A 72089-nucleotide genomic window follows, 5' to 3' on the forward strand; every position below is an offset into this window, starting at 1 on the left:
TCTAGTATTCCTTCTAGTACAACTTTAGATCTATTTGCTAACTCTAGGATTGTAGAAGTAGATCTAATGTTGTTTAAATGCAGATAATTAATTGTCTCCATAGTCATTACATTTATAGTAGCTCCCAAATCTATCAATGTGCTTGGAATTGAGAAATTATTTATTGAAATAGTAACCATAGGGATACTAGGATCAATATATTTTTCTACTGTTGTTTTTGTTGACATGAGACTTGCTAATTTGCCAATGACTTGGATTGTAGTAAGATCCTACTTATTTTTACCAGTTTTCTTAATGCATAGTTCCTTTATTGTTTTAGCATATATTGGTATTTCTTTGATTGCTTTCAATAAAGGAATTTTTACATAAGCATTTTTCAATTCATCCAAAATGTCAAATTCAAGAATGCTCATTTCAATTTGTTGCTCTACTAACCTCTCAGGATAAGGTGGTGTTTGAGTTATAATAGTTTCTCCTTTCTGAATTTGTTTTTCGGACTATGATGTTTTAGGTTGTTCTCCTTGCTCATTTGGCTCTTCTATGATTGGAGGAGAATCTTTTTTAAGCACCTTTCCAGACCTTAAATGGACATCATTTATGGGAAGAATAGAATATGTTGGAAAATACGCTGCTTTTTCAACATTGTATGTAGGTTTATCCATTTTATTGCTTGGATTTTCCACTGGTTGGGCTGGTAATTGAGTTGGTTTGGGCTAGTTTGAAGGTAGTTGTAACTGATGTGGTTGTGTTTGTAGTGGTGGAGAATTCTGTTGCGGAAATGGCGTGGATTGTGGATATTGTTGGTATTGTTGGTACGGAAATGGATGTTGATATTATTGCTGGTATTATTGTTGGTATTGTTGAGGTGTCTAATTTCCATAATGATATCCTCTCCAACCTTGTGCAGGTTGGTTTTGATATTGTTGTGGAGGCCAAGCTTGCCATGGCATTGGAGTATTCCAAGAATTTTGAGGTGGATACTGATAGTTTTGTTGAGGGAATTGTTGCAAATTTTGCTAAGGAATCCTTGGTTGCTAAGGTATTCTTGGTGCCACATAATAGAAACCTTTTGTTCCTTGCACTTCTTCCATTGGATTCATTTGCAATTCCTTCAACCTTAGACAATTTTCTGTTGAATGATTTTTTGTACAAAGACCACACACTTGAACACTATCCAAAGGACATTCTCTTAATGCATGTTTCTTTCTACATTTGGAACAAAAGATTGCTAAAGCTTGTTCTTGTTCTTCTTTCTTCTTATTTGCTTTCAGAACATCTACTTGTGTTCCTAATGTACTTAGGAGATCAGTTTTGAAGTTTTCTAACAAGCTTCCTATCTCTACTCTTGTTACTCCTCCTACTGCTGATTTTGCTGCTTTTGAACTAACATCTCTCTTTCCAGTTTTTGATCTTCCTCTAGAATATTTTTGACACAAATAAGAAATTTTAGTAAATGGAAAGTTTGAAATATCACCCCTGCCCATTACATTCAGAATGTCAAGGTATTCATTCCTTATTCCTTTGAGAAAGATTGTTCGAATGGTCTCTTGGTTTAGAGAGTGTTGTTTAGACTTTTGTAGATTATATGCAAATATTTCTAAGTATTCTTCTAGACTCTCATCTTCTTGTTGTGTCATTCTGAAAACATCCTCTTTGGAGTCCCTAGGCCTACAATAGGCTTGATACTTTTTAAGAAAGATAGATCTCATTTCATCCCAAGAAGCTATTGTTTGCTCTCCTAAACCCATGAACCATTTTAAGGCTGTTGCTTTCAATGTAGCAGGGAAGAGACAAAGTTTGTGTATGTCATCGGTGTATCCATAAGTTCTACATAAGATATCAAATTCAAACATAAAGGAATCTGGATCTTCTGTTGACATTCCATAAAAATTTGGCAGTACAGAAGGTGGAATATTTTTCATTTTCACATCTTCTCCTAATACTGCACTTGTATCCAATATTGGAAAGCCAAAAGTAGTTTCCTGATCACCACCATCTTCTCGTCTTTTCCTATCCTCTTCTCCTTTTCTATCATTTTCTCATTTTGCCTCTTCCTCTATTTGTCTTCTCCACTCTCTTTGTTGTCTTTCATATTCAAGTCTTTGTTTAGGAGTAAGAATAATGGATCCATGTCCCTCTTCTGCCATAGATTCAATTGTTTCAATGTCAACTTGAGGTTCAAGTTGTTCAGAATTAGGCTAATCTATGGATTCAAGAATGGATTGTTTTTCTTTAACAACTTTTTTTTTCCTGTTGTTGTTGATGATTTTTTTCTTTTTGCTTCCTAGGTTAACAAAGTTTGCCTTTCAATTAAAGTTAATATTTGTCATGTTCTTTGTTTTTCTTCCAATTCCTCAATTATTAGTTTACCAGCAATGGCTGTTGTTAGCTTTGATGGTCCTACTAATGATGTGTTATATACCTAGGGGGGATAATATGGGGTACCAAGGGAGGTACCCAAGGTAATAATGTAATAATGGGATGGGCCATAGTAATAAATAAGGTGGTTAACCCATATCATGTAAGGGACCACAAGTAGTTAGTAATAATGTAATGGGCCCATGGTATTAGTTGATGGTATGAGGGAACCATGGTAATGACCCAAGGTATTGTATGTATGAGGCCTATATAGAAGCTAGAGACTCCATGTCAAGGAAGATTGTGAAGGATTATTGTATGAGCAGACTTATGGCTTGTGGAGTGTTCTCCTTCCTTAAGAAGTGAATGTATGGTGTTGTCCTACCTTAAGGGTTTGATCAATAAAGAATCATTTCATATTAATTCTGGGTTTATTTGCATTGTCATATATTTTCATATCAGATATATAGTATTTCTAGGTTATATCTATAACAATTGGTATCGGAGCTATAACAAGTGGTATCAGAGCACTTTCTTGGGCAAACAGTGGAGAATTTATTTTTTTTTTGCAGGATTTCTGGGGCGGCGAGTTTGCAGATCAGATTTGTATGTTTTGGTGCAAGATCTACAAAATATAATTGCAGATATGGATTCTTTGTGAAAAAATAACCAATTTCAAAAAAAAAATCAGTTGAATCAGAGTCTGGATGAAGGAGATATTGCTGATTTAAAAATCAGTGGGGTTGCAGACAATTTTTTGGGGCAGCGAATTTGTGGTACAAATATGGATATCTTGGTGCAAGATCAGCAAAATATAAATGTAGATCTAGATTCTGTGTGAAAAAACACTCAATTTCAAAAAAAAATCAGTTGAATCGGAGTCCAGATGATGGATATATTGCTGATTTAAAATCAACTCTTTTTTGCAGAAATTTTGGTGACGGCGGAGAGTTGCAGCACAGATCTGAAATTCCAAGTGTTTGGATCAAGATTTCTATCACATGGGCAGATGCAGAATGGTTGTTCCATTTCCGAAAATAGGTCATAATAGGGATTCTGAGCAATATTGACTAAACTGTGACAATTTCAAATTTTCGCCAAGTAAGTGAATTTTTTCCAAACCTTCATGGCTTCTAGCAAGGAATTTTTTACAGGGAATGATAAGGGTCCTACTATTGAAGAATACATAAATGAATACAAGAGGTTATTTAGAAACAATTGGAAATGGGTGGCACTGGCTAATTTTAAATATGAGGCAGCCACATGGTGGGGATTACTTAACCAAAAGAAGTGTTTCAACCTGCCCGATGAAGAATTTGAAAAATTATTTTTAGACAGATGGTCTCATGCTAGAAAACAAGATAAGGAGAAACATGTGGGTCTATTTTCTGCTGGTATCTCCTTATTGCAGGTTCATGGATTGATGCAGAAAGAAAAGATAATTGTTTCTATAAATCCTAGTTGCAAGCATAATTTTATCAATGATAATTTGGCAAAAAAATTGCAAGTTCCAACAAAACAAATTGAAAATACATAGGTTGATGATAAGGATGTTCAAACTTATAAGGATTTGAAGCTTTCTATGGATAAGTATGTGTTGCATGGTGATTTTTATACTTCAGAGATGGATATTATGGATGTTGTTTTGGGATATCCTTGGATGGAATCTGCGGGTACTATCAATATTAATGTGCAGAAGAAATTCCTGAAGCTCTGGTATAAAAAGAAGAAAATTACATTACAGGATATTTCCATCAATAAACAGGTAGATTACATGGAGGCTGAAGCAGAAGATGTTCTAGGGACTGACATATCAGATGATGAGCCTTTTATGATCAGCAATCAAACACAAACAGAGGCTGAAGCAGAAAAGGTTACAGATACATCAGATGAGGGCTCAGTGGTTGAAGTCATATTGGAAAACAAGACACCACAATAGGCACCACAACAGGGTGAATTAAAGAAAAAGACACCGTGGGTTAAAACTTCAACATATCATCACCCACATCACCCCGCAAGAAAACAACCAACAACATGGCAACCAATTAGCCACAAGGACAACAACCCCCGTATGATGGATAGCGAGGCGCGAAGATCCACCTACTACACATCAACACAGAAGAGCTGCCATGGTCAACTTCCATCTCAAGCGAGCGAGGCACCAGCGAGATCGAGGGTTCACCTTTCTCTTGGATGGCTAGATGCATGTGCATGGTACCAGTGGACTACTCTTTTGAGTAGATCTTATTATTTGTGTTCTTCCCATGTTTCGGGGATGAAACATGCTAAGGTGGTTGGAATGTTATATACCTAGGGGGTTTAATATGGGGTACCAAGGGAGGTACCCAAGGTAATAATGTAATAATAGGATGGGCCATAGTAATAAATAAGGTGGTTAACCCATATCATGTAAGGGACCACAAGTAGTTAGTAATAATGTAATGGGACCATGGTATAGTTGATGGTATGAGGGAACCATGGTAATGGCCCATGGTATTGTATGTATGAGGCCTATATAAAGGCTAGAGACTCCATGTCAAGGAATAATGTGAAGGATGATTGTATGAACATGCATATGGCTTGTGGAGTGATCTCCTTCCTTAAGGAGTGAATGTATGGTGTTGCCCTAACTTAAGGGTTTTGATCAATAAAGAGAATCATTTCTATCTATTTCAATCTTATTATTCTTGGGTTTATTTCTATTATCACATATTTTTGGGTTAGATCTATAACAAGTGGTATCAGAGCTATAACAAGTGGTATCAGAGCACTTTCTTGGGAAAACAGTGGGCAAACTTGGCTCTGATACCACTTGTTATATATCTAACCCAAAAATATATGATAGTAGAAATAAACCCAAGAATAACAAGATTGAAATAGATAGAAATGATTCTCTTTATTGATCAAAACCCTTAAGGTAGGGCAACACCATACATTCACTCCTTAAGGAAGGAGAGCACTCTACAAGCCATATGCCTATTCATACAATCATCCTTCACATTATTCTTTGACATGGAGTCTCTAGCCTTTATATAGGCCTCATACATACAATACCATGGGTCATTACCATGGTTCCATCATACCATCAACTAATACCATGGGCCCATTACATTATTACTAACTACTTGTGGTCCCTTACATGATATGGGTTAACCACCTTATTTATTACTATGGCCCATCCCATTATTACATTATTACCTTGGGTACCTCCTTTGGTACCCCATATTATCCCCCCTAGGTATATAACATGATGGGGGGTTTTTTTTAATAAATCTACCTTTAGGATCTCTATTTCTAGGCATAAAGAAACATAACCAAAAGAAATGTATCTTAACTATTTTTTTAATTTTTGTTTTATAAAATATTTAGTGTTTTTGTTTATCTTTCTATTTGATTATGCCGATAATTGCCTCCCTGGCAATGGCTCCAAAATGTTGAGCTAATTTATTTACACAAAATAACACAAGTATTCTTTATCAATCCAGGTTTGTAAAACTTGGAGGCAAGTCCACAATATATAGATATCAGGTATAACCAAGATTAAAAAATAAATTTTTAAAAACTAAAGAAGTACATATTACAAATATAAGCCTACATTAACAATTTCTAACTCACTTTTGCAATGAAAGAAAGATGAAGTGGCTCTTAACTTAAGAGGTCCATTTGTGTTCTTCTCTCTCAATTATTACTTGATGGATAGAAATCAGAAATCATGAATTAACAATAGCTTAAGATGCATAAATCAACAATGAAGGAGACTCTTAACTTAAGAGATCTTTGGGAATTTTCCATCACAATTCATTCATCATTATGCTATCATTTGAAAACTGAAAATACATAAGAAAAACTACTTGCATGTAACAAAAGAGAATTCTAGTTTTGATTTATCAATTTAATAGAAGGAGGATTCAACTTGAACACTTTGTTGTCCCATCTTACTAAAGTGATAAACAAGCTAAAATTCAATAATATAAATCATCACACATCAATTCATAAGCAGATCTGAAACAAAGCAAATAAACAAATTCTAAGATAACCAGTTCATGGAAAATTAAGCTAATCTAACAATGAAGTGTACTTAGCTTGGAGTGGGGGGCCTCCACCCTTGCTTTGTACACTTGAGGTTGATATCAAATGCTGAAACTTCAGTCACTCATCCACATCAATGAACAACAAAATGAAAGTAGAACAAGTTCTTCAAATTAATCTCCAAAATCCAAATGTCTTAGCATAAAATTATATAAAAATTACATATCATAAGTCTTCAAAGTCTTGGCTTAAACAACAGTTTATGAAACAAAATGATATAGAGTCTCTCTAACAATCATATCTACTCATATCCACCTATCTAAGTCGAACTCATCCAATCCATCCCAAGAAATATGGTCAATCCCATAAAATCACAAAACTGCCCTATTTCCTAGGGATTTTCTGGGTGACTAGTCATGTTTGACCAGCCTTGACCGGGCCTAATAAAGCTTGTTTTGATCAAGCCAAGTGGAATTATTTCAATCCTAGTTCCCAAGATTTCCATCCATGCATCTAACTCAATCCCAAGCATCCTGCAAACATGTCATCCACATGTCTGTTACGGGAATTTCTGATTTTGTCAAAATTTGCACTTGAAATCATTTTTTCATAAAAACTTTAGAAATTGCAAAACTAAAATTAAATACGTGAATATACATGAAATACATCAAAATGGGATGGATATAGTAGAAAATAGATGGAAATGTAAGGATTAAGTAAGTTTCCTCAAGCAAAAATAGATCAAAATCAAGGGCCAACATACCTTGGGCATAAAAGCATCGTGCCCAAAACCATGTGCAAAACCCATGCAAAAAATCATGGGTAGGTATGCCCACTGTCTTTGGGTCTGCATAATTTTTTATTTCCCGGGGCACTACCTCGGACCTCATGCAAGGAGGCTACCGCCCCCCTGCAAACCCCCGAAAATGGGGGCTACTGCACCACCTGTGACCCCCCTATTGCTCCCCATACAATTTAGAATGCCTAAGGCTAGTCGTGGAAAGCATATAACACATACCCAACAGGCTCTTTTGGTGTCCAAAAAGGTCTCCATATGTCTTAGAAAAGAACCAAAAACAATCTTTTTCTGCAACATAAAAGGACTTGGCTCTACAAATTGTTCAACATACAATACTCAAATAAAAAAAAAATACTTGCATTGAGTCTAGAAACACCCAAAAACCCATGTGTGCACTTTTCTTGGACTAAAAAAGTTTGCAAAAATAGCTAAGATAGGCCTATTGGTTTCTTTCTCTATTATATGTCCTACAAAAATGACCAAACTCGCTAGCTAGTCAACAAAATTCGCCTTTGATAGAATTGTCAGGTGACATTTTTACTCGAGATTGGTGTTGATTCTGCTGCAACATGTGCAATTTGTCAGATGAATAAATGTGACAATAAGGCTTCAGTGATGAATCTTCAGCTCTTTGTGTCAGTTATATGGTATGGCATGTGGGTAGGGGTGTGGGCTAGAGGCAATGCGCCCACCCAAACTCCGTCCCTGGTCATGTTGTGTGCCATGTGGCCCAAGGTTGGGCCCCGTGCTCACCCATGCCTCCTAGCCCTCTCTCGTCGGTTGTGATGTGGGCATATGGGTTATAATTTGGACTTGGGCTGGGCGTGGGCCTAGTGCCTCACGACCCACCCTTTCCTCTTGGCTCTTTATTGTCGGTTAATGAGAGAAATGGGGGCTGGGGCTTACCTCCCCTCCCCCTCTGGCATACCTTGTGCTGATCATGTGTTAAACACTAGAATGGAGGGCTTGGCTAACTACTCTCCCCCAACGAATTTCTTCCACAGTTACGCTGGTTTCCATGTGACTTGGGACTGGGGCCGCGTGCCCCTCCCCTCTCCTCCAATGTGCCAACAACATTTATTAAATTTAATATTTCTACTATGTATTAACAAGTGGCATTAGTGGTCTGGTGGTTTGGTGTGGTAGTTATAACTGGAAGGTCGTGGGTTCAATTCTAGTGAAGGATGGTTGACTTGTTTAAACAAGTTTCGCATGGAAACTAAGGGCCAAGTGGCACCCTCCCATTGGGCTACATGGTGCCTCATAATTGGTCCACCCAAAATCCAACAACTAATGAAATTTTTCCAAATTGAGCTGTATGACTGGGCCACGTGTTAACACATGATTGGTTGACCTATGTGCCATACATGCACAGTCACCTGCTAATGTCAGAACCATGATACTTATATGGCTTGCCTAGTGAACAACTCAGTCAACCCTGTAAGTTGACTTTTTAACCATTTAACAAAAACTTTAGAATGTTATAACTTTCACATAGGGTATTGATTTGAGGCGATTGAAGCGTCATTGGAATCATAATAATGCCAATCTATGATTTGGCATTGATTTCAAGTGATTCTGAGCACTTTGATTTTTGAGCATATTTTTGATCCCCTAGATCATTCCTTCCCACTAGGAAGTTTTGGACCACCAAAAGTTTGGCTTTACTCAAAAAGTAAGTGAGAGTACAACTCCCTCACTTTACAGATCTCAATCCACCTTGCTTTAATTGGATTGGTACCTTTGAACCCCACTCAAAGATACTCCACATTGCCTTCGCATGAAGTCCTGATTCTCTTGTCAAGAATTGTGTCTTCTTGCAACTCAACTAAATATTTAGGAGGAAAATATTCAATAGATGGAATTTTAAAATTATCTTCATGATCATCAATCATTGGATGCTCATATGATCTTCACCTTGAACTCTTCCCTTGTTGATATATAACCAATCTTGATGCCCCTCTTGGGAATCATGATCAACTCGATGCTTGCCATACCTTTCTTTGTACTTTGCTTTTCTTTTCTCAAGCTTCTCTTGTACTCCTTGATGTGCTAGCTACATTCATTTAATGAAATGCTTGGCTTTGTCCACGTCACTATGTCCATTTACTGCAATATCATTACTAAAGATGAAATCCAAAAGAGACTTTGGAAAATAAGCCAAACAAGCTTCAAATGGAAATACTTTTGTAGATGAATTCTTGGCATGATTATAAGCATGCTGGGTGTAATGAAAATTCTCATCCCAAAGTTTAGGATGCTTACCATAATATCCATGAAGGAGATGCATTTTTTTACAATATGTAATGAATTCAACTCCTAAATTCCCATACAAATTGACTCATCAACAAGGAAGAATAACCTAAAATGCCAAAGGAAACGTAGTTGCATATGTGTTTTATTCGTAATATCACTTTTAGAAAATACCTAGTTGTGGGGATATGTAACATGTGGAATATAAAATAAATGTAGTATTTAACTAGACAAATAGTCCAACCATTTCTTACCCAACTAGATTAGGAAGTTTCTTTCTGCATTTCACTTTCTTTTGGAGTTGCTTCAGAGATGGGTACAACATGCCTATTGCTTTCATCTGACTTTTCTTCCTTAGGTGATTTCATAACCTATTTGTCCTTATTTGGATTAAGATGTGGATGCAACTTCCAACATTTCTTGATTCAATTTCAACTTATAATGCATTGAGTACAAAAGTTTTTGTGAGCATTTCTTGGTAAAAATGCCTTTGAACTTGGAAGAGGATCTTCCTTCCTAGTCTCCCTTCTAATAAACATATTCATTTTCTCAACCAATGCTTTCCTTTTTTGGCACTTGGCTACACAATGGTTAGGCACATGAAAAAAAGTGCAAGGAAACACATCCCACAAAATTTTATTCAAATCATCATGTTGTTTATTGTCATAGAAGGATTTTGGATAATCAAGACATTTATACCTTTTTTGATTTTCCTTTGGATTATGAGTCTGGCGAGGAGAACTTGAATTAGTTCTTCACTTGAATTGCTAATCTCTTTTTGGAGATGTCTTGCCACCAACGTCATCATCATGATATGATACACCTTCAACTTGCATAACTTCTTTCTTCACGAATTTCACACTTGAAAAATTCCTTGAATTTGTAGTTTTTGAGCATTCTCCAACTTCTTATTGAACATATCTCAATCCTTCATGTCGAGGTTGTGTTCTTGCCTCAATAGGGTTAATGATTCTGTGACAATGGATTCCAAGACCCTTACCATTGTATCCCATTTTGGTAAAAAAATTCACACCAATAAGGCTTGGTGTGTTTCTCAAATGATGCAAAAGAAGCATTATCATTGTCAAGAGAATGAATTGAGCATGAAGTATCTTTTGCCTCCTTTTCTGCATATGACTCTTGGTCCTCCTCCTGAAGCTTAGCCATCTCCTTCATCTTCTATTTTGTAGATGAAGCGGTGGATGAAGATTCAAGAAATCCACTCTTGTGATTTAACACATAAGCAATGTTATTAAACTAACAAAAGGACCAAACATCATTTATTCCATTACCACACATTTGTCGAGTCTTGAGGGAAGCTTCGGTAGATGAACATTCCCTAGTTTTCTCTTCAGTGACATTATGCAACATCAAACACATCTTCATGTTCTCGTCCTCTGCTGCTTCGAGCAATCTTTGTAGTTCCATGTTCTCCACTTGAAGAGAAAAAATTCTCTTCCAGTCATAGGATATTTTCATGCTACAAACATTTTCCCATGCCTGCAATCTGGTTAGAACCTGCTCTGATACTAGTGATATGAAAATCGATTTTCCTCTAACAATTTGCAAGTTTTGATAAATTTGGGTCTTCAAATGGTATCTTAGATCATAACTTATCCAAAAGTGAATAGTCAAGTTTTTAAATGAACTTAAAGATCAAACAAAATCATATGAAATCCAACATAATGAAAATGAAGAAGAGAACAACCAAGTGATAATGGAGTTCATCTAGTGTGGACTATGTCTCTGGGCCCTACACCAATGTCTAGGTTGATTTATTGATCTCAACAATAAAAGAGTACATTACAAATCTTTGACTCATAGAGTAAACCTCCTTCTAGAGTGGCATTGTTTCTCCTTTAAAGAAAAGTTATCCTTCATAGAACTCTCACTATTGAATCCCTTTAGAAAAGAAATGATGATTTCAAAAGAAAAATGACTCTCTCACTGAATGTGGCAACAAGTCCCCGTATTCATTTTGAGATCAAGAAGCACAAATCCAACTGCTTCATAATGAATTATTGAAATGGTCTTTTCCCACAATCATACTGAAAATTGACTGAAAATGGCTACTCTAATGAACAAACAAATGTTGCATATGTGTCAAAAATGCTTGAAAACCCATGTCTTTTCATGCCTAAATTTGTCTCCATATGGCTTCGAAAAAAACCAAGAAAAATAATTTTTCTGCAACACAAAAGGAATTGGCTCTGTAAATTATTCAACGTACAGTTCTCAAGTCACAAAAGTAATTCTTCCATTAAGTCCAAAACACCGAAAAACCCTTGTGTAGGCTCTTCTTGGGCTTAAAAAGGCTGAAAAATGGCCAAGATAGGCCTCCTGGTTTCTTTCTTTGCTATCTATCCTGTAAAATGACCAAACTGGCTAACAAGCCAATGAAATTCACCTTTGACAGAACCACCATGTGACAACTTTGCTTGAGATCAACACTATACCTCCAAAATAGGTGTGATTTATCATATGAATAAATGTGCCAATAAGGCTTAGATGCCAAATATTCAGCTCCTGGTATCAGTTATATAGTATGGTATGTGGCCACCAGCACTCCGCCCTTGGTTGCGTTGTGTGGCATGTGGTATAGGGATAAGCCATGTGCCTTCCCTTGCCTTTGAGACCTCCTTCATCAGTTACATTATGGAAATATGGATTATAATGTGGCATTGGAACAAGCATGGGCTATATGCCTCATGACCTGCCCTTTCCGTCTGGCTCTTGATCATCAGTTAATGAAAGAATTTGGGGTTGAGGAATATCTCCCCACCCGCTCCACCACACTCTACATTAGTCATGAGTTAATCGCTGGAACCAGGGGCTAGGCTAATTGCTCCCCCCTTGCCCCACCCCAACTACCTTTGTGCCATGGTTATGCCAGTTTCCATGTGACTCGTGGCTAAGGGCACATGCTTCACCCCTCTCCCCCAATGTGCCAACAACATTGATTTAAATATAATATCGCCACTGTGTATTAACAAGTGGCATCAATGGTCTAGTGGTTCAACATTGTGGTTATAACTAGTAGGTCATGGGTTCGATTCCGGTGAAGGGTTGTCAAGCCATTACAAAAAAAATTGCACAAAATTGAGGGCCATGTAGCACAACATAATTGGTCCACCCAAAATCCAACAATCAATGAAATTCCACCAAATTGACCTGTACAATGGTGTCATGTGTTAGCACGTGATTGGTCCACCTATTCATCGTACATGCATAGTCACCTATTGACGTCAGTGCCACATCACTTGTACACCATGCCTAGTTAAAAACCTAGTCAACCCTACCAATTTACTTTTTAGTTGTTTGCCAAAAACTTCAGAACGTGATAAATTTCACACATAATGACGGATTGAGGCGATTCAAGCGTCGTTGGAATCAAAATGACGATATCTACAATTTGGCACTGGTTTCGAGCGATTCTGAGCAATTTTAGTTTTAAGCATATTTTTATCCCTTAGACCACTAGAGGAGTCTATTTTTTATCCCTTAGACCAATAGAGGAGTTTTAAGCATATTTTTAAGCATATCGCTTGGCAACCAATTCAGAGGACAAAGAGAAATATAAAATCCTAGAGGCTAGTCACTATGGAGTCTAGGATTTATCTTTGATAGGGTACTGATCATTTTGTTGTCTCTACACTTGATCTAGAGGATAGGATATGTTAATCCAACTTATTCCCTTTACTGTATTTAACTCGTAGCTAGATGATAGGGTGTCATTCCATAAGTAGTGCTTCTACTAGAACTGGGTTAACGTAGAAACATGTGGTGACTACCATAAGCAAATCCATATCTAATAGAAATTCATTTTCAACCCTAGGGGTTAGTCTCTATGAAACTAAACGATGCCATAGTTTGATTTGTATGTCAAATTATTGTTTCCACACTTAAATACTATTTATATCCTAGTGTATTATTTAATAGGCCATGCTTGTGCTAAAACTAGATTAATAGAGAGACATGTGGTGACTACTGTGGAGCACTGGAAAGGTATGTTTTTGACGAACAACTTAGTGACTTTTCAGTAACAATTGTAACCCTTTCTGCATAATGAACTCAAAGAGATAAAGAATTTTAATAGAATGTGTGAGAATTAGTATGAAAAGTGTAATCGCTGATAATTGTCATTTTCCTATGCAGGAAAAGGTGGAAACGAAGATCTGCCGTCCAAAAGGGAAAGACAAAGGAGGAATAATTGCTGTCCCTCTAGAAGGAAACCGGATGCAAACGAGATCGAACAGATTGAAGCAGAATGACCCAGGGAAGAAAGAAGGGTTACCAATTCGGCACAACAGGGAAAGAAAAGCAAAGGATTAATGGCTTGGCGAATCCCTCATGATCTTTGATCCTGAGGGATTGCTGTTTTGCTCATTTTTGTTACATAGATACCTCCGCCGTTACTTTTATAAAAAGGAACAACACCGTTGAGCAAAAGGACCTTTTTATGTAATCTTAAGTTTCAGACTAAACTTTGATCATCGACTCTCACTGAGTCTTGGTTTGCTGTATGTTTGTTGATGCATTAATATAAAAGACTTGGTGTTTATTTCATCTCTGCATCTGAAGTAATCTAAGGTGGTGTACCGTTGGAAGCTAAGGGCCCGACTCCGAAGGACACTTGATTTTGTATCATTATAATTTGATTTCTATGTGATTTGCTTATCTTTATAGCTTGGTAATCTGACATGTTTTTCATATGTTATTCCATGCCCTGTTACGGTTAATTCATTGATGGTTTCTTCATGAAATTTATGTAGTGACTCTGTATTGTATGAGTGAATCTTTCCAGAGTTGATTGCATGTTATCAATCCAAGCCAACTATTTCTGTTAAAGGGCCTTTATATTGAATATTGCTGTATTGGATTCATTTGAAATCTCAATTATTGGAATCCGGAAGTAATGTTATTCTATTTGGAAACATAGTCGTATTCTCTTTAATCATCAGATTGCTATATTAGCGTGTTGTGTATATATGGTTGATGATTGTTGTTCCATAATTCATCTGTGAGTGCTGTTCCATAAAGTATATTACATTGAAGTTGCCTGAAGAGAGGAGATTGCTATTTTATTACAGAGTGTGAGTTTGGTTCAATAGAACAAGTTTAGTTCGGACTCGCGAGGCTTAGTTCATTTATTGTTGTTCCATTTCAGATTTGCTGTTCCATTTTACTTTCTGCCGTTCTATTTACTTGCAATTACTGCTTTGGTGTGAGAGAAGGTCTAAGGCTGTAGAGAGCCTCAGCTGTCGCTGCCTAGCTCCCAGACCTATGGTCCATGCTCTAATTTCCTTTCCATCAGTTTCTAGAGGGCTGGGTTATCGCTTCCGCACCCTTTACTGATAAGTTGCCTTGTGTGATTTTATGCCTTTAAAGTAGTCTAGTCTAGCATCCATTTACCCTTGTATTTTCTGAACACTGTACTACTAAGCATTACTCTGACGAATAGCCTCGGATTGAGATACTCTTTGCAATAACAAAGCGTTCCCGGATTGACTTATTAATGTGGCATAACTAGAGGTGAAAGAGACCCTTGTTACAGCTCTACATTTTGGCGCCGTTTCCGGGGAAAGAGTATAGCCATTTGTCTTTTACAGAGTAGTGTACGAATCTGCTAGGGGAGAGTTGGATTTTAAAAATGGAAGGTAAGAACCTGCGTACAGAGCATGTAAAAGCCCTGCTCCATCGTCCGCTTTCCTGGCAGAATTGTGGGTTGAATAGAATCTGGTAGTTTATAGAGTGCATGACTAAGCAGAAAAAGCCAGAAAAAATTATCAAACCTCCATTCAAACCCGAAAAAGCCAAAGGGCCGGTGACCCTTGGCCGAACAACCTTCATAGACGAAATCTATAAGAAAACTGAATCTCAGCCATCAGTAGGGCTCAGGAAAACCAATTCTAAACAGCCTACTAGTTCCCTTCAGGCCACAGGATCACCATCTGTAGCCTTCGCTGAGGTGCATAGTCAGACTGATGAATAGGACTTTCAAGAAATTGAAAATTCTATTCCAGAACGACTGCAGGAAGGGAATCTAAGCAATCTTTGTGAAGGAGAAGGGGAAACAGGGGAAGTTGAATAGCCAAGATCTCCTCCTAGGATAATTCAGTCATTAAATAGCCCAGATAAAGAGAGCGCTGCAAAAATCATTGTTGAGGGGATCCAATCTCCTCAAACAGCAGGGACTTCTATTATTCCGGACAAAGGAAGTGTTATTAAAACAGTCAAGGCCGTTCCTTCTCAGCCTAGGAATACCCTCCTAGAAATTCCGGAAGGTTATTGGCACATATTCGACCCTATGGCGCAGAATCAGCCAAATACTCAAACTTCTACATTACAATATCCTATAGTGGATTCCGCAGCAAATGCTCCTATGAAAGCATTCTTATTTGAATTTGATGTGTTATGCAGGGGATATGATTACACCACTGACCCCCAGAAATTAAAACTGTTCCCCTCCACCTTGAAAGGGGCAGCTTTAAGATGGTTTATGGGTTTAGGTGGTGGAGTTATAAATAACTGGGAGCAAATGAAGGAATCTTTCCTAAAGAAATATCAAGATTACTGTAGGTCTAGAGAACTGAAAGATGAAATATTTCAGATGATAGCTAGACCAAATGAAACATTAGAAGAATATGTAGAACGTTTTCAGTATAATTTACAAAGATCTCCATATGCATCACTACCTCTGCCTGATAATGTGTTAAAAACAACATTGATCAGAGGCATGAAGGAACAATGGATTGAAACATTAAATATCATGGGAAAAGGGGATATTTATCAAGAGAATTTTGCTGACATCATCGATTTATGTATCAGGAGCTCGAGAGGTAGCACAAGGATAAAACCAGCAGAATATGATCGGTTTGTCAGAGATAACAAAATATCAACAGAAGGAGTAACACGTGTAGAACTTGGAAATTTATTAGAAAATTTTAAAACTGATATTCTGGGGACATTGACTACACAACTTGATATTGTGCAGGCTAAACAAAAGCAGATAGAGGCAGAACAGAATTTGGCGATCTTCTGCCCCCGATGTAGAAGAAAACATAGCCACAAGGAATGTCCACTGGATGCAGTTCAAACATGTGCTATCTGTACAAAAGATCACCTTACTGAGAGCTGCCCCTCACTTCCTGGATTGAAGGCAGTATATAAGGAAGCGGAGGAAGAGCCAGAATCAACATACTTCATTAACCAGCGTCACCAATAGCAACCAAGGCAATATGGTATGTTTTCAGACCCAACTTCTTCTTTCCAGCCTCCGTAGTATAATACTCAGCAATATAGTATGTGGCAAAATCAATCTCAATCCCCATTTCCGGACTGGTCATCACAACCCTTTCCTTCTCCAAATCCGTGGATGAATCAGACAAGCCAATTTGGTTGGCCGAATTTTCCCTACGCTCCACCATATTGGCAGAATAACCCATATCCTCCACAATGGACCCCGCCCCCCCCACTTCACAAGGTTCACCCTGGCAGACAAACTGGCCAAAATCGACATATCAGCCAACAGGAACTATTCCGCTCCCTCAACCAACTCTGCCAGCTTTACAACAAAATCCCCAGTCTAATCTGAGACCGCAACTCCCAGCCCAACCCAATCCCAATCCAAATAATAGACCGGTCCAATCCCTCCAAATCATAGAATCATCAGAAATCGGACCTGATCTGAGGGAGTGCAATGATCTTCAGTTAAGATCTGGACGTATAATAGAAATAGAGAGAGATAAAACAGTTCACATTGAAGATCAGTTACCAACAGAACAGCCGTTACAACAAGAGGGTGTAAATAAGGAGCAGACTCATCAGCAAGCAAGTACATCCTCTCCTCCCTTCCCAGAACGATTAGTCATACCATGACCTGTACAATATCCTGACTTTGACATTCTGGGAGAGTTACAAAACCTGTACATAAGAATTCCTTTCCTCCAAGCCATTCAAGACATCCCTATATATGCAAAAACCATAAAAGAATTATGCATAAAAAAACCAAGGAGGAATGCAACCACTAACCCAAGAGTCCAAGTAGTCGGTACTTTATCTGACCTGTTATCAGGGACACCTATTAAATATGAAGATCTAGGAAATCCAATTGTAACTGTTCAAATCTATGGTCAGACCCTGACTAATGCTTTAGTTGATCTAGGAGCTGCAATTAATATTTTGACAACTTCTACTTGCCAAAAGCTCAACATTACATCGGTAGAACCCACTTCTACTTTGCTAGAATTGGCCGACCGATCTGTAGTTCGACCGGAAGGTATTCTATATGATGTCATGGTTTCTATAGATTCCTGGGAATACCCAACCGATTTCCTGGTAATTAATCCAAAAAACTGACTGGATGGACATCCGCTAATTTTAGGTAGACCTTGGCTTGCTACTGCCAATGCTTACATTGGTTGCCGGTAGGGAAACATGACCATAACCAGAGGACCAGATATTAAAAATCTAGTCCTATACCCTCCAGCACAGCCAAGTCTGTCAATGATAAAAACTAACCAGCACCCTGTATCATATCTTACTGACAATATTAGATCACCATTGACCATACAGAAGGCCCTGGACTTTAAAGACCAAACAGAAGACGATGCTATCAATAGCTTCATTAGTCAAACTGAATCTAGACCTCACACACAGTGTTTCATGATAGAAGCTGCATTCGATACCGAATTAGAAGAAGATCCCTTGAAAGACACACATGACCAAACGATACCTATGACTTCTGTTCCCAATAGTAAAGTAGTGGAAATTGAACCGGGAAAAACTCTAAACATCAATGCCAACCTTACACCGGACCAAGAAATAAAACTCATTCATCTGTTACGGAAGTATCAAGAAGCATTTGCGTGGGATTACCCTGATATGAAAGGGATTGATCCCCAATTGTGCACCCACCATATTTATATAGAAAAAGATGCAAGGCCTATCCGCCAACCGCAAAGAAGACTCAACCCTCATCTAAAAGATGTTGTAAAAGCTGAACTTCAGAAACTTTTAGATGTTAATTTTATTTACCCTATTTCTGATAGTAAATGGGTCTCTCCGCTTGTGTTTGTACCCAAGAAGAATGGGAAATGGAGGATTTGTGTGGATTATAGGGAGTTAAACAAAGCCACACAAAAAGATCACTTCCCTCTCCCATTCATAGACCAAGTATTGGACACTTTAGCAGGAAAGAAATTCTTTTCTTTCCTGGATGGCTTCAGTGGATACAATCAGATTCAGATTGCCCCTGAGGACCAGGATAAGACTACCTTTACTTGTCCTTGGGGAACGTTTGCATATAGAGTTCTACCCTTTGGCCTATGTAATGCTCCTGCCACATTCCAAAGGGTTGTTCTTAGCATCTTTGCAGATTTAATAAATGATGGACTTGAAGTGTACATGGATGACTTTACACCATATGGAGATGATTTTGACCCAGCTCTAGATACTCTAGAAAAAGTCCTACAGCGTTGCATTGCTACCAGGCTTTGCTTAAGCCACGAAAAATGTTATATGATGATGACTGAAGGGCTTATTCTAGGACACTTTGTCTCAGCAGCTGGCATTCAGGTAGATCCGGCCAAAATTCAAATTCTTTTGCTTATCCCCACCCCCACTACTCAAACAGAGGTACGCAGCTTTCTTGGATTTTCTGGGTATTATAGACGATTCATAGAACATTATTCACACATTGCTGCACCTCTATATGCACTAACTGGTAATGTTGATTTCATGTGGACAGAAAAATGTGACCGCGCTTTCCAGGAATTAAAGAAGCTTGTATCAACAGCTCCAGTCCTTTGAGGACCAGACAAGAATTTACCATTCCAAATCTCGTCTGTTGCATCAGATACAGCAATCGGTGCAGTCCTTGGGCAAGAAGAGGATAAAAAACCATATTTTATTTATTATATCATCAAAAATTTATCCCCTACTGAATTGAATTACACTGTTACTGAAAAAGAATTCCTTGCTATAATACATGTTGTCAATAAGTTTAGACATTATATTATAGGTTATCCCGTTGTTTTATATACAGATCATTCTGCTATTAAATATTTAGCAAATAAGCCTGTTACAAATGCTAGAATAACCAGATGGTTGATCTTATTGCAGGAGTTCGATATCACAATCAAGGATCGACCCAGCAAGGAAAACCCTGTAGCTGATTTTCTCTCTCAAATACCAAAATCAATTGAGGCAGCAGCAGTGGAAGACCAATTTCCGGATGAGCACCTGTTTTCCATTGCTGTTCAAACACCCTGGTATGCTAATGTTGCCAATTACCTTGTAGTAGGTAAGCTACCAAAACAATTAACCCCTAATGAACGTAAGCAGATTGTTCAGAAGAGCACTCGATTTTCGTGGATCGGGGGACATTTGTTCCACATAGGGGCAGACATGCAAATTAGGAGATGTATTCGAGAAGATGAAATTTTTGACATCTTAAAAGCCTGTCATGACGGACCATGTGGGGGACACTTTGCTGAAAAAAGAACAGCACATAAAGTATTGCAGACAAGATACTACTAGCCTACAATTTTTAAGGATGCGAAGAAATTTGTCCAAGCATGTGACAGCTGCCAGCGAGCAGGACGACCTGGTCAAGCCGACGAAATGCCTTTGAGGCCACAATTAGTCATTGAACCATTCGAACGATGGGCTCTTGATTTCGTTGGACCCATCAACCCATCATCAAATCAAAGAAAATATATCTTGGTAGCCACAGAATATGTTACCAAATGGGTTGAGGCTGAAGCGTTGCCTAGAGCTACAGAGGATTCTGTAATACAGTTCCTGTTCCATTTGTTTGTACGTTATGGCCTTCCGAGAGAAATAATTACAGATGGAGGACCACAATTTGTCGGAAACAAATTGGCTGCAACACTTAACAATTATCACGTCCAGCATAAAATCACTACCCCATATCACCCGCAGACGAATGGGCAAGTAGAAAGTAGCAATAAGGTAATAGAATCAATTTTAACAAAAACCATTGCTTCACATAGGCATGATTGGGCTACCCGACTACCTGAAGCACTCTGAGCTTACAGAACCACATGGAGAAGTACCACCGGTTATTCACCCTATCAATTAGTGTTTGGAAAACAGCCTATTTTCCCCATAGAATTCGAAATCCAAACGTTACAAAATGCACAGGAAGTTGGCCTAGATTTAAGTGAGGCACAAATTAATTGATTACAGCAGATTAATGAATTAGACAAAATAAGGCTCTCTGCATTACAGAATACAACACTTATTCAACAACAGCGAGCTAAATGGCATGATGCACTTATCAAGAATAAAGTCTTTCACGAAGGGGACTGGGCTCTGTTATATGACTCTCGATTTCAGGATTTCCCTGGGAAACTGCAGACTCGTTGGTTGGGACCATACGAAATCCAGAAAGTACATGATAATGGAACCCTTACTCTGATCACAATCGATGGTTCTGGATATGCATTCAAGGTAAATGGCCACCAAGTTCGTCTCTATCGCAGGCCACTCACTCGGGAATCCTTCTGTCAGCAACTACGTCAAGACACTGATATGGAAATTTTAGGAGAGGAAGTAAAATCTTCCTCACCTATAATTCAGTAAGGAATACATTTTTTTATGACTTGTACATAAGTTCTTGTATATACGTTTTCTTAACATTTCTTTGATCTTTCTTTTCTAATTTTGTGTCTTTGCTGTTCCTTTTTCAAAAGGAACAGCATTTGCTTGTTTTTGTGTTTTTGCTGTTCCTTTTCAAAAGGAACAACATTTCTGAGTTTTTGTTGTTCCTTTTCAAAATGAACAGCATTTGCGAGTTTTTGCTGTTCCTCTTCAAAAGGAACAACATTTGTGAATTTTTGTTGTGCCTTTTCAAAAGGAACAGCATTTGTGAGTCTTTGCTGTTCCTTTTTCAAAAGGAACAACATTTTCTTGTTTTTGTGTTTTTGCTGTTCCTTTTCAAAAGGAACAACATTTTTGAGTTTTTGCTATTCCTTTTCAAAAGGAATAGCATTTGTGAGTTTTTGCTATTCCTTTTCAAAAGGAATAGCATTTGTGAGTTTTTGCTTTGTGAGTTTTTGCTGTTCCTTTTCAAAAGGAACAACATTTGCGAATTTTGCTGTTCTTTTTCAAAAGGAACAACATTTGTGAGTTTTTGCTCTTCCTTTTCAAAAGGAACAGCATTTGTGAGTTTTTGCTGTTCCTTTTCAAAAGGAACAACATTTGTGAGTTTTTGCTGTTCCTTTTCAAAAGGAACAGCATTTGCGAGTTTTGCTGTTCCTTTTCAAAAGGAACAACATTTGTGAGTTTTTGCTGTTCCTTTTCAAAAGGAACAACATTTGAGAATTTTTTGCTGTTCCTTTTTCAAAGGAGACAGCACTCATGATCTTTGGCTGTACCTTCTCAAAGAACGGCATCTCAACTATTTGTTTTGCATGGATTCTTCTCTCCTGTTCCTTTTTCAAAAAGAACACCATAGCCATGTTTTTTCTCTCTGTGATGATTCATATTGCGGATGCTTCTAGTCATGTTCTCTCCAGTCTTTAAGATACAGCTATGCACTTATGCAATGAACATAAATTACGACATACCGAAGTCAGCAGATCATAAGATCGCTATCTTTATAGAGCCTAGTATTGATAAGAGGACAAGAGGAGGGACATATTTACCTCTCATCTCTGTTGTCATTGACTTATTCCCATTGTTTTGATTGGTTATCTTTATCATGGCGATTTCCTTAAAATTTTTCTTTGATTATTACTTAGGGATAAGAGCAGAGGATTCATATCTTCCTGTTGGGATGATAAGACTTCTTCCACCATTCCCACTCTTAAGGAGTGCTGAACCACCCTTATGTGTAAATAAATAAGAAAAAAGTGTTTTACAAAAAAAAAAAAATGAATATGGATTGTCAAATGCAGGATAGGGGGTCTCATCATGAGCCAGCCTACCATGATCATCAGGATGGAAGCGAAGTGGCATTCCCAGTATGGCCACCACACCAGGGATATGGTCCAAAAGTTACACTAAATAAACAGACGTTGGAACAGGGGGTCTCATCACGAGCCGACCTGTCCACGTTTCGCACCTTCCTTGTGAATGGCATTATGGCTATCTGGTTATCAAGCCAGCATAATGGCCTGCATTTTGACAAAATATTTTTCAAAATACACACAAAGGATCATGGTTCCGAGGGTGAAATAAACAACTCTACCAAGGTTATGAACACCTGTCGGCAGCAGAGCTCTGTTAATGGTATCAAAGTCATAATGGCTACACCAATAGGTATGATATTAATACCTCTTTGTCTCTTATATCCTATAAATAATTCATATTTTATGTCCCAATGAATATATCGCATGAACACTCATTACCACCAATCATGGCAAAGGAACTGACAATGACCTCTGGAGACTTCGTACGATTGATAGACGTCCCATCCCCCGGCCTTGCATCATATCATGCAGGCTCTTATGTAAAACGCGATCCACCTTTTTGCCTCGATTTCGGTATTTCGTTGTCCATCTAAAACATGGCGTAATTTTATATGCTGTTCCTTTATGACTGGTTACACGATGGCTGCTGCTCCTCTATTTGACGACTGGGGCAACCTATCACATCGCGGGGGGGGGAAGGTAATCTCATTACTCCACGAGTTACGTGTCAGCACACCATTCGAGGTAGATAGTGTACGAAGGTATGGCATGGTTTAACAATATGATAATTCTATTTTACGCAAAGTTTCCATCCACAATCCATTTTTGTTGCATACTCTATTTTTTTTCGCGACGATCACCTTCTCTGCATCTCAAAACAACATAGGCAGTTGCTGTTCCATTGGAAATTATTAGTGGAGCCATGGGAGGAAAGGCAATCTGAAGCGAACCTCAGGAATTGACAGCCTCTGCTGTTGCCCGGGAGATCCTAGAAAAGGCTGGATGGCTGAATTATTTCAGTCGCCTACAAGAGTCAAACGAGACAGTGGCGTTGGAATTTCTGCAAAACTTGCAGGAGGACTACTCCATAGTAAGGGAAAGGCGGATAGCGGTCACTGATGATGTAATTGCAGAAGTCTCAGGACTACCAGCCACTGGACCTGTATGGACGCTGAGGAAAGAAAGACTACAAAAGATTATGGATATTTTCCAGGATGAAGGCCAAAGCTTGACAGTGAAGGGGAAGGGAGTTCTGCCAGCAACGTTAGGAGAACCCTGGACTGAATTAGCAAAGATAGTATAGAGCTACATTACTTGCGAAGGAAGGAAAGATGTGGTAAGACCACGTCATCTTAAACTCTTAGCTGTTTTGAAAGAAAAATGTTCTGTAAATCTGCCTGCACTCTTAAATTCATTATTGCATGATGCGGCCCGAAGCCTGAAAATGGCACAACACGTAGATGTAGTTGTTAGCCACCATGGATTGATTCGATTAATAGTGAGCCACAGTCTCACTCAACAGCAGAGCAGCTGGGAGGAGCTCATTGCATTGATTGAGGGGGGATTGGCTGCACCATCCCCAAAACCTAAACATTCCTCTAGCACACCGGAACGATCAGAGAAACGCAGAGAATTGGCAGCAGGAAAACGTGTTGCTCTAAAATGAAAGCATTCTTCAAGTACACCGGAGCGACCAGAAAAACGCAAAGAATTGGTAGTAGAAAAACCTGTTGCTTGTACACCTGAACAACCTGAGAAACCAAGAAAATCAGCCCGGCTAGCTTGAATATGAGGGAGGCTGGAAAATATTTGGGAAAGCACCAGCCAACCAATTGAGATTATAGACGAACCTCTAGAACCGGAAGGAGGACCTTCCGAAGAAAATGCTGGACAATCTGGGGGCGAGGCTGAGCAAGCCGAAGAAGGAGGTGAGGAGGGAGAAGTGCACTCAGAAACAGAAATAGAAGCTGAACACTCCAAGGCAGTCACTGAGCAGGACAATCAGGAGGAGGAAGTAGTACAGCCAGAGAGCAGCTCACCGCGAGATCCTGTGGGTGAAGATGAATTGGCCGCAATCCTAGCCAATATGGGGGAATATGGCCAACCCTCCAGCCCAACAGGTCCTCCCGATGGACCTCCAGAAGAAGACATACCTGAGAATTCACATGCAGAAAAGGAAGGAGAAGAAAACCCGCCCGTTCATGAGGAAGGAATAAGGGACACCAACCGGGAACAATCTATTCCCAAGGCACCAGAAGAAATTCTAGACGGAGTAGGAGTAGATTTAAGGGCCAGTCGTAAGCCCTCTGCTGAGGCAAGGGAAATCAAGAAATTAAGGAGAAAACAACAAAGGCTGCTGAGCACTATAGCCCGGCTCCGACAGCAAATTCGGATTCTGAAAGCCAGTCTGAGGATACGAAGGACGACAAGAAAAAGAAAAAGGACCACTACAGCAAAATCCCGTAGGACAAGAAGACGAAGGACTTACAGCCGCCCTGTTGGTCAAAACCCTGCTGGAAGACCTACTGCTGTTCCAAATGACGTTGAAGAACAAACTGCTATTCCAAACGATGTTGAAGAATAGACTGTTGTTCCAATTGACACTGAAGAACAGACGGCCGTTCCAAACGACATTGAGGAACAGACTGTTGTTCCAATTGACACTGAAGAACGGACTGCCGTTCCAATTGAGACAGAGGGACAGGATGATGTTCCATTGATAGGGGAACCACAACAACCTTTCATCCGTGTCAAGAAAGAAAAAGAGAATAAAGAGATCCAAACAGAGGCACCACCCTCGGGGGTAATTCGGGTTCTGAACTCGAAACAGTATAACAAAAAGGTTCAGGTAAAACTCCTGGCCTCTACGGCTCTATGGAAAAAGGATCCGAAAACAAGAACCTTGCACAAGATGATGAAGCAAGCTCAGCAAGAAACTGAACAGCTGAGAGAAAAAACAGTCCCCCGGGAGAAATATGAAGAGTTGCAACAGCAACTTCGGGATATGAGTCAGTCCGAGAGCCAGGCCTTCGAAGGCTGGCAAAAGGAGCAAGAAAAGGTTGCCAAGGTAACTCGTCGATTAGATATTGTTGTTAGGCAGATGGACACTGTGTGTTCTTTGTATAATGACGTTCTGGCCTGTAGGGCCCCCGCTAAAAACTATGCTTTATTTTTTCTTGAACGATATTTATGATTAAAGATAAAAGCTGTCAGGGCAGGTGCCCCTATACAAATCAATACTGTTAATGATTTTATAGATTGTTGCAAGCATTATGGAATTAAGGTCCAAAGATTATTGTGTGAATTTTACTTGCATAACCTCGTGCTAGACTAGGAAACTGATTTAAATCCTGGCCCTTTTGTTGGGGATATAAAGTTGCAAGCCTTCGTTTCATTCGGGGTTAATCAGCTAAAATGGCTCAGGGCTTATAACACTTTTCAGAGACAGGAAAATAGCCTAGACCTGTGGGTAAGAGCCGAGCCTAGAGACCCAGTGCTGTTATGGAGAGCACATAGGAACCTTATGAGAACCCCGGGTGTTATGGAGACATTAGGACCCATGCACGAGGACCTAATCCGACAAAGTCTGGAATATTTTCTGACTATTAAAGACCTCGCCATCGATGCTGCAAAATTCCAATACCGGACTTCTAACCCAAATATCCAGCTCAGGGAACCGTTCAAGTATGAAAATTTTGAGCTAGCTGCCAGCCGATTGAACCTTTACGGCGAGCGTATTTTGCAAGCAGGGCCATCCTGGTTAGGGTATCGATTTCATAGTCCAATCATTTGGCACCCTGCGCCCGGATATCAGGCCTTGTATGAAATGCCTGAAGGTCAAACAAATCAGTTCTTTGATGATCTAGTTGCTCATCACGGTTGTAGGCCTCCACATGAAGTTCCCTCTCTAGCCTATTCACTCACTGCCTTGCATGTCAACTATAATGTTTTCATGAGGGCATGAAACAGGGTAAGCAGGGGGTGTGTGGAGCACTGGAAAGGTATGTTTTTGACGAACAACTTAGTGACTTTTTAGTAACAATTTTAACCCTTTCTGCATAATGAACTCAAAGGGATAAAGAATTTTAATAGAATGTGTGAGAATTAGTATGAAAAGTGTAATCGCTGATAATTTTCATTTTCCTATGCAGGAAAAGGTGGAAACGAATATCTGCCATCCAAAAGGGAAAGACAAAGGAGGAATAACTGTTGTCCCTCTAGAAGGAAACTGGATGCAAACGAGATCGAACAGATCGAAGTAGAATGACCCAGGGAAGAAAGAAGGGTTACCAATTCGGCGGAACAGGGAAAGAAAAGTAAAGGATTAACGGCTTGGTGAATCCCTCAGGATCAAAATCCTGAGGGATCGATGTTTTGCTTATTTTTGTTACATAGATACCTCCACCATTACTTTTATAAAAAGGAACAACACCATTGAGCAAAAGGACCTTTTTATGTAATCTTAAGTTTCAGACTAAACTTTGATCATCGACTCTCACTGAGTCTTGGTTTGCTGTACGTTTGTTGATGCATTAATATAAAAGACTTGGTGTTTATTTCATCTCTGCGTCTGAAGTAATCTAAGGCGGTGTACCGTTGGAAGCTAAGGGCCCGGCTCTGAAGGACACTTGCTTTTTTATCATTATAACTTGATTTCTGTGTGATTTGCTTATCTTTATAGCTCGGTAATCTGACATGTTTTTCATATGTTATTCCATGCTCTGTTACGGTTAATTCATTGATGGTTTCTTCACGAAATTTATGTACTGACTCTGTATTGTATGAGTGAATCTTTCCAGAGTTGATTGCATGTTATCAGTCCAAGCCAACTATTTCTGTTACAGAGCCTTTATATTGAATATTGTTGTATTGGATTCATTTGAAATCTCAATTATTGGAATCCGGAAGTAATGTTATTCTATTTGGAAACATAGTTGTATTCTCTTTAATCATCAGATTGCTATATTAGCGTGTTGTGTATATATGGTTGATGATTGCTGTTCCATAATTCATCTGTGAGTGCTGTTCCATAAAGTATATTCCATTGAAGTTGCCTGAAGAGAGGAGATTGCTATTTTATTACAAAATGCACAGGAAGTTGGCCTAGATTTAAGTGAGGCACAAATTAATTGATTACAGCAGATTAATGAATTAGACAAAATAAGGCTCTCTGCATTACAGAATACAACACTTATTCAACAACAGCGAGCTAAATGGCATGATGCACTTATCAAGAATAAAGTCTTTCACGAAGGGGACTGGGCTCTGTTATATGACTCTCGATTTCAGGATTTCCCTGGGAAACTGCAGACTCGTTGGTTGGGACCATACGAAATCCAGAAAGTACATGATAATGGAACCCTTACTCTGATCACAATCGATGGTTCTGGATATGCATTCAAGGTAAATGGCCACCAAGTTCGTCTCTATCGCAGGCCACTCACTCGGGAATCCTTCTGTCAGCAACTACGTCAAGACACTGATATGGAAATTTTAGGAGAGGAAGTAAAATCTTCCTCACCTATAATTCAGTAAGGAATACATTTTTTTATGACTTGTACATAAGTTCTTGTATATACGTTTTCTTAACATTTCTTTGATCTTTCTTTTCTAATTTTGTGTCTTTGCTGTTCCTTTTTCAAAAGGAACAGCATTTGCTTGTTTTTGTGTTTTTGCTGTTCCTTTTCAAAAGGAACAACATTTCTGAGTTTTTGTTGTTCCTTTTCAAAATGAACAGCATTTGCGAGTTTTTGCTGTTCCTCTTCAAAAGGAACAACATTTGTGAATTTTTGTTGTGCCTTTTCAAAAGGAACAGCATTTGTGAGTCTTTGCTGTTCCTTTTTCAAAAGGAACAACATTTTCTTGTTTTTGTGTTTTTGCTGTTCCTTTTCAAAAGGAACAACATTTTTGAGTTTTTGCTATTCCTTTTCAAAAGGAATAGCATTTGTGAGTTTTTGCTATTCCTTTTCAAAAGGAATAGCATTTGTGAGTTTTTGCTTTGTGAGTTTTTGCTGTTCCTTTTCAAAAGGAACAACATTTGCGAATTTTGCTGTTCTTTTTCAAAAGGAACAACATTTGTGAGTTTTTGCTCTTCCTTTTCAAAAGGAACAGCATTTGTGAGTTTTTGCTGTTCCTTTTCAAAAGGAACAACATTTGTGAGTTTTTGCTGTTCCTTTTCAAAAGGAACAGCATTTGCGAGTTTTGCTGTTCCTTTTCAAAAGGAACAACATTTGTGAGTTTTTGTTGTTCCTTTTCAAAAGGAACAACATTTGAGAATTTTTTGCTGTTCCTTTTTCAAAGGAGACAACACTCATGATCTTTGGCTGTACCTTCTCAAAGAACGGCATCTCAACTATTTGTTTTGCATGGATTCTTCTCTCCTGTTCCTTTTTCAAAAAGAACACCATAGCCATGTTTTTTCTCTCTGTGATGATTCATATTGCGGATGCTTCTAGTCATGTTCTCTCCAGTCTTTAAGATACAGCTATGCACTTATGCAATGAACATAAATTACGACATACCGAAGTCAGCAGATCATAAGATCGCTATCTTTATAGAGCCTAGTATTGATAAGAGGACAAGAGGAGGGACATATTTACCTCTCATCTCTGTTGTCATTGACTTATTCCCATTGTTTTGATTGGTTATCTTTATCATGGCGATTTCCTTAAAATTTTTCTTTGATTATTACTTAGGGATAAGAGCAGAGGATTCATATCTTCCTGTTGGGATGATAAGACTTCTTCCACCATTCCCACTCTTAAGGAGTGCTGAACCACCCTTATGTGTAAATAAATAAGAAAAAAGTGTTTTTCAAAAAAAAAAAAAATGAATATGCATTGTCAAATGCAGGATAGGGGGTCTCATCATGAGCCAGCCTACCATGATCATCAGGATGGAAGCGAAGTGGCATTCCCAGTATGGCCACCACACCAGGGATATGGTCCAAAAGGTACACTAAATAAACAGACGTTGGAACAGGGGGTCTCATCACGAGCCGACCTGTCCACGTTTCGCACCTTCCTTGTGAATGGCATTATGGCTATCTGGTTATCAAGCCAGCATAATGGCCTGCATTTTGACAAAATATTTTTCAAAATACACACAAAGGATCATGGTTCCGAGGGTGAAATAAACAACTCTACCAAGGTTATGAACACCTGTCGGCAGCAGAGCTCTGTTAATGGTATCAAAGTCATAATGGCTACACCAATAGGTATGATATTAATACCTCTTTGTCTCTTATATCCTATAAATAATTCATATTTTATGTCCCAATGAATATATCGCATGAACACTCATTACCACCAATCATGGCAAAGGAACTGACAATGACCTCTGGAGACTTCGTACGATTGACAGACGTCCCATCCCCCGGCCTTGCATCATATCATGCAGGCTCTTATGTAAAACGCGATCCACCTTTTTGCCTCGATTTCGGTATTTCGTTGTCCATCTAAAACATGGCGTAATTTTATATGCTGTTCCTTTATGACTGGTTACACGATGGCTGCTGCTCCTCTATTTGACGACTGGGGCAGCCTATCACATCGCGGGGGGGGAAGGTAATCTCATTACTCCACGAGTTACGTGTCAGCACACCATTCGGGGTAGATAGTGTACGAAGGTATGGCATGGTTTAACAATATGATAATTCTATTTTACGCAAAGTTTCCATCCACAATCCATTTTTGTTGCATACTCTATTTTTTTTCGCGACGATCACCTTCTCTGCATCTCAAAACAACATAGGCAGTTGCTGTTCCATTGGAAATTATTAGTGGAGCCATGGGAGGAAAGGCAATCTGAAGCGAACCTCAGGAATTGACAGCCTCTGCTGTTGCCCGGGAGATCCTGGAAAATGCTGGATGGCTGAATTATTTCAGTCGCCTACAAGAGTCAAACGAGACAGTGGCGTTGGAATTTCTGCAAAACTTGCAGGAGGACTACTCCATAGTAAGGGAAAGGCGGATAGCGGTCACTGATGATGTAATTGCAGAAGTCTCAGGACTACCAGCCACTGGACCTGTATGGACGCTGAGGAAAGAAAGACTACAAAAGATTATGGATATTTTCCAGGATGAAGGCCAAAGCTTGACAGTGAAGGGGAAGGGAGTTCTGCCAGCAACGTTAGGAGAACCCTGGACCGAATTAGCAAAGATAGTATAGAGCTACATTACTTGCGAAGGAAGGAAAGATGTGGTAAGACCACGTCATCTTAAACTCTTAGCTGTTTTGAAAGAAAAATGTTCTGTAAATCTGCCTGCACTCTTAAATTCATTATTGCATGATGCGGCCCGAAGCCTGAAAATGGCACAACACGTAGATGTAGTTGTTAGCCACCATGGATTGATTCGATTAATAGTGAGCCACAGTCTCACTCAACAGCAGAGCAGCTGGGAGGAGCTCATTGCATTGATTGAGGGGGGATTGGCTGCACCATCCCCAAAACCTAAACATTCCTCTAGCACACCGGAACGATCAGAGAAACGCAGAGAATTGGCAGCAGGAAAACGTGTTGCTCTAAAATGAAAGCATTCTTCAAGTACACCGGAGCGACCAGAAAAACGCAAAGAATTGGTAGTAGAAAAACCTGTTGCTTGTACACCTGAACAACCTGAGAAACCAAGAAAATCAGCCCGGCTAGCTTGAATATGAGGGAGGCTGGAAAATATTTGGGAAAGCACCAGCCAACCAATTGAGATTATAGACGAACCTCTAGAACCGGAAGGAGGACCTTCCGAAGAAAATGCTGGACAATCTGGGGGCGAGGCTGAGCAAGCCGAAGAAGGAGGTGAGGAGGGAGAAGTGCACTCAGAAACAGAAATAGAAGCTGAACACTCCAAGGCAGTCACTGAGCAGGACAATCAGGAGGAGGAAGTAGTACAGCCAGAGAGCAGCTCACCGCGAGATCCTGTGGGTGAAGATGAATTGGCCGCAATCCTAGCCAATATGGGGGAATATGGCCAACCCTCCAGCCCAACAGGTCCTCCCGATGGACCTCCAGAAGAAGACATACCTGAGAATTCACATGCAGAAAAGGAAGGAGAAGAAAACCCGCCCGTTCATGAGGAAGGAATAAGGGACACCAACCGGGAACAATCTATTCCCAAGGCACCAGAAGAAATTCTAGACGGAGTAGGAGTAGATTTAAGGGCCAGTCGTAAGCCCTCTGCTGAGGCAAGGGAAATCAAGAAATTAAGGAGAAAACAACAAAGGCTGCTGAGCACTATAGCCCGGCTCCGACAGCAAATTCGGATTCTGAAAGCCAGTCTGAGGATACGAAGGACGACAAGAAAAAGAAAAAGGACCACTACAGCAAAATCCCGTAGGACAAGAAGACGAAGGACTTACAGCCGCCCTGTTGGTCAAAACCCTGCTGGAAGACCTACTGCTGTTCCAAATGACGTTGAAGAACAAACTGCTATTCCAAACGATGTTGAAGAATAGACTGTTGTTCCAATTGACACTGAAGAACAGACGGCCGTTCCAAACGACATTGAGGAACAGACTGTTGTTCCAATTGACACTGAAGAACGGACTGCCGTTCCAATTGAGACAGAGGGACAGGATGATGTTCCATTGATAGGGGAACCACAACAACCTTTCATCCGTGTCAAGAAAGAAAAAGAGAATAAAGAGATCCAAACAGAGGCACCACCCTCGGGGGTAATTCGGGTTCTGAACTCGAAACAGTATAACAAAAAGGTTCAGGTAAAACTCCTGGCCTCTACGGCTCTATGGAAAAAGGATCCGAAAACAAGAACCTTGCACAAGATGATGAAGCAAGCTCAGCAAGAAACTGAACAGCTGAGAGAAAAAACAGTCCCCCGGGAGAAATATGAAGAGTTGCAACAGCAACTTCGGGATATGAGTCAGTCCGAGAGCCAGGCCTTCGAAGGCTGGCAAAAGGAGCAAGAAAAGGTTGCCAAGGTAACTCGTCGATTAGATATTGTTGTTAGGCAGATGGACACTGTGTGTTCTTTGTATAATGACGTTCTGGCCTGTAGGGCCCCCGCTAAAAACTATGCTTTATTTTTTCTTGAACAATATTTATGATTAAAGATAAAAGCTGTCAGGGCAGGTGCCCCTATACAAATCAATACTGTTAATGATTTTATAGATTGTTGCAAGCATTATGGAATTAAGGTCCAAAGATTATTGTGTGAATTTTACTTGCATAACCTCGTGCTAGACTAGGAAACTGATTTAAATCCTGGCCCTTTTGTTGGGGATATAAAGTTGCAAGCCTTCGTTTCATTCGGGGTTAATCAGCTAAAATGGCTCAGGGCTTATAACACTTTTCAGAGACAGGAAAATAGCCTAGACCTGTGGGTAAGAGCCGAGCCTAGAGACCCAGTGCTGTTATGGAGAGCACATAGGAACCTTATGAGAACCCCGGGTGTTATGGAGACATTAGGACCCATGCACGAGGACCTAATCCGACAAAGTCTGGAATATTTTCTGACTATTAAAGACCTCGCCATCGATGCTGCAAAATTCCAATACCGGACTTCTAACCCAAATATCCAGCTCAGGGAACCGTTCAAGTATGAAAATTTTGAGCTAGCTGCCAGCCGATTGAACCTTTACGGCGAGCGTATTTTGCAAGCAGGGCCATCCTGGTTAGGGTATCGATTTCATAGTCCAATCATTTGGCACCCTGCGCCCGGATATCAGGCCTTGTATGAAATGCCTGAAGGTCAAACAAATCAGTTCTTTGATGATCTAGTTGCTCATCACGGTTGTAGGCCTCCACATGAAGTTCCCTCTCTAGCCTATTCACTCACTGCCTTGCATGTCAACTATAATGTTTTCATGAGGGCATGAAACAGGGTAAGCAGGGGGGTGTGTGGAGCACTGGAAAGGTATGTTTTTGACGAACAACTTAGTGACTTTTTAGTAACAATTTTAACCCTTTCTGCATAATGAACTCAAAGGGATAAAGAATTTTAATAGAATGTGTGAGAATTAGTATGAAAAGTGTAATCGCTGATAATTTTCATTTTCCTATGCAGGAAAAGGTGGAAACGAATATCTGCCATCCAAAAGGGAAAGACAAAGGAGGAATAACTGTTGTCCCTCTAGAAGGAAACTGGATGCAAACGAGATCGAACAGATCGAAGTAGAATGACCCAGGGAAGAAAGAAGGGTTACCAATTCGGCGGAACAGGGAAAGAAAAGTAAAGGATTAACGGCTTGGTGAATCCCTCAGGATCAAAATCCTGAGGGATCGATGTTTTGCTTATTTTTGTTACATAGATACCTCCACCATTACTTTTATAAAAAGGAACAACACCATTGAGCAAAAGGACCTTTTTATGTAATCTTAAGTTTCAGACTAAACTTTGATCATCGACTCTCACTGAGTCTTGGTTTGCTGTACGTTTGTTGATGCATTAATATAAAAGACTTGGTGTTTATTTCATCTCTGCGTCTGAAGTAATCTAAGGCGGTGTACCGTTGGAAGCTAAGGGCCCGGCTCTGAAGGACACTTGCTTTTTTATCATTATAACTTGATTTCTGTGTGATTTGCTTATCTTTATAGCTCGGTAATCTGACATGTTTTTCATATGTTATTCCATGCTCTGTTACGGTTAATTCATTGATGGTTTCTTCACGAAATTTATGTAGTGACTCTGTATTGTATGAGTGAATCTTTCCAGAGTTGATTGCATGTTATCAGTCCAAGCCAACTATTTCTGTTACAGAGCCTTTATATTGAATATTGTTGTATTGGATTCATTTGAAATCTCAATTATTGGAATCCGGAAGTAATGTTATTCTATTTGGAAACATAGTTGTATTCTCTTTAATCATCAGATTGCTATATTAGCGTGTTGTGTATATATGGTTGATGATTGCTGTTCCATAATTCATCTGTGAGTGCTGTTCCATAAAGTATATTCCATTGAAGTTGCCTGAAGAGAGGAGATTGCTATTTTATTACAAAATGCACAGGAAGTTGGCCTAGATTTAAGTGAGGCACAAATTAATTGATTACAGCAGATTAATGAATTAGACAAAATAAGGCTCTCTGCATTACAGAATACAACACTTATTCAACAACAGCGAGCTAAATGGCATGATGCACTTATCAAGAATAAAGTCTTTCACGAAGGGGACTGGGCTCTGTTATATGACTCTCGATTTCAGGATTTCCCTGGGAAACTGCAGACTCGTTGGTTGGGACCATACGAAATCCAGAAAGTACATGATAATGGAACCCTTACTCTGATCACAATCGATGGTTCTGGATATGCATTCAAGGTAAATGGCCACCAAGTTCGTCTCTATCGCAGGCCACTCACTCGGGAATCCTTCTGTCAGCAACTACGTCAAGACACTGATATGGAAATTTTAGGAGAGGAAGTAAAATCTTCCTCACCTATAATTCAGTAAGGAATACATTTTTTTATGACTTGTACATAAGTTCTTGTATATACGTTTTCTTAACATTTCTTTGATCTTTCTTTTCTAATTTTGTGTCTTTGCTGTTCCTTTTTCAAAAGGAACAGCATTTGCTTGTTTTTGTGTTTTTGCTGTTCCTTTTCAAAAGGAACAACATTTCTGAGTTTTTGTTGTTCCTTTTCAAAATGAACAGCATTTGCGAGTTTTTGCTGTTCCTCTTCAAAAGGAACAACATTTGTGAATTTTTGTTGTGCCTTTTCAAAAGGAACAGCATTTGTGAGTCTTTGCTGTTCCTTTTTCAAAAGGAACAACATTTTCTTGTTTTTGTGTTTTTGCTGTTCCTTTTCAAAAGGAACAACATTTTTGAGTTTTTGCTATTCCTTTTCAAAAGGAATAGCATTTGTGAGTTTTTGCTATTCCTTTTCAAAAGGAATAGCATTTGTGAGTTTTTGCTTTGTGAGTTTTTGCTGTTCCTTTTCAAAAGGAACAACATTTGCGAATTTTGCTGTTCTTTTTCAAAAGGAACAACATTTGTGAGTTTTTGCTCTTCCTTTTCAAAAGGAACAGCATTTGTGAGTTTTTGCTGTTCCTTTTCAAAAGGAACAACATTTGTGAGTTTTTGCTGTTCCTTTTCAAAAGGAACAGCATTTGCGAGTTTTGCTGTTCCTTTTCAAAAGGAACAACATTTGTGAGTTTTTGTTGTTCCTTTTCAAAAGGAACAACATTTGAGAATTTTTTGCTGTTCCTTTTTCAAAGGAGACAACACTCATGATCTTTGGCTGTACCTTCTCAAAGAACGGCATCTCAACTATTTGTTTTGCATGGATTCTTCTCTCCTGTTCCTTTTTCAAAAAGAACACCATAGCCATGTTTTTTCTCTCTGTGATGATTCATATTGCGGATGCTTCTAGTCATGTTCTCTCCAGTCTTTAAGATACAGCTATGCACTTATGCAATGAACATAAATTACGACATACCGAAGTCAGCAGATCATAAGATCGCTATCTTTATAGAGCCTAGTATTGATAAGAGGACAAGAGGAGGGACATATTTACCTCTCATCTCTGTTGTCATTGACTTATTCCCATTGTTTTGATTGGTTATCTTTATCATGGCGATTTCCTTAAAATTTTTCTTTGATTATTACTTAGGGATAAGAGCAGAGGATTCATATCTTCCTGTTGGGATGATAAGACTTCTTCCACCATTCCCACTCTTAAGGAGTGCTGAACCACCCTTATGTGTAAATAAATAAGAAAAAAGTGTTTTTCAAAAAAAAAAAAAATGAATATGCATTGTCAAATGCAGGATAGGGGGTCTCATCATGAGCCAGCCTACCATGATCATCAGGATGGAAGCGAAGTGGCATTCCCAGTATGGCCACCACACCAGGGATATGGTCCAAAAGGTACACTAAATAAACAGACGTTGGAACAGGGGGTCTCATCACGAGCCGACCTGTCCACGTTTCGCACCTTCCTTGTGAATGGCATTATGGCTATCTGGTTATCAAGCCAGCATAATGGCCTGCATTTTGACAAAATATTTTTCAAAATACACACAAAGGATCATGGTTCCGAGGGTGAAATAAACAACTCTACCAAGGTTATGAACACCTGTCGGCAGCAGAGCTCTGTTAATGGTATCAAAGTCATAATGGCTACACCAATAGGTATGATATTAATACCTCTTTGTCTCTTATATCCTATAAATAATTCATATTTTATGTCCCAATGAATATATCGCATGAACACTCATTACCACCAATCATGGCAAAGGAACTGACAATGACCTCTGGAGACTTCGTACGATTGATAGACGTCCCATCCCCCGGCCTTGCATCATATCATGCAGGCTCTTATGTAAAACGCGATCCACCTTTTTGCCTCGATTTCGGTATTTTGTTGTCCATCTAAAACATGGCGTAATTTTATATGCTGTTCCTTTATGACTGGTTACACGATGGCTGCTGCTCCTCTATTTGACGACTGGGGCAACCTATCACATCGCGGGGGGGGAAGGTAATCTCATTACTCCACGAGTTACGTGTCAGCACACCATTCGAGGTAGATAGTGTACGAAGGTATGGCATGGTTTAACAATATGATAATTCTATTTTACGCAAAGTTTCCATCCACAATCCATTTTTGTTGCATACTCTATTTTTTTTCGCGACGATCACCTTCTCTGCATCTCAAAACAACATAGGCAGTTGCTGTTCCATTGGAAATTATTAGTGGAGCCATGGGAGGAAAGGCAATCTGAAGCGAACCTCAGGAATTGACAGCCTCTGCTGTTGCCCGGGAGATCCTGGAAAAGGCTGGATGGCTGAATTATTTCAGTCGCCTACAAGAGTCAAACGAGACAGTGGCGTTGGAATTTCTGCAAAACTTGCAGGAGGACTACTCCATAGTAAGGGAAAGGCGGATAGCGGTCACTGATGATGTAATTGCAGAAGTCTCAGGACTACCAGCCACTGGACCTGTATGGACGCTGAGGAAAGAAAGACTACAAAAGATTATGGATATTTTCCAGGATGAAGGCCAAAGCTTGACAGTGAAGGGGAAGGGAGTTCTGCCAGCAACGTTAGGAGAACCCTGGACTGAATTAGCAAAGATAGTATAGAGCTACATTACTTGCGAAGGAAGGATAGATGTGGTAAGACCACGTCATCTTAAACTCTTAGCTGTTTTGAAAGAAAAATGTTCTGTAAATCTGCCTGCACTCTTAAATTCATTATTGCATGATGCGGCCCGAAGCCTGAAAATGGCACAACACGTAGATGTAGTTGTTAGCCACCATGGATTGATTCGATTAATAGTGAGCCACAGTCTCACTCAACAGCAGAGCAGCTGGGAGGAGCTCATTGCATTGATTGAGGGGGGATTGGCTGCACCATCCCCAAAACCTAAACATTCCTCTAGCACACCGGAACGATCAGAGAAACGCAGAGAATTGGCAGCAGGAAAATGTGTTGCTCTAAAACGAAAGCATTCTTCAAGTACACCGGAGCGACCAGAAAAACGCAAAGAATTGGTAGTAGAAAAACCTGTTGCTTGTACACCTGAACAACCTGAGAAACCAAGAAAATCAGCCCGGCTAGCTTGAATATGAGGGAGGCTGGAAAATATTTGGGAAAGCACCAGCCAACCAATTGAGATTATAGACGAACCTCTAGAACCGGAAGGAGGACCTTCCGAAGAAAATGCTGGACAATCTGGGGGCGAGGCTGAGCAAGCCGAAGAAGGAGGTGAGGAGGGAGAAGTGCACTCAGAAACAGAAATAGAAGCTGAACACTCCAAGGCAGTCACTGAGCAGGACAATCAGGAGGAGGAAGTAGTACAGCCAGAGAGCAGCTCACCGCGAGATCCTGTGGGTGAAGATGAATTGGCCGCAATCCTAGCCAATATGGGGGAATATGGCCAACCCTCCAGCCCAGCAGGTCCTCCCGATGGACCTCCAGAAGAAGACATACCTGAGAATTCACATGCAGAAAAGGAAGGAGAAGAAAACCCGCCCGTTCATGAGGAAGGAATAAGGGACACCAACCGGGAACAATCTATTCCCAAGGCACCAGAAGAAATTCTAGACGGAGTAGGAGTAGATTTAAGGGCCAGTCGTAAGCCCTCTGCTGAGGCAAGGGAAATCAAGAAATTAAGGAGAAAACAGCAGAGGCTGCTGAGCACTATAGCCCGGCTCCGACAGCAAATTCGGATTCTGAAAGCCAGTCTGAGGATACGAAGGACGACAAGAAAAAGAAAAAGGACCACTACAGCAAAATCCCGTAGGACAAGAAGACGAAGGACTTACAGCCGCCCTGTTGGTCAAAACCCTGCTGGAAGACCTACTGCTGTTCCAAATGACGTTGAAGAACAAACTGCTGTTCCAAACGATGTTGAAGAATAGACTGTTGTTCCAATTGACACTGAAGAACAGACGACCGTTCCAAACGACGTTGAGGAACAGACTGTTGTTCCAATTGACACTGAAGAACGGACTGCCGTTCCAATTGAGACAGAGGGACAGGATGATGTTCCATTGATAGGGGAACCACAACAACCTTTCATCCGTGTCAAGAAAGAAAAAGAGAATAAAGAGATCCAAACAGAGGCACCACCCTCGGGGGTAATTCGGGTTCTGAACTCGAAACAGTATAACAAAAAGGTTCAGGTAAAACTCCTGGCCTCTACGGCTCTATGGAAAAAGGATCCGAAAACAAGAACCTTGCACAAGATGATGAAGCAAGCTCAGCAAGAAACTGAACAGCTGAGAGAAAAAACAGTCCCCCGGGAGAAATATGAAGAGTTGCAACAGCAACTTCGGGATATGAGTCAGTCCGAGAGCCAGGCCTTCGAAGGCTGGCAAAAGGAGCAAGAAAAGGTTGCCAAGGTAACTCGTCGATTAGATATTGTTGTTAGGCAGATGGACACTGTGTGTTCTTTGTATAATGACGTTCTGGCCTGTAGGGCCCCCGCTAAAAACTATGCTTTATTTTTTCTTGAACGATATTTATGATTAAAGATAAAAGCTGTCAGGGCAGGTGCCCCTATACAAATCAATACTGTTAATGATTTTATAGATTGTTGCAAGCATTATGGAATTAAGGTCCAAAGATTATTGTGTGAATTTTACTTGCATAACCTCGTGCTAGACTAGGAAACTGATTTAAATCCTGGCCCTTTTGTTGGGGATATAAAGTTGCAAGCCTTCGTTTCATTCGGGGTTAATCAGCTAAAATGGCTCAGGGCTTATAACACTTTTCAGAGACAGGAAAATAGCCTAGACCTGTGGGTAAGAGCCGAGCCTAGAGACCCAGTGCTGTTATGGAGAGCACATAGGAACCTTATGAGAACCCCGGGTGTTATGGAGACATTAGGACCCATGCACGAGGACCTAATCCGACAAAGTCTGGAATATTTTCTGACTATTAAAGACCTCGCCATCGATGCTGCAAAATTCCGATACCGGACTTCTAACCCAAATATCCAGCTCAGGGAACCGTTCAAGTATGAAAATTTTGAGCTAGCTGCCAGCCGATTGAACCTTTACGGCGAGCGTATTTTGCAAGCAGGGCCATCCTGGTTAGGGTATCGATTTCATAGTCCAATCATTTGGCACCCTGCACCCGGATATCAGGCCTTGTATGAAATGCCTGAAGGTCAAACAAATCAGTTCTTTGATGATCTAGTTGCTCATCACGGTTGTAGGCCTCCACATGAAGTTCCCTCTCCAGCCTATTCACTCACCGCCTTGCATGTCAACTATAATGTTTTCATGAGGGCATGAAACAGGGTAAGCAGGGGGGTGTGTGGAGCACTGGAAAGGTATGTTTTTGACGAACAACTTAGTGACTTTTCAGTAACAATTGTAACCCTTTCTGCATAATGAACTCAAAGAGATAAAGAATTTTAATAGAATGTGTGAGAATTAGTATGAAAAGTGTAATCGCTGATAATTTTCATTTTCCTATGCAGGAAAAGGTGGAAACGAAGATCTGCCATCCAAAAGGGAAAGACAAAGGAGGAATAACTGTTGTCCCTCTAGAAGGAAACTGGATGCAAACGAGATCGAACAGATCGAAGTAGAATGACCCAGGGAAGAAAGAAGGGTTACCAATTCGGCGGAACAGGGAAAGAAAAGTAAAGGATTAACGGCTTGGTGAATCCCTCAGGATCAAAATCCTGAGGGATCGATGTTTTGCTTATTTTTGTTACATAGATACCTCCACCATTACTTTTATAAAAAGGAACAACACCATTGAGCAAAAGGACCTTTTTATGTAATCTTAAGTTTCAGACTAAACTTTGATCATCGACTCTCACTGAGTCTTGGTTTGCTGTACGTTTGTTGATGCATTAATATAAAAGACTTGGTGTTTATTTCATCTCTGCGTCTGAAGTAATCTAAGGCGGTGTACCGTTGGAAGCTAAGGGCCCGGCTCTGAAGGACACTTGCTTTTGTATCATTATAACTTGATTTCTGTGTGATTTGCTTATCTTTATAGCTCGGTAATCTGACATGTTTTTCATATGTTATTCCATGCTCTGTTACGGTTAATTCATTGATGGTTTCTTCACGAAATTTATGTAGTGACTCTGTATTGTATGAGTGAATCTTTCCAGAGTTGATTGCATGTTATCAGTCCAAGCCAACTATTTCTGTTACAGAGCCTTTATATTGAATATTGTTGTATTGGATTCATTTGAAATCTCAATTATTGGAATCCGGAAGTAATGTTATTCTATTTGGAAACATAGTTGTATTCTCTTTAATCATCAGATTGCTATATTAGCGTGTTGTGTATATATGGTTGATGATTGCTGTTCCATAATTCATCTGTGAGTGCTGTTCCATAAAGTATATTCCATTGAAGTTGCCTGAAGAGAGGAGATTCCTATTTTATTACAGAGTGTGAGTTTGGTTCAATAGAACAAGTTTAGTTCAGACTCGCGAGGCTTAGTTCATTTATTGCTGTTCCATTTACTGTTGTTCCATTTCAGATTTGCTGTTCCATTTCCTGTTTGCTGTTCCATTTTACTTTCTGTCGTTCTATTTACTTACAATTGCTGCTTTGGTGTGAGAGAAGGTCTAAGGCTGTAGAGAGCCTCAGTTGTCGCTGCCTAGCTCCCAGACCTATGGTCCATGCTCTAATTTCATTTCCATCAGTTTCTAGAGGGATGGGTTATCGCTTCCGCACCCTTGATTGATAAGTTGCCTTGTGTGATTTTATGCCTTTAAAGTAGTCTAGTCTAGCATCCATTTACCCTTGTATTTTCTGAACACTGTACTACTAAGCATTACTTTGACGAATAGCCTCGGATTGAGATACTATTTGCAATAACAAAGCGTTCCCGGATTGACTTATTATTGTGGCATAACTAGAGGTGAAAGAGACCCTTGTTACAGCTCTACAACTACCATAACCCAACTGTCTCTAATAGATATTTGAGGTTGTTACTAACCTCTATATGCTAACTGGTTGAGGATACACTTAAGTAATGTAGTCATTTGGCTATCATTATCCTACTAAAATGATACTACTATTCGACTTAAGCATGAATAAGTTTCTACCACAATGGTTTGGTTTAGTAGTTGTAATCTGCATGTCTGATATCAATGCACCATAGGTATGAATTATGTTTTCTCGGTAATGGAACCACTGTACTCAAATTGACTGAGGGTGGGTAATTTATATATTTTCATAGGTTAAAAAGGTGAAGGCATTTGTTTACCTAGATCAGTTCACTTCTACAAGGATTAGCACACTTTAGACTCCTAACATTGGGTGGAGTTTCTAAAGTAATCTCAGGGTGGAGATCAATCTATGGATTCCCTGAAATAATAAATGGTGGAGATCTTATCTGTACTCCCTAACAGGGTGGAGATTAGTCTCTAGATTCCCTGAAATAATAAAGGGTGGAGATATTCTCAAGACTCCCTCAGAGGGTGGAGATCAATCTATGGATCCCTGCAATCATAAAGGGTGGGGATCTTCTCTAGACTCCCTCTTAAGGTGGAGATAAATCTCTGGAATCCCTAAAATTATAAAGGGTGGAGATCAATATTTGGAATCCTTGAAGAAATAAAGGGTTAAGACCCTCTCTAAAATAACAGGTGGAGAAGAAGTGCCTCTGGAACCCGGTACAAGCCATATTTGAAATCATATATGCTGGGTGGGGGTGAAATCACCTCTGGAATCCCTGACCTGGTCATTGGGATAGGCTTCATAAGCTAGGGGGTGGAAACTACACTAAAGGAAGTCTACCAATGGTTGGGAGAAGAATTATTAGCCTTATACTAGTGACCATATAGTAGATTTATTACTGTGATGTCCCATTATGAATGGAATGTTCACTTGCTTGTGCATGGTTACCAGAGTATAGTACTAGGTACGTTTTGCCTGTATGCCACAGGCCTAAATTTAGTGTTGAGTGTAGATATTAATCTATAGGGTTGTGGAATAATATATATGATGCTAACATCGTGGATGAGGATTCAAAATAGAATACTCACCATTAGGCATTAATGTTAAATAATTGCATTCCTCAAGTCACCTACCCAGTAAAGAACTCCTTGCCATTAGGTAGTCCTATAACATTCTAATGGTTATTTTCATGAGGGAAGTTATTTTGTTGGTTGTGGTAATTTGTTATGAGCCTTGTGGATATATGCAGCTAGCTGCAACTTGTTATAAATTTTTTCCTAGTACAAGCACTACAGAAATTTGTAGTATTCTCATGCTATTGCACCACTCCCCATTTAGGGTGGTGCAATGATTAGTTGCCTTGATTGTCACTAAGCATGTGAGTCCCTTAAGTAGTGTGCATCTATTATTGGGTAGAGAAGCTCATCCTAGTTTGGTGGCATTTAACCTTCTTACGCTACAACAAGAGAAACTCAAAAATTATGTGTACTTGTTATAGCTACCCTTCCACTACCTTCTTGCACTATCATAACATACTAACATAACCCATGTAGGAATTAATAGAGTATAAGTACGTGATGTCCTATTGTGATTTTTTGGGCTAATATTTGAGTTATTGTTGATAGTATGTAAATTCAATAGATTGTCATTTTGAGTTTATATTGGGTGTGTTAATTAAGTGTGTAGTGGCTCCCCCGGACAAAATTTTGCAAAGGGTGTGCTTTTAAATGTGAAAGTAGGTTTAATTTTTTTTTAATCTATATTGGATATGTTTTTGAGTATGAAAATGGTTGTTAACCTTGGGCATAATTTTGTGTTTATATTGGATATATTGTTAGGTGTACAAACGATTGTTAACTTTGGGCAGAGTTTTGTGTTTACATGAGGTACACAGTTAAGCATGCAAATGGCTCTTGGACATGGACATATTATAGTTTTATGAGTAACATAACACTGAACCTAATGAGTTATCACAAAAATGAGTAATTGTGATTGTTTTTAATTCTCTTCTTACTATGAAGCGGATATTGAGGGGTAATTGCTGATAAATCAAAGTAGCCTAGATAGTGAACTCCTTGTGCTATTATTGGTTATTCTGTGGCTTAGGAAACTGTGATCTGGAGCGAGTTTTCCAATCATGTATCTTTCATGCGCATTGCAAGTCCCTCATTTTCCTCATTGGATAAATATAGATTGTTATGGAATTATTGTTAAACTCCATAGTCATAAAATACATTAGCATCTTTGGATATAAGAGTTGATTTGTCCACTTAGCTGTAATTCATTTCTAGCTCTCTCGGGTGTAATGATCATTAGGTTTCATGGTACAATAGTCGATATGTTTCATGGTGTCACATATTCAAAATCTGTGATATAATCCTTCTCTCATGCCATCCTATACATGTGGTCTTATGGTACAAAAACAAAATAAAATACATTTAATAACATGGAGGTGTTTTATGTGGTATTAGAGCCCAGGTTCCAACACTGGGCCTTGGGGTGAAAAATGAATTGATGACTCTTTTCGTTTTGATACACATTGATGAATCCTTGATATGTTTTATGGCTCCCTGATATGGTCAATTTGATAATCTATCTAGACATTTGCATATGTAATTTTCTCCATGCATATAAGAGAAATATGTAAACCTGTAATATCCTGACAATAATATTGATATGCTATGAGAGGGGAAAGCCCTAGTAGGCATTGTTTTTAGATCATTTGTCTCGGAAAAAGAGCATATAAATTTCTTTCTAAGGTGTGGAACCTTGCAAGAGGGCATAGTAAAAGCATCTTAGTATGTTTTTAATTCCTTAGAATCAAGAAGAGTCTTTGAAATTGTATCTTATATCTAAGCACTTGATTTTATTAAAATTTAGGAAACATAGCGAAATTGTAGTAGTATGTTGGTGTGTTCCATACAATGATATTGTCTAACATGACACCCATTTTTCAGTTATTAAAGTTTGCCCTTAATACATCTAGATTGACATATTGAAAACTCCATGATGAGGTAACTTCCATCAAGAAGTCATGTCTCACGTTTTGTTGAAAACAGAGTTCGTTTGGCCTATTTTCAATGATGGTATCTTTCATCTATGTTGTGTAATTGATGCTCGAACGTTGTCGCAGGATGGTCATAGATGTAGGTGTAGGAAAGAATTAAAGCATACCAAACATGATGGTTATGTATTGCCCCCCATTCCCTCCCATTGTACCTTCCAATTCTTAGTGAATTACACCTAAATTTAGTTATACTCTTTGATGCCTTTGGCACAATACATTACTCCATGATTGTTGTTCCACAAAATTATAGAGTTTGAATCTTTGGACCCACTTAACACCCCGTGTTTATGGTTTTCTCAAGTCTCAATCTAAATTAATGGTCTCAAATCCATGGTGAAGACTTAGTTTCTTTGATTTCTCGGATGTAGGTAAGATTTTCTATTTGTTCCTGAACTTGGATTGAAAGTAATTTTTAGATTTATGCTCTTGTTAGAAGGTAAACCATGGAATGGGAAAAGTTATGGCATTGTGAATTGTGGGACTATCAAGAGCTTGGGCACTAAAGAGGTGTGTCCACCTCAAGAAGGCCTTTAGGCTTGTTAAAATATGTGAGTTTAGGATTTCTAGCTAGGGTTTTATTTGTCTAAAGGTTAAATATTGGGGAAGAGATTAATGCCCATGAAGGGATTTTGTAGATCTGCACAAATTGATTAAAATGAGTATAAATTGGAGTAGGCTTTGTAAGTTTCTTTATGGTTTCTCGGGGCATTATCCAAAAAAATATGCCCTAGGATGGTATGTTTAGAAGTAAGATTGGGGGTGATTTATTTTGGGTTCTAGTATATTTGGAGAATGCATTGAGGATACATTTATCCTTACACTCATGGATTCCAAAAAATCAATTACGACTGTAATGGTGCAAGAGTATAATATAGTGAGATTTTACAGTTGCCTATGGAATGCTGCAAATGCTTCCTTCTCTTCTCCTATATTTATTTTTCCATCAATAATTGACATTAACTCTTTTTGTGCACTTCAGATAGGCACTCATGTTCTTACATCTGATTCCCTAAGGTATTCATGCTATCTAGTGTCTAGCTTTGGTGATATGGATGGAGTTGCGGGTCATAATATCCACTTAGATGACCGGGCACTGTATGTGTTGCTGATCAAGTGGGGATGCTCCAAGGACTTGAGGAGGTTGTTAAAGTTCGGTCCTAAGGTACATGTTTTTATCGTAGAGAACCATTATCCTAATTCACTTACATAATTTGAGTGCCCAGAATCAACATGTTTGTGTACTCTATAGCCATGAAGATGTCAAGAATAAAGCTAACATCGGTAACACTTAAGGATGGCACCAAAGTTAGACTTCCTAACATGTCTAGAATTTCATATGAAGATGAACCACACCTCATGTTGTAGAGAGGGTGGACTCCTTTTGATTTTTATGTTGTGCTCCTCTTATGTCTCCACAAATTTGAATACTTGGAGTGACAATGGATTGAAGAAATTAAATCATATTTTGGCAAAGATGGGCATTGCTCTTATCGAATGCCAACAAAAATTTCAATACATGAGAAATTATATGAAGCGAAGAATGAAGGAGGAGTTTGAGAGTTTTTTGCTAAAATATGGCCTCAATTAGTTTTATTATAGAAGGATTTAGAGGCTTCGTGGATATAACTCAAAGGTATCTACAACAAATGTTTGGTATGGTGTTATAACCTTGATAGAATCTTGGATAAATGCCAAATATTCTTGGGCATAATAGTTTTGGAATGCATATTTTGCACTGTCCTTGTATGGTTTGGAGGAATGGAAAAAAGGGATGCAACTTAACATCAAGGTTCAATGTGCTACTTAGCGGAAGGGCAACTCGGAAATAAAAAGAAATGAATTTATAAAGAGTGCTCGAGGTTTAAGATGTGTGAAACTTGAGGATGGAGCACACATAGAGCTATTATATTACCCTAAGGCTCTTATAAAGTTTTGTTATTTTCTTATGGATGCTTAGAAAAAATGAAACCTATGATATGCACAACTCTTATTCCTAGAACCACAATGGTTTTAGTGGTTGGTGTAGCCAACAGGTCCAAGCTTGGAGTTCAACATGGTAAGTAGTTTGGGCTTGCCTTCCACACTATATCACAAGAACTTGGTATTAATTACACACATGATGGTCTTGGATCAGACTTGATATGACTGCAATTAATTCTTTGATGTTGAGCATATCAGAGAAACTATAGCTCCCATGTCAAAGTAGCTATATCATTTTACTAAATAATTATTTACAGGAGACTGAAGAAATGTCATTCTTCTTATTTGGTACTAATTTTACAAGATGAATGCACCTTGCTTGAGTCACTTCTGCTAGTGCGTATATTTTTCTAGTATTTTTATAGTCTGATTGGTGTTGTCGAGACCAATTATATTTACATCCAATGAGGTTGTCCCTAACCATAAAATAGAATGACAACTCAGAGGTAAAATTTCCTAGACAAGTGGAACATAGCCAACAGTTACAGGAAAAAAAAATAAAAAAATAAAAATAAGAAGAAGAAGAAGAAGAAGAAGAAAGTACTTCACTAGGATTATCTCATATATTACATATAATATCCAAGTCAATGCTTAAGGCCTCTCCAAGGAAGCTCAGGTGTCAGTCCTAAACATGTATGCATTATGTTATTTCTTTAATAGTCTTATTTGATACATTTTTTTGTTTTGACAACCAATACCACTTAATATCTTTAAGATGTCTTTCATAAATCTAGCTATTTGAAATGGTGACAACAATTGGGTAGGCATAAGAGTTCGGGTTCACACTTGTAGCATCATCCTCTTTGCAACGTTTTGATATATTTAAGGTCATGAACACCCTAAAAAAAAAAAAGCGATGCAATAAATAGTGCACAGACCTAATTGAACCTATCTTGTGACTAATTTGAGTTTTTTAACACAGGCTTACCATAGAAGCTATGATATTTTTCTAAAATCCATTTTCAATACTGGTATTGCATGATCCCACACTTTAATGGTTATTTTTTTTACTGATGTTACAATTTACTTGCACTGTATCACAAGGTTTGAACTCATGTTCATTTTCTTCCAGCACTTGGAGTATCATCTTCACTATTCATAATCGTATTCTTGATGCTTTAATTATTTGAACTTTAAATGAAAAAAATATTGTTTTTGAATGATATTTAATTAGCTCTAAGCACAATAGTAACATGCCTTAAATATGGTTCAAATTCTTCTTTGAATCCTATTGCATCATGTTTTGAATATGGTCAATGACATTGTTGTTCTCAGTGGTCAGAAATGTTCCAAACGTACATATACTAAGCATTTGATTGTTGACATATCCTCACCACACATTCCTAGATAGTAGTTGTAGGTATTGATAAGTTCATCATGGTTTGAGTGCCATTCAAGTCTGATAAGAAAATTAGGATAATCTGCTTTGACCATTGACTGAAAAGTGTGCCTTGGTGTTGTCATTTCGTCATAGTTATTAACACCTAAGCTTCAGATCCTGGACACTCACTCTCATGATCCACATAAAATAATATAAATCTTTGTTGAATGGCATAACTTGGTCCACATTGGATATCACTTGCAGGTGACCCATGTAAACATTGTATAAAGTTGTAAACATCATGAACAATATGGCTCATACACTATATGTTTTGTTTCACTCTATATGGTAATATAGCAATGAGGACAGTGTTCCCCTTAAGGTGGAGGGGTTGTAATGACCCTATTCATCTTGCAAAATATGTAGATGGTTTCGGTCAAGGTTATCTGGGTAACCTTGCACTTGTATGGTTACTATAAATATTTCCTTAGTTATCATGTGTATATATATATACACATGATAACTAAGGAGATATTTATAGTAACCATACAATATATATAATTTATTCCCCCCAAGGAAAAATCACAATTTTATTCGTAAAGAACAAAATTACGTATTGTAGATGCTAAAAAGAATATGAGCATACTGAGAGATCTTGGTACCAAATAAAAAATGAAGGACTCACAAGAAAAATAACACTAATCGTCTACTTTCTAACTTTCTATTTTTTCCAATTTCCGCCAACCACTAGAGTTGGGAGTGGAAGATACAGTAGACATTTGATTCTCTTCAGCATATACAAAGATTTATTTATTAGAATTTGAGCTTTTTTAAACATGAATTCATTTGGTTCCACTTGAATCTTTTTTAGCTAGAATCTTCTCAATCTATTGTTGCCAAACTCTAGGAGTTGATACTTTGGGTAAATTTGGAACTAACGAAGTATTCTGCTCAACTCCATTCTTCTTTATAATATCTTGGGAGTTTTGTTAAAAACAAAATGAAGTGTTCTCTGGGAGTTCTTCCTCTACTTCTACTTCTTGTGATTATGAAAACTTCTATCCCTTTGGCTTTTGGACTTGTACTTTTTTTTCTTTTCTTTTAGAGTCTTTTTTTGCTTGAGGATATGAGTTTTGTAGATTTCTATATTGAAGACATATACAACATCTAAATTCATATTCTCATTATCTAGATATTGGGACCACTGTAGGTTATTATGAATTAGAATAATGCGATCATGTAAGCCTTTACTAAGTTCTACCTCTACACAGATCCTGGAAAATGTGAAAATTCCTTTTGAGACTCTATCTGCATCCACCTTTAGGAAATTCCAAAATTAATTTTTTATCCCTTCTAGTACTTTGTGATACACAAAATGCAAGGGTAAATTATCTGACCTAGCCCATACTGAGATTTTGGGGACCACCAATGTATTTGCATCAAATCCCAGATACCATGGGATCATGAATAAACCATCATTGCCTCAGAAATATGGTCCCTATTTTAATACATAATCCATGTCTTTTGTTGTGTCAAATTTCACAATAAAAAATCCCCTAGAACATAAGTGGATATTGCAATTTTTGGCCCAAGTAGAAAAAATCCATTGATGTAAAGCTTCAGACTTGGGCCAAAAACCATTAAATTTGCATATAATTTCTCTTGTGTGGAAATCCGACTAGATATCATTTACCTCTAGCAAGGTGACTATCAAAGCCGATAACTGGTTCATCTGTTTCACAACATAGGGGATAGGAAGGTCTGGGGAGTGTTCAGTGTTTTTGTGTGCATCAGTACTTCCTTTAACCACATCCTTGAAAGAAGCTGGACCTTTGGAACTAGATCGAAGAAAACGTCCAAGCAATCTTGTGTTAAGGATAATATTTGAATAACATTCAATTCCATAGTCCTGCAACTTGTAGTCCTCTTGCAATGATTTCCCTGCATAAATCAAATTTTGGAGGCTTGCTAGAATACCTAACTGATCTTGAATATTATGCTTAAGAGTTTGAACCCAATCCTCATTCCATACCCTTATGGATACATTTTTCCCATCTAGGGATCTTATAAATATTTGGAGAGTTACTCATTCAGGAATATTTAGGGATCAACAACAGGGATCGATCCCCCTTTTTGACGAGATCTAAAAATTCAAAGGTGAAAGGTGGAGCCATGAAGATTTTCTTGGATTTACTGATAAGGATACCTCTCCATTCAATTGTGATGAAAAAATTCCAACAAGATCCGACATATGATCATGCATGTAGATCTAGATTTGGAAAAGAAATGAATTTGATTATCCCTTCCTTTAAAGGCATTAAAACTCCAATCCATACGGTTCCCAAAAAATGGAAGATCTGAATGGAACTAGGTATTGTATAAAAATACACTATTGTCATATCCTCACACGACCTCATCGATTTGACAGATCAGTCGGTAACAAAAACACCATATTATGACCCTTGGCCCAAGATCCACATGAGTTACTAAGAAAATCATATCTTGCAAAGCGTCCATGCCTTCAATCGTCATAAAAAGACCAGATCCATCAATAATAAATGGTGTTATCCATAGATCCACATTATTTGATGTGCGATCTTTCCTGTTGATATCAGGAGCTTCAGTGATTGTCAAACTAACCCACCAAATCTTTAGTCTGCAGAGAGAAATCATCTTTGTAATACCCCATTCCTTCGCTTTCCATTTCCATATATATGATCCAGGAAAAAAATATTCAGCAGTCCCATGTTTAGATCTGTCCTTAACGACATAGATCCTGTATATCTCACACACATTAAAGATGTCCCAACAGTTTTAAATCCCTGACAGAGGGCTCATAAATATATTCTTAGCTTCAATGCTGCGATAAATATAACCCTTCAAAGGTCTGCCATCTTGAGTCTGTTTGGCATCCTTGACCTTTACAATGTAACTCCATGCGTTTGCCATGGCTTAGATTCGAGCAATTCTATATATATATATATATATATATATATATATATATATATATATATATATATATATATATATATATATATATATATATATATATATATATATATTCCTTGTATGTTTATTGTAATATTCCTTAGTCACCCTTGTATATATATCAAGATTAATAGATATATTCTTCTTTAATGTGGTGCACATTAAGTAAGTATCATAAGCAAAATCTTTCATCTGTCATTATGATTCATCTCAAATAAGCACATGATATAGCTCAGAATATTTATAGATGTGTGGTTAATGATATGTGAATAAGAAATGATGTGGTTTGAAATTTGTTTACAAAGTTAGTGGTAGTTCGACAGTGAGCTTAAGTCTATTGCAGATTCTCAGAATATTCGAGAATCCGACGGACATGGGCGCAGTAAAAAAATTGACCGCGCCCATGTCTGTCGGATTCCCGAATATTCTAGGAATCTACAATCGACTTAAGGATGGCCATAGTTCGATAGGTTTATGAGATTGAGTATAACCCTAGAACTAGACCCACCTTTTAAAAACTAGCATAAGACCATTTCTCTCATATTAATGGCTAACTAGTGAAGGCCTTGTGAGAAACATTGAATGTTTGCCAACACCTTCCTAATCACTCCAATGATGGATTGCCTTAACCTTCTATTCAGATTGAGGAGTTACTTGACGGTATGATTCCAAGCACTAGGATAAAAAAGAATTGATTCAAATGAGATTTGAGGGGGGAAAGTGAAGGAGATCATGAATGAAGGGTACACATAGATATTTGTAGGAAACTTAGCAAATTATGGAGAATTTCTTTCTATCACACTTTGGTGGTTATAGAACCAACTATGGAAAGAAGAAATATGGTGGTTAACAAAGGAGGAAGGAGGCCAAATGGCACAACCTTGATTAGCCTACATGGTTGATCAGCCATGACTAGTCCAAGAGAGATAGGTGCCACACCTTTTTTGATCCAGAGAGGTTGAATTTATCTACCAGAGCCAACATTCGGGTAGAAAAAAAAAGGAGGTTGGGCTAGGGGTATGTTGTAGTGGCTACAACTACCCTCCAAAATTTTTCCCATGCTTCATTTTGAAGCCTCCCTCCTAAATCACAGTAGCTCATCTCGCACTGACCTAGGTACTTGTGCTTTCATTAAGATTTATCTTTTGAATTGTGGCTTGTGTTTTCTCACTTTGTTTACTTCCTAACCCAAAAGTCAGTCTATTGACTTGGTCTCAACCCGGTTCTAGGCTTTCCTTAGTGAACTGTACAATTCTTGAGGGCAACGAACCTTTCTCTCGGGAATTGCACAGTCCAAGTTGACAGTAAGCCTTCAGATCCAAAATTGTGCAGATCTTGCTATCAACTGACCTTCAGTTAGGAAATTGCACAGATCCTAAGAGGTAACCCAGAGACACTAAGCCTAGAAATTGCGAAGAGCTTGAGAGGTAGACCAAAGCTACTCAACCCAGAAATTGCGCAGAAGCGTCTTTCTAAGAAGTTTCTCAATGCATGAGCCAGTGAGTTGCCCAGTCCTCCCCAGAACTGCGCAATCTCTTCGGGAAATGCATGGAAGCTTTCCTGAAAAATCAAAAAGAGAAAAACCATCCCTAGAAAATAGGGATCTGTTTTTAGCAGCCCAGAGGAGACACTTCAGTTATTTTGGAAATCGCCTCCAAGTGTCTTGTTTTCCTTGATTTTTGGCCTTCGAGTCATAAACCCTAAATAAATCAAATTTATTTAATCGATAGTGCCAATTCTAATTTTCACATTTGATCTTGGAGCTCTCGCATTCTTGAGGAGATTAAGGAGCCTTCGATGTGATCGTCATTGCTTTCGGGAAAGTATTTCTTTTCTAGTCTTGTAGTTATTTTTCTGTCACTTTTCTTTGTTTATCTTGTGAGAGTGTTGTTTCACCCATTTTTTTGAATGACCATTGGCATTTTAACTTTTTTTTAGCTTATAGAAGCACTATTTTAAGTTTTTCATTGTCTTTCCTAAGCATTGCATGTATCACCCAATTTTTGCATCAATGGTCATTGTTGAAGTGACTCTCTGCACATGTTTCATTTTCCTTTAGTTTGATTGATTCATTCACTTTTTTTCACTTGCATGCATCATCATTCACTTAGATTTGCAACCAACATTGCACCATCCTTTAGATCTGTTTTATTTCTCACTCCGCTTGGGAAGATCTGGGCTTCCTTGGACCGAATCTATCTTTCCCAAGCATGCATTGTGCATTTTTGGAGCTCAAGGCCTTAACCTTGGCTTCTGGAATTGCATAGAGGTTGCATAGGATTGGCTCCAACTACACACTACGCAATTCCAGGAGCCAACCCCAAGCCTTGGCCACTAAGACTGCATAATGCATAGTCTCTCTTGGCCTATGCCTAGACTGGATTGTGAATTGCGTAGTTCCAGTCAAAAAGACCTCCCAACTGACTATTGGGACTGTGCAAGATGTAGTTCTAGCTGGTGTCCATTCACCTCTATAAACCAGGATTGCGCAATCCCCCCCATCATTTTCCCAGTTTGTTGCTTGGTTTATCCTTGAAGTGCTTTTGGTTTCAAGCTAAAATTTGAATGCTGTGAGTTTCCTCTCTTTTTCCAGGGACACCAGTGGTTGAGAAACTCTCTAGCAGTTATAGGTAACATGGCCTCGAAGAGAGCTACATTAAAGGATACTGTCGATAGTATCATTGGGGAAGCAGTTGAGCAAGTGTCAGTGAATTTTCCAGTTTATGTAGACACTTATTTGTTCATTAAGAAGGGTATGAAGTTAACATAGTAGGAAATCAAGGATACCTTTACATAGGACTTTAAGGAAGACTTAGAGGATCGACAAGTTTATACTAGTATCCACTCATCAGGCTTACATAAGGTTGCATGCAGGTACTACACCTTCCCATTTGCAAACATCATTCATTGTATTGTCTCACACACATTTCCAAAACCTATGACATTGAGAAATACCAGTTGGATAGAGATTTCCACCTTAAGGGCGAAGAACTATTAGCAGATGTATCATTTACCTCAACCGATGAACTGCATGGACACACTTTTCTATGCCCCATCGTTTTGTGAACACTAGAGATATTGCAAAGCACTAGGTGAAAGAGTTGTCAAAGTTAAAAATAACACCCAATCACGTTTACAAGACAAAGTCTCTCAGAAATTCTTACCAGTTCTTGATCATATTTGGATGTCGAATATATGTTCAAGAGAGAACGAAGACATTTATTGAAAATTGGGTGGTTGTGTTGGACTAGTTGGTGAGTGATGGAAGGCCATTCAACTAGTCTGATTTGTTTCCTCTTCAATTGAAATTCCATGTGTCTAATGCCTATAATTCACCCAAGGATGAGTAAGCAAGATTCTACATGTCCGCGTATTTAGTTGATGCAATATGTGCCCAACATCAGTTTACTGGCCTGAGTTGAACATGGACACCGAAAGAGATTGTAGTCAACATTTATTGCAAGTTTCTTTCTGACTGCAACTGTTGAGGATTTATGGCGAGGTTGATTGACCATTTCATTATTACGTTGTACAAGTTGATCTTTGAGCAGGATCCACCTTGCATGTCCCAAGAGGAGATGGATCTAATACTTGACATTACAGATTGGTATGCCTCACCCGTTGGCACCTTCATCAAGATGTTTGGCGAAGAAGCCTTTGCATGTTATACCAAGGTATGCCATGTACAAGTTGGTCATGCAAGGGGTCTCATACCACATCTCCACAGGATTATCAGTAGGGCTGCTTAGGAAGAAGACACCATGGCCCACCCTTCCTTTGTGGATTGGATTATATGATATTAAGATATTGAAGGATGCAGATGCTGAAGCTATGGAAATAGTGAAATTCAAGTTCGAAACCAAAGACTTTAATCCGTATGATCCCCATGGTATTTGTAAGAACCATTGCACAAAGGTGTACTATCCATGGATCCATGAGACATTTCATTGGCATGAGGAGGACCCTTGGAGATACTATTACAATGACCCCAAGCTCCATGAGCCGGTTAATATAGCCACAACTTGGAAAGCTTCCCTACATGCACCAACAACGCAGGAAGTAACAACAACAACAATAAGTGGAAAACCAAAATAAGACAAAGGTAAGAGGAAGATTACTAAAATTCCAGAGGTTGAGAAAAGCTATAAAATGAAAGCAGACCCTATCACTGAGAAAGTAGATTTGGCAGTGGAGGAAAAGAGGGAGTAGCGACTGAAGAGAGCAGAGCGAGGGAAGAAAGAAAAGCAGAGGCTGGAGGAAGCAAAACTAAAGTTGCAGGAAATAGAGAATAAGTTGAAGGAAGAGCAAGAGCTGAGAAGGAGAGAGAGGGAAGAGAAGTAGAAACAAGAGGAAGAAGAAAGGAAAGGCACAATGACAGAGCAGACAACGCCCATATAGGTTGAGGAGTTAGAACAACTGACAACTGAATAAGAGGGTGAGTAGGTGCAGGATCATGAGCTTTTTCAATAGTTTGAGAAATTGATTAAAGTGACGGACATGGATTTAGGACAAGAGCCATAGGACCAAGACACTGACCTCATGCAGAGAGATGATGATGTCATATCTTAGTCTCCACCACCTCTAGTGTTAGAACTAGTCCCAAGCAAGCAAGGAGAGGTTGTTATCCTTGATGATGATTTGGTGATGGATGTGTACAATCTATCATTTGACGAGTTGCAGAAGAAGGTTTTATGGGCACGAAGAAATAAATTCCCGGATGATCACACATCACCTACGTTCATGAAGGAAAGGGTGATAGTATCAGATGTCAAAAAGCATCCAGTTTCCATGCCCGATGCCACTTTGGCTTATGCAAGAGCCTCAAACTCAAATGTCAAGTTCTTGTTAGCCAAGAAGGAACATATGGAAAATAACTTGCAGACGGCCAGACAAGATGTAGAAAAATCCAGAGGGCATAACACATGTCTCACAATGGCAGAGATGAGGAAAGCGATACTTGTTGAAGTATCAATACTTGAGTACCATGTGGAACCTCTATGATGGATTTGTCACCGTGCATAAGGTGGTTGTCCATCTACATGGCTTACAATAGTGTAGAAAAATGTTTGTCCAAACTCTCAGGGACATTCATGCTACCATCACCCATGTGCAAGTGTGGACAATGTGGTACAAAGGGGCCCCTCTTTACTTTCCAAAGATGATGAAGCTGTAGGTAGAGCTAGTCAAAGAAAAATGTCCATATGTTGATCCAGAACTATGAGCAACTCGCCCCATTCGTTAGAAACATATAGGCTTCATATGCACGATTCTATAAGAGTTTGGATGTCATGGTAATGACACAAAATATCCTATCAATCGGTTCCCTCACCGAAGCTAAGCACAAGAACCAAGTTTGGCTAGAGATCGACAGGTACATGGAGTAGCTAAGGCGAGTAGCCACCAATAATGACTTGGAGCTGAGCACAAAAATCAAGCAGAAGTACATTGGTGGTCCTATTATGGTCAATACCACATTGTACATGCTTCAGGATGAGTTGGAAAAAGGTTCCAAGTCCATATACCCATAAGCTATGGAAGTAAGAGCTCGCTATTAGAAAGACACCATCAAGCAGTTTGGGGACATCATTGCACAGTACCAAGCTTGGCATCCGTACGTGACTGAGAAGCATCAAGTGGAGGTGGCTGAGTTGGTCATTCCCCAAACTTTTGAGTCATAGTGTTTTGTCTTGTTAGGCTGTATATAGCTTATTTTGTCTCACATGGGTACATGTGGAAAATGTATATTATTTGTAAATATGTTGTAAGTGAAATTCCAAGTGTCATTAGTGGAATATGAACAATCATTATGTAATGTAACGAGTTATTTGTAAAGACGTTTAAGAGTCATGAGGGTAGTCAAAGAGTCACAAAGGGGAATGTCTAGGGTCACCCCACCCTTTGTTATAAATAGAACCTCATAACTCATAGAAGGGGTGCGGGGGAGCCAAGCTTTTGGGAAGGCTTAGTCTTAGAGAAGGATTGGGAATATTGTGACGAGCCTTGGCTTCTCCATAAGGTAGAGAAAGTATAGTTCTTTGGAGGAGCATGTGTTCTTGACTGTAGTGTTCCACTATTGGGGCTAGTGGCTATCAATGGTGCACGTATGGATGAAACTTTCACTTATAATAATAATAACAGAGGCAACACGCTTTCATGCATATGTTGTTATTTTAATTGGACTAATCTGGTTGCTTTAGCAATGTATGTCATTTAACTTATGCATTGTCTTATGGACTACTTTGTATGCAATTGTATGAATCCTGTTGAATGGGCGTTGTTAAATTAACCCATAACTTTAACTTGTGGACTATTCTGCGTATTAGCCTGTGATGCCATTCTGCTCATGTGTTCCTTTCAATTTGCGTACTATTATAGGCTTCTAAGGGGCACACTTCCTTTTCCCCTCCATGTGTGAGAAACCCCATGCATCTCACTTGACTCATTGTAATGTCACACACTTTCTTCCACCCAAAGTCATCATACTTATCTCTGTGCACTACCGCGGTCAAGATACTACATTACCACCCACTACTGGGAGTCCTACTCCAAATGGCCTGACATCTAGTTGGGACTTCTTACCAGGCTGATCCCCTTGAATGTTGGCGGGTCTAGCACTATCAACATTTCTGGTGTTAGAAGGAGGTCCATATGACAAGTTGAGCCCTTGCAGTCTGTTTTGAATTTCTGCACATCATTCATGACTTATACCACAATCACAACCCCGACATGTTTTTCTGACGTTGTTGATTTCGATGTGTCGATGGGTGTTATATGTGACTTGTATAGATACAAATTTGATGGTGAAAATGGAATACCCATGTTAATTCATGCAATTTCCTTTTTGGGCTTCTGTGACAGGAATGATATCCCCTCGGATGACATTGCTTGTGGGTTTTTCGCTTTCATGTTCGAAGGGTGCGTCAAGAAATGGTGTCACACATTTCCCGCAACCTCTATATAGTTTTTATATCACATGTTCATAGAATTATTGATCCATAAACCGCTGTGGATATTCCACTGGACAATTCGTCACAACAGATCTGATAATATTATGTTAAAAATATGAGATTCTACACTATTACAGTTTTATTTAATTTCTAGATCTATCAAATTAACTGTAATTAATGTATACATATAAAAGTAATTCAAGAAGAAAAGTAGAGAATGAAAAAATAAGCTCACACACACATAATACACAATATATGCTCTCTGGGAAACCCTTTCAGGATAAAACCCAATTGGAAGGTGAGGCCGCTTCGCTCTCTTTCTCTGTTTGGAAATATGGTTTCAGACAAAAAGAAGTAATATTTTTGGCCCATGGGATACTATAGTGCATAGATCCTCTTTGTTTTCTCTACCTCCTATCTCTCTTGGCTATATTTTCTTAACTATCAAACAAAATTCTCTCAAAAGAATGGAATGCCTCTTCCTCCTAGTGGCCTAGTAATAGCACAACCTGATAGCCTACTAGTGGTTAAGTTTGACTAATTCAACTCTTAAATAGAGTTACAAAATAGACTCTTCTAGAGTATTTAACATAAAAAACACATGGATATCACATTTTCAATTAATAATGGAGGTTGACGTGGCATCCTCCTGAACTATGGGTGTGAAAATAGGAAGGTCACTTCTGAGTGGCATAACTTTTGCATACAAACTTCATTTGATGCAATAATTACACCATTGGAAAGATTTGTGTGTGTAGAATAGCATGAAAAGGTGCAATGCTATTATGAAAAAATTTTACCCCCCAAAAATGTTGTTTGATGCCTCAAAACGCTCCCGGAAGGTTTCAGACCCCGTTTCGCCAAACTAAGTCCCGCTGGTAAAAACAGTCCCACGAGATGATTCCTCCACCTTTTCCACTCCAAATGCATCGAGATGGATGAGAAAAAATACAATAATAAAATTTGGATCAATTATGCCATTCTTTCATTATTTATGACTGTAAAGCACTTCATCACAAAATTTTAAAATTGCGAAAACCACTCGATGAATTACTTGAGCAATTTTATGATTGTTTTCTTCATTACTATTTTGAATTTCCAGAAGATGAAGTTGACTAGAATATTTTGGAAGGAATATTTCAATATCTTGTTTACATCTATGATAATTGGCACAAGTTACAAACTTCTAACTATCTCCCAACATACCTCGGTGTTGGAGCTGTCACATTTGAGACGAACGAGGTTGTTGTCCCAAGTGACCCTCCATCCCCTTCTCATCAAACAACTATAGCTTTGCAAGATAAGGTGGGAGAAGTTGTGAACCCACCTTTTGAACTGTCACAATATCCTCCTACCTCACCCACTCTATATGTCTGCATAAATTTGGACTACAATCCTGATGTTTGTCACTTAGTCTCATCTACTCGACCTCTGTCCATTGCTTCCTTTGATCCTTTAGATTTTGGATTTTTGTGTTCGTTTGTTCTGGATTCCACATGCGATGTTCACGATGATCAAGTTTTGGATGAATTTGGTGTTGGACAACCAATTTAAGCTATCATTTTTTTATGAGTATGTGGGAGTCTGAACAAGAATTTGCGGTGAAGGATGACCTCCTTTTATCTGCACCTTGTTTGTTTTATCCTAACATCTTCTGTGATTCTTCCATTTCTGATTCCTCTTATGCAAATCTATTTCTAGATGTTTCCACTTCCGATCATTCATAAAATGCATGGGATGTCAGTGTGTCTTTTGATTGTCGAGAGGACAAATATTTATTCCTAGACCCACTCGATCTCTCATCTTTCATTTCTAGAAACTCAAAGGATGAAATTTTTTGTTTTTCATCAACCCTTCTCTACGATTCATCAGATCATGAGGATGCCATTGTTCATCTTGAATCTTCTGATCATGGCTATCTTGACCTTTTCCATCATTCAATTGATCACTATTCTGATTCACCTACTGTTGATATTTCTAAGCCATCGGTCTTAGATGATCCATCTTTTGATGAAGTGGAAACTCCTCAAGTTTTCAAGGCACTTCAGCATGAGCTGATGGTTATGTCAAGTTCTCGTACCCTTGAGGTCAGTTCCACTTCCGATCAGAAATCTGTTGAATCTCCCTAGGCTCCTTATCACTCTCTTGTTCACATTGAAAATCAATCCAATTCAAAGTTTTCACATCCTCCACCAGAATCACACGATCCTATCACTCATGCATTGGAGGAGTCATATGTAGCAAGCACCGTTGGGATTTTTCTTCTTCTTCTTCTTTCTTCATGTTTTCTTGTTTTTCAAGTTCGAAGGTGTGTACATGTTTTTCATCCACGCACAATGTGAGAGAACACCATGATACGTCTACAGAGTGCCTTTTAGGTGCTTTCAATATTTTCTTTTCTGTGGATGCATTAAAACTTTGAAAATTTTGGTTTGCGTCACTTTATCTTTCTTGTCTATTGATATGCTTGAATATCTTCTTATCAATCATACTATCGCCTACATGGGTCAACCAATGCGCTAATGGCTTCATTGGAAATATCACTTCACATGAGTTGGCCCATGCTATGCTTAACCTAGGAGTACGAGTAGTGTTTTCTTTCTTGTTTTTCTTTCTTGCTTTGTTTTTCTTCATCTTACTTCTTTCCTTTTCTTGTTTTCTTTTGCACTCGTAGATTAGTTTCCAAATGAAACAATGTTTGGCTTCTTCAGACAAGAATGGTTAAATACAAGATGACTTTTACATCTAGCAAAACTTGGTTATCTGTCTATTCCCTCTCTTTATGAAGATCTTGCATTTCTTCTAGTCAATGATACCTTGATGGAAAATACGTTCTTTTAAGAGTGAGCCATGGTGAAACCATGATACTACTCTAATCGATTTTATATATTCTCTTAACCCTTGTCAACTCAGTCAAGTAGAGTAATGAGAGGGGGAAATCCTTAACAAGTATGTCATAGGTATATATAAATATCCTTCTCTGAAGGGACAACCTCTTCTTCTCTCAATAAGTCGAAATATCTCTTTCGCCACTGAAATAAATAAGTTCCTATGCATAGTTCTTTGAAATATGAAAAAAATAAAATAAAGATGAAATAAGAGAAAGACTTCTTGCGCAGAGGGATGAAGCAAGTAACTCTGCCGAGTTACTATCTAGGCTAGTAGGTAGTGGAGAAATGCTTGTGTTCCTAAAGTGACTCTATTGGGGTACTTTCCAGGCCTGCTGGCAGCGGAGCAACACTAGAGATGAAACTAAAAATCTAAGTCTCTATTACTTGTGCATCAATATACCCCTCATCCCCATTCAAAACAACTCAGTTGACTTGGACTAGTATGTGTGTTTCTGATAAAGAGAATGGTAGGGACTACATTTTTAACTCAAGCTAGTGAAGAAGATATGACAATCAAAGAATCAAACAATACTTCCTAAATCCTAAACTGTTAGACTCACTTTACATGAGACAAGGTCCATATAGAGAGCTGGAGTTCTACCCATGTGTCACAAATGTTGTAGTAGCTACAACCACCCTCCAAAATTTTTCCTATGCTTCATTTTGGAGCCTCCCTCCTAAATCACAACAGCTCATCTCGCACTGACCCAGATACTTATGCTTTGATTGAGCTTTATATTTTGCATTGTGGCTTGTTTTTTCTCACTCGGTTTACTACCTAACCCACAAGTCGGTCTCTTGACTTGGTTTCAACCTGGTTCTAAGCTTGCCTTAGTGAAATGCGCAATCCTTGAGGGAAACCATCATTTCTGTCGGGAATTACACAGTCCAAGTTGATAGTGAGCCTTCAACTCTAAAATTGCGCAGATCCAGTTGACATATATCCTTCAACTGGGAAATTGTGCAGATCCTAAGAGGGAGCCTAAAGCCACTCAACTAGAAATTGTGCCAAAGATTCTTGCTCAGAAGTTTCTCAATGCATGAGTCAGTCAGTTGCCTAGTCCTTCCTAGAACTGTGAACTCTCTCCGAGTAATGCATGGAAAATTTTCTCAAAAAAGAAAGAAGAATAAAAAGGTGAAAAAGAATCCTAGAAGATAGGGATCTATTTTTAGCAGCCCAGAGGAGACACTTGAGTTATTATGGAAACTTCCGCTAAGTGTTGCTTTTTCCTTGATTTTTGGCCTTCACATCATAAACCTTAAATTGATCAAGGCTATTTAATTGGCACTGCCAGATCTTATTTTCACATTCGATCTTGGAGCTCTAGAATTTCCGAGGAGATCAAGGAGCCTTTGGTGTGATCAAGATTGCTTTTTTGTGTAAGTCTTGTTTTCTCTAGCCTTATGCTGCTTTTTCTATCACTTTCGTTTGTTTATCTTGTGAGAGTGTTGTTTCACTCATTTTGTTGAATGATCACTGGTGTTTTAACTTTTTTTAGCTTCTAGAAGCATAGTTTTATGTTTTTCATTTCCTTTCCCAAGTGTTGCATATATCTCCTAATTTTTGCATTAACAGTCGTCATTGTCGCGACTCTCTTGACATGCTTCATTTTCCTTTGGTTTGATTGATTCTTACACTTGTTTCACTTGCATGAATCATCAGTCACTTAGGTTTGAACCCAACATCACACTATCCTTTAGATCTATTCAATTTCTCACTCCCCTTGGGCAGATCTGGGCTTCCTTTGCTTGAATCTCACTTTCCCAAGCATCTACTGCACATTTCTGGAGCTTAAGGCTTCATCCTTGGCTTTTGAAATTGTGCAGAGGTTGCCCAATCCTATCTCCAACTTCACATTGTGCAATTCTAGGCACTAGCCTAAGCCTTGGACACTAAGACTGCATAATGCACAATCTCTCCTAGCCAATGCCCATACTGAACTGCACATTGCGCAGTTCCAACGAGAAAGACCTCCCCACTGATTGTTGGGACTGCGCAATGTGCGATTTCAGCTGGCAGCCAGTCACCTCTGTGAACCAAGATTACATGATCCCCCCTAGAATTTTCCCAGCTTGTTGCTTGGTATGTTCTTAAAGTGCTTCTAGTTTCAAGCTAACATTTGCATGCCATGAGTGTCCTCTTTGTCTCTAGGTCAATCATTGGTTGAGAAACTCTCTAATAGTTATAGGTAACATGGCATCCAAGAGAGATGCATCAAAGGATATTGTCGAGAGTAGAACTGGGGACGCAGTTGAGCAGGTGTCAGTGAATTTTCTATTTTATGTAAACACTCAATTGTTCATTGAGAAGTGCATGAATTTAACATGGCAGGAAATCAAGGATACCTTTGCAGAGGACTTCAAGGAATACTTAAAGGATCGACAAGTTTATATCGGTATCCACCAATGAGGCTTACACAAGGTTGCACGCAAGTACCTTACCTTCCAATGTGCTGACATCATCCACTCAATTGTCTCACACAAAATTCCAAACACTATGACATTGAGAAGTACTAGTGGGATAGAGCTTTCCACCTTCAAGGTGGAGAATTATCAACAAATGTATCATTTACCTAAGCTGGTGAACCACATGGACACACTTTTCTATGCCCCCCATATCTTTGTGAACACCAGAGATATTGTAAAACACTGGGTGAAAGAGCCATCGAAATTCAGAACGACACCCAATTCTATTTACAAGACAAAGTATCTTAAGAAGGCTTATGAGTTCTTGATAATATTTTCATGCCAATTATATGGTCAATAAAGCACGAAGACCTTTCCTGAAAATTGGATGGTTGTGTTGGACTAGTTGGTGAGTGATGGAAGACCATTCAACTGGTCAAATTTGTTGGCTCGTAAGTTGAAAGTCCATGTGACTAACACCTAGAATCTTCCCAAGGATGAACAAGTGAGATTAAACATGTCCACATATTTACTTGATGCAATTTGTGCCCAACATTAGTTTCCTGGCATGAGTTGGACATGGACACCGAAGGAGATGACTGTCAACATTTATTGCAAGTTGCTTTATGACTACAGCTCCTGAGGAGTTATGGCGAGGGTGACTGACGATGTCATTATCCCATTGTACAAGTTGATCTTTGAGCAGGATCCACCTTACGTTAGGATCCGACACATAGGAAATAGTTAAGTATAACTTGGTCTAGTGTAGAGTTAGATAAAGTGTGTTTCTTTACTGTGTACATTTGTAACTTACAATCCGATGGTCATGATATGTTCTAGACATGAAGTGATCTGACGGTTCATTCTCTCCTTGGTATTACCAACACTTGATCTGTGGCTTAACACCCGATTGGTCCATGATCTCTATTTAAAGAGCATGGAGGGTCATTTGTAGGGTAACCTTTCATGAGAGAAGCTTATGTAAATTGTCTTTCTTTTATTAATAAATTTCTGGAAGTGGTCATGTTGGCTTAGGCCGTGGACTGTTTCCCTCTTTCAGGGTTTTAATGACATCAAGAATAATGGTGTATTGATCTGTGATTTATTTGTGAGTGGTGTCCTTTAGTGTTCTATCTGAGGAACTTACCCTGTAAATTCCTACATAGTATCAAATCTATTTGAGGGCTGCATCCATTGGTGATCCAAGTTGGAAGCTGGTACAATTGCATCTGACTGTTGTTTTCTAGATCTACTGCTTCTGGCTGCTTTTAGGCCAAGAGGATTGCTCTATTGTGTTAGGAGCATCTGTTCCAGTGAGGAACCCCTTTTGTTCCACATGAAAAGGTTTCTGGTAGCCCTAGCTACGTCATTTTTAAGATCTGGAGGTATACAATTTTTTTGTTGCAATTTTAGTTATTCATCTCTCTATTTATTTCTGTTTATTTAGCTCTCTATTTTTTATTACTGGATCTATATGTTTCATTTCCGTGTATTCTCTTTTCCCCGTGACTCTGTGCGATCTAGGTGAATTAGAAACAAAAAGGAAGGATTTTTCTCATGCGTATTCTCTTTTCCATCACGCCTTAGTTTGATTTCGGAAAATCAGAAACATTGAGGAAAATATTTAGTTTTGGCAAAAGCTAACTTCAAGCCATAAGGTTTTTTTTTTTTTTTTTTTTGCATGTCCGTGTTGGGTTGTGTGAATTTTTGTTTTGTAGAAAAAATGAGCTTTTTCAAGTAAGCACGCACCCCAAAGCTTCAATGACTAAAAAAGAAGAAAAAAAACTCATGTTCCTCTTTTCCAAAAATTACTAACCTTTTAAACTAGCTCACTTGGTCCAAAGTTACTTTATGAGAATAGAATTCTTGGGTTCAAGTCTTTTCTTTTTTTGAGTTACTTTTTCAAAAAGCACATGTAGCTTATGTTTTAAAGTTACTTTATGTAAAAGTGTTCTCACCCATTATAAAAAGTGAGTCACTTATAATTATAAAGTCTCTTTATCTTTTATTTAAGTTACAATTTAGTGAGTAGCTCATAAAGTACCATTGTAAAAGTGACTTTCACTTATTTATAAAAGTGGGTCACTTAATTTTTTTTTTTAAATGAGTTAATTAGATTAAGTTTGGGAAAGGGGGCGGGGGATTTTCTTTTAAATATAGCATTATCATTCACTTTTGCACATTCATGCACTTCGTCGACATCTTCAACAACTTTTCTTCAAAAAGCCATAACTTCTTCATCCGGAAGCCATTTTCAGAGGTGCTTTTTTTGAATCTACCTAACCTTTCGAGATCTTTCCATTAGAACACTTAGTTTTAGCATATATAGCTTTAGTTTCTATTAAAATGGAAAGTCCATGCCAGTTATTCTTGACAACACCAACTACCTCCAATGGTGGTCTTACATTGTGGATTTACTTAGAAGTAAAGGTTTTTACAGAATAGCCTCAGGACAAGAAACTAAACCTAAAGATGAAGATAAGGCAGCAAAATGGGAAAATAGGAAATATCAAACACGTGGGTTGATAGGGATGTCTATTTCACCAGACCTTAGATTCCATATCACAGAACTTGATACCCCTAAGGAAGAAATGAAACAACTCACTAAAGTTTTTGGAATTAAAAATGAAATTAGAACCCATCAACTCGAAAATGAGTTTCTTACATTGGACCCCAATAATTTTTCTTCCACTAAATATTTTTTGTCCAAGTTCAAGACCCTTAGACTTCTCTTGGAAGGTGTTAAGGTTAAGAAAGAAGATGGTAGCCTTATCTATTCCATTCTTACTAAGTTGGGACCATCCTACTCTGTTTTTTTTCCACTTTCCATTCTACTAGAGAAACGTTTATTTCTCAAGGACAAGACTACAAGTCCCCCTCTTTTGATGCCTTTTGTGATTCTTTAATAAGAGAACAATAAAAACTCTTACATCTTGGTCTTGTTAATCTTGGAAACTATTCTAAGAAAGCCTTAGCCGCCCAGCAACAACCAAGTTCAAAGAATCATAAGAAGCAGTATCCTAAAAAGAATGTTCCTAAACCAAACAAGGGTCCTAAGCACTTTCAATATCAACAAAATGATAAGGAAAATAAAAACAAAGGGTAGAATACTAATAGACATTACAAATTTTGTAATCGAGATGGCCACTTAGAATCCAAATGCTTTAAGAAGATGGAAGCCTTGGAAGCAACAATGAAGAAGCATCACATCCATTTGGAGCACCCTTCAACTTCAGCTTCATCTTCAGGAATAACACTTTCTGCATGTGGTTTTTAAACATCTCGGTCTAGTTATGCACTATATGTATCTTTTTCTTCTCATTCTCATGAGTGGCTCATTGATTTTGGAGCTTCTTATCACATGGCCAAAAACAAAGCCATGTTTTCTTCTTTAAATGATTGTAACACCAAAAATATATATTTTGGTGATGATATATCTCTCAGTATTGTAGGGACTGGAATTTTTCATCTAGACAATGGTCAATTTAATGATGTATTATGTGTTCCAACCTTATCCTGCAACCTTCTATCTGTATATCAGATAACTCATCCAAGTGAAGGTAAAATCATTGAATTTTCACCTCAAGATGTTGTAATTAAGGACCTAAGAGATCCTAGATAATTTTTAGCTACTGGCATTGCTGATGATTCTACAAGGTTGTATAAGTTTAACAAATTTGGGTCATAAAATCTTCCCTCAGTATTTGTTGCTCATAATGATGAAGTGAGAAAACTTTGGCATGAGCGATTTGGTCACTTAAGCTATCGCTCCCTTCAAAATATATGTAAAGAAAATATGGTGATAGGTCTTCCTATGGTATCTTGCAGAGATGGTGTTTGTTCTGGATGTGTACTCGGAAAACATCAACGGGATATTTTTGAAAAACGTGCCTCTTGGCATGCCTCAACCCTTTACATCTTGTGCATAGTGATTATGTGGTCCACTTCCAGTTGTTTCATTCTCTGGCTACAAGTATTTATTAACTTTCATTGATGATTTCTCGAGACGCACTTGGGTATACTTCTTAAAACTTAAGAGTGAAGTATTTAACATGTTCTTGGTCTTTAAGTCCTTTGTTGAAAACCAATATGGACATAAAATTCTTAAGCTAAGATCTAATAATGGCAGGGAATATGTTAACAACAAATTCATCAACTTTTGCACTGAGAATGGAATTCAAATGCAACATATTGTTCCATATACTCCACAACAAAATGGTGTAGTTGAAAGGAAGAATCACACCTTAAAGGAAATGGCTAATTGTATGGTTCAAGCTAAAGGACTTAGTCTTAATTTTTGGGCAGAAGCAATAAATTGTGCTAATTACATAGTAAACCACACTCTTACTGAGGTTTTAAAGAATATCACTCCAGAAGAAGCATGGAGCTCAATTAAACCAGATGTAAGTCACTTTCATGTTTTTGGAAGTGAAGCATGGGCCCATATTCCAGATGAGAAACATAAAGCTTTAGAACCTAAGAGTGAAAAATATAATTTTTTTGGATATTCTGAAGATGTCAAAGGATATAGACTTATTTCACTTAAGTCCAAAAATTTTATCATTAGAAGAGATGTAAAGTTTGTTGAAAATATATCGACCTACGAGCCTAGTTCGACGGGTGTGCCACCTCTCTCTATCCCTTCTACTTATGAAAATATTTCTTCTTCAGATGATGACAGCGAGGATGACAGTCCTTCACCCACCTTCTCAGGATCCTCCTTCATCTCCTCAGCTTCCAAAATGGGTCCATGCTACATGGGATGCAATAGGTGCTCTTGTAGGTGATCCTACAGATCAACGAAGTCCACGTTCTCAGTTCGATAGAGCCTCTTCTTTACTAGCTCAAGCTTCAATGAATTATGATCCTGACACCTTTACAGAAGCTTCAGGCCATCCAGATTGGGACACAGCTATGAATGAAGAATATCGTTCATTATTGGCAAATGATACATGGGATCTTGTTCCTCTTCCAAAGGGACAAAAACTTGTTAGATGCAAATGGGTTTACAGAACCAAGTATGGACCAAATGGAAAAGTTGATAAACATAAAGCTCATCTTGTTGCCAAGGGTTTTTAACAAGTTGAAGGCATTGACTATATTGAAACCTTCTCCCCTATTGCCAAAATGAACTCTATCCACCTTGTTCTTTCCCTTGCTGCCTCTTTCAAATAGGAAGTCCATCAGATGGATGTTAAATCTGCCTTCTTGCATGGGGACTTGCATGAAGAAATCTATATGGAACAACCTACTGGATTTATACAAAAAAACTCCAGCCTTGTATGTTAGCTTAAGAAATCCCTTTATGGTCTCAAGCAAGCCCTCGGGCTTGGTATGCCAAATGGATAGCTTTCTTTTAAATACTGGCTTTTCTAGGTGTCATTCTGACAATACTGTCTACACCAAGAAAGTGGGTAAGTCTGTTATCATTCCTGTTCTTTATGTTGATGATATTATCCTTAATGGTAGTGATCCCAACCTTATAAACCATGTGAAGTCCATCCTTAAAAAGAAGCTTGAAATGATAAACTTAGGACACTTTCATTATTTTCTTGGTCTTCAAGTCTTGCAATCCAAGGAAGGTATTTCCCTTTCCCAGTCCAAGTATGCTTGTGATCTTCTATGCCACTTTCACATGGAAGACTGTAAGCCAGCCCCTTCTCCTTTTCAGTCTAGAGCCAAACTTTCAGTCACTTATACTTCCCCTGAAGTTGATGCTACCTTATACCATCAGCTTGTAGGAAAATTTTTGTATCTGACCCATACCTGTTTTGACCTTTCCTTTGATGTTGGCCTTATTTATTGGTTTATGCAAAACCCACATGAAAGTCATTGAAAAGTAGCTAAAAGAACACTTTGTTATGTTCGAGGTATAGTTCAGTTTTGGATTCATTACAGTGCAGAAGCATCTCCTCTATTGGTTGGTTTCACTGATTCCGATTGGGTTGGTGGCGCTGATGATCAGAAGTCTACTCCAGGTTATTTCTTCACTCTTGGTTCTGGACCTATTACATGGGCCTGCAAGAAACAAAGTGCCATTCTCTTTATTCAGCAGAAGCAGAGTATCTTGGCACTGTAGAAGCTAGTAAGGAATCCATGTGGCTTCATGAGATCCTGTCAGAGTTTGGTTTTCAACAGCAACATCTAACTACACTTGTGATAATCAAAGTGCCATTAAACTATGCAAAGATCCATTCCAACATTAGCGCAACAAACACATTGAACTACACATGCACTTCATTAGAAAGCTCATTCATGAACATGTTCTTGAAGTGCAATATTTTTCAACTGATGATCAAGTTTCATACATCTTTACAAAGGCTCTCATAGAGGTGAAGTTTACTAAACTTCGATTTATGGTTGGAGTTCAGGAAGTTGTCACTAAGGGGGGATAGGCTCTAATGCCTCCTTCCTTCTCCTATTGTGTCATATTTGTACATCCTTCAATCCTATCCCAAGTTGTTCATAAGGGGGGATGTAAGGATATTCCGACAGATAGGAAATAGTTAAGTATAACTTGGTCTAGCATAGAGTTAGGTAAAGTGTGTTTCTTTACTATGTACATTTGTAACTTACAATCCAATGGTCACGATATGTTCTAGACATTAAGTGATCTGACGGTTCATTCTCTCCTCGGTATTACTGAAACTTGATCTGTGGCTTAACACCCGATTGGTCCATGATCTCTATTTAAAGAGAATGGAGGGTCATTTGTAGGGTAACCGTTCATGGGAGAACCTTATGTAAATTTTCTTTCTTTTATTAATAAATTTCTTGAAGTGGCTGCGTTGGCTCAGGCCGTGGACTATTTCCCTCTTTGAGGGTTTTAACGATGTCAAGAATATTGGTGTATTGATTTGTGATCTATTTGTGAGCGATGTCCTTTGGTGTTCTATCTGAGGAACTTACCCTGTAAATTCCTACACCTTACATGTCCCAAGAGGCGATGGAGGCAATACTTGACATTGCAAATTGATATGCCTCACCTAGTGGCACCTTCATCAAGATGTTTGGCAAAGAGAATCCTCTACATGTTCTACCACGGTATGCCATGCACAAGTTGATCATGCAAGAGGTCTCATACCACATCTCCACAAGGTTATAAATAGGGTTGCATAGGAGGAAGAAGGCACCATGGCCCACCCTTCCTTTGCGGATTGGATTGTCCGAGATAAAGAGTTTGAAGGATGTAGATGTCGAAGCAAAGGAAATAGTGAAGTTTGAGTTCGACACCAAAGACTTTAATTCGTATGATTCCCATGGTATTTTCAAGAACCACTATAAAAAGGTGTAATATCCATGGATCCATGAGACATTTCATTGGCACGAGGAGGACCCTTGGAGATACTGCTACAATGACTCCAACCTCCACGAGCCGGTCAGTATAGCCACAACTTGGAAAGATTGTCTACAGGAAGCAACAACGTAGGAAGTAACAACAATAGTAGAAATAAGTGAAAAACCAGTACAAGAGAAAGGTAAGAGGAAGATTGCCGAAAATGCAGAGGTTGAGCAAAGATACAAGATGAAAGTAGACTTATCACTGAGAAAGCAGCTTTGGAAACAGAGGCAAAGAGGGAGTAGTGGCTAAAGAGAGCAGAGTGAAGGAAGAAATAAAAGCAGAGGTAGGGGGAAGCAGAATGGAAGTTTCAGGAAATGGAGAAGAAGTTGAAGGACGAGAAAGAGTTGTGAAGGAGAGAGAGGGAAGGGAAGAAAAAACATGAGGAAGGATAAAGGCAAGGTGCGATGACATAGTTGATATCGCCCATACAGGTTGAGGAGTTAGAAAATTTGACAGTTGAAGAAGAGGGTGAGAAGATGAAGGATTGGTAGCTTGCTCAATAGATTGAGCAACTGATTGAAGTGATGGACATGGAGTTAGGATAGGAGCCACAAGGCTAAGGCACTAACCTCATGCTGAGAGCACCCGAGGTCATTTCTTAGTCTCCACCACCTCCAGTGTCAGAACCAGTCCCAATCAAATAAGGAGAGGTTGTTCTCCTTGATGATGATATGGTGATGGATGTGTGCAATCTATCATTTGATGAGTTGTAGAAGAAGATTGTACAGGCACAGAGAAAGAATTTCCCAGACGATAACACGTCACTTGCATTGATGAAGGAAAGTGTGATAATGTAAGATGTCAGAAAGAATCCAGTTTCCATGATTGACTCCACTTTGCCTTATGCAGGAGCCATAAGCTCAAATATCAATTTCTTGTTAGCCGAGAATGAACAGATGGTAAAGAAATTATAGGCGGATAGGAAAGAGGGAGAACAATCCATAGAGAAGAGTGAAGATTTCACAATGGAAGAGATGAGGAAAGCGATACTTGCTAAAGTATCAACACTTGAGACTACCATGCAGAAGCTCTATGACAGATTCGTCACCGTGCATGTATTACAACAACGGAGATTTTTTTTTTTCCAAACTCTTAGAGACATACATGCTGCCATCACCCACATCATAGAGTGGACAATGTGGTACAAAGGGGCCCCATTTTACCTGCAAAATATGATAAATCCGTAGGTAGAGCTAAACAAAGCTGATCCAGAACTATGAATAGCTCGCCCCATTCATCAATAGCATATAGGCTTCATATGCACTTTTGTGTAACAATTTGTATGTCATGGTAAGAATGCACATGATCCCGTCAATCGGTTCTCTCACTAAAGCTAAGCAAAAGAACCAAGTATGGCTAGAGATCGATAGGTACATGGAGTAGCTAAGGCAAGAGGCTGCCAATGATGACTTGGAGCTAAGCGCACAAAACATG

At 38.8% G+C, this 72089-nt stretch overlaps 1 pseudogene; it reads left to right on the forward strand.

The window, feature by feature from the left end:
• Positions 1-778: 778 nt before the first annotated feature.
• On the forward strand, positions 779-46969 carry LOC149207703 (cell division control protein 45 homolog; annotated as a pseudogene).
• Positions 46970-72089: the final 25120 nt, after the last annotated feature.

The sequence above is a fragment of the Pinus tabuliformis genome, chromosome 1_2 (assembly GCF_031772625.1).
Source record: "Pinus tabuliformis cultivar Carrire ecotype Pingquan chromosome 1_2, CPIR1, whole genome shotgun sequence".
Lineage (NCBI taxonomy): Eukaryota > Viridiplantae > Streptophyta > Pinopsida > Pinales > Pinaceae > Pinus > Pinus tabuliformis.